This window comes from Ptychodera flava, chromosome 2, assembly GCF_041260155.1.
Source record: "Ptychodera flava strain L36383 chromosome 2, AS_Pfla_20210202, whole genome shotgun sequence".
NCBI lineage: Eukaryota > Metazoa > Hemichordata > Enteropneusta > Ptychoderidae > Ptychodera > Ptychodera flava.
The window spans coordinates 19,566,855-19,638,943 of NC_091929.1; the positions used below are offsets into that span (position 1 = coordinate 19,566,855).

General features: G+C 38.8%; 3 protein-coding genes and 1 long non-coding RNA gene across 6 annotated transcripts in view; all 4 read right to left on the reverse strand.

The window, feature by feature from the left end:
- Nucleotides 1-16,973: 16,973 nt before the first annotated feature.
- Nucleotides 16,974-21,728, reverse strand: LOC139116280 (trace amine-associated receptor 7d-like). The gene is made up of 2 exons (XM_070678890.1): nt 20,982-21,728; nt 16,974-19,335 (listed from the first exon to the last, which is right to left on the reverse strand). The coding sequence occupies exon 2, from the start codon at nt 19,118-19,120 to the stop codon at nt 18,110-18,112; it is 1,011 nt and encodes a 336-aa protein (XP_070534991.1). The 5' UTR covers nt 19,121-19,335; nt 20,982-21,728; the 3' UTR covers nt 16,974-18,109.
- Nucleotides 21,729-24,010: 2,282 nt separating this feature from the next.
- Nucleotides 24,011-38,273, reverse strand: LOC139116288 (uncharacterized). The gene is made up of 5 exons (XR_011548273.1): nt 38,169-38,273; nt 36,045-36,144; nt 32,636-32,798; nt 29,999-30,095; nt 24,011-24,592 (listed from the first exon to the last, which is right to left on the reverse strand). It is a non-coding gene; the product is annotated as an uncharacterized lncRNA (long non-coding RNA).
- A 7,942-nt stretch (nt 38,274-46,215) lies between these two features.
- LOC139149292 (thyrotropin-releasing hormone receptor-like) lies at nt 46,216-47,400 on the reverse strand. Its single transcript, XM_070720953.1, has one exon. The coding sequence runs from the start codon at nt 47,398-47,400 to the stop codon at nt 46,216-46,218; it is 1,185 nt and encodes a 394-aa protein (XP_070577054.1).
- Nucleotides 47,401-63,243: 15,843 nt separating this feature from the next.
- Nucleotides 63,244-72,089, reverse strand: part of LOC139116352 (dicarboxylate carrier UCP2-like) — a 15,195-nt gene continuing 6,349 nt past the window's right edge. For 2 of the 3 annotated variants that reach the window (XM_070679003.1, XM_070678997.1), the window contains 6 exons: nt 68,136-68,364; nt 67,532-67,720; nt 66,793-67,048; nt 66,246-66,449; nt 65,728-66,010; nt 63,244-65,546 (listed from right to left, as the gene is read on the reverse strand). In XM_070679003.1, the coding sequence (XP_070535104.1) occupies nt 65,450-65,546; nt 65,728-66,010; nt 66,246-66,449; nt 66,793-67,048; nt 67,532-67,654 (963 nt within the window). In that variant the 5' untranslated portion in view covers nt 67,655-67,720; nt 68,136-68,364 and the 3' untranslated portion in view covers nt 63,244-65,449. Of the gene's footprint in view, nt 65,547-65,727; nt 66,011-66,245; nt 66,450-66,792; nt 67,049-67,531; nt 67,721-68,135; nt 68,365-70,586; nt 70,710-72,089 lie in introns of those variants that run through there. The other variant, XM_070678990.1, reaches the window with a different exon arrangement.

Below are 72,089 nucleotides of genomic sequence, written 5' to 3' on the forward strand. Positions count from 1 at the left end.
AGGCAGTAGGAATACCAACCTCTTGCATTTGGCACCAATTCAGAACACTTTGAGCGGTTTAATTGCATTACAAACACCAATGTTAGATTTAGTGAGGTGTGAGTTGCATCTTTGCCAATCATTAAGACCCATTTTGATGAGTATGGTCATGTTTTATTAGTCGCAGAATTTGAATCTCTTGTTATCTGACCTGAAAAAAACTTTCAAGAACATTGCAAACAGGGAGTTTATCTTTTAATGCTTATAATGGTGTCAAAATATTACATCATGTCTCTATTTACTAAGTAGCTTGCGAGACCAAGTTTTGCGTCTTTGGATACATTTTAAGGGTCAATTGTATATAATACTGTTCAATGCAACTTATATATCAAAAGTGAAGTCAAAACATCATCGATACCCTAAAAAGAGTTGCAAAACAGGCATGTAGCCTTAACTTATATTATCATTGCTCATCTTTGAGATTGATTCTTAATATTTGGCGGCATGCTAGGTATCGAGGAACTCACTTTTCCCATTACATGAACTGTTTACCTACCATTTATCAATTAAATGAAAATATGATCTCCGGAATAGCTGCCATATCATATAATATGTAATACTTCAGCTGACTGAGTATTTCATGAAATTGATTATGGTGGCATTTGGTGGCACGTTTATAATACTTATCTGTAACAATGTACCAAAATACTAATTTACAATTTTTCGACCAGAACTGTAAAATTCGGTAAGATTCTTGCACAAAATCATCCTTCATCGCTTTTGTTATTAGCAGGGCCATTAATATTGACAGTTGCTTGTTCTACTATATTCGCAGAAAATACAGATGTCACAGCCAGTTGAGTTAAAGAGCATCTGTAACTTCCTGTGGAATATGAAGGGTCACCTGCATATCCATTAGGAATGAATGTATGCTCTTCTAGGGAGCTGGTTAGCCTTGACTAAAAGTTAAATGCAAAGTGATTTGGGATCTTGATCATAAAGTAGAATAAAGATTTTGCAAAATCAACAACAAAAGAGTATTAGATAAGAGATAAATATGAATATCTATATATGCGGATATTACATGTTCATCAATATTTTCCTTTTTACATTTTTTCTTGTCTACGTTTATATGTATGTGTGTGCCAGTTGTTATGCCCGTTATTTTTGCAGTTTTAGTGTGTTGCGGCTCCCATGACTAGCATGTATGTAGCCACTGCACCATAACACGACACAGCATGGGCACCTAGCAGTTGTGGCTCTTTGTATGCATACATTTTGGTTGTTGGTATGTTTCTTATCATAGTCCAATAAAGCTGGCACAAGCCATCAAAACAGTACAGGTTAGTCTGCAATCCATCTATTGGAGAAGTGATGTGATAAGAAACACGTCAGCACTGTTATGTACTTTCGGTTTCATTCCGAGACACAAGGAAAATTGCACATGCTTATCAGTATAGACCTTTTTATGTCAGGTAGTGGATTTGGACTAGTGATGAAGGTTGCTTTCGGAGGAGCAAGGTGTCTATATGTTTAATTATAAAAACAACAACAATTCAATTAAAGATTGGATAATTGGACTGCAATTAAACTGTTAAAAGTGCTTTGGATGGGTGTCAAGCGCAAAACATTCATATTCTTGATGCCCCTATGGCAGAAACTATAAAATTGTTTGCAGCATGATGATTGCAAAGCTAAGGGTGCAACTTTAGAGGGATAACATGAAAACCAAAAGCAATAAATGAAAACTCTGCGACCAATATTGTAATGTATTAGTCTCTAGGATGTAGTTTCAGCTAAGATATACCTTGATATTTGTTGTGGAACAAAACAAAGTAGGTCTAAAGAATGCTTGGTTGGTTAAGATGCGACTCAATGTTTTTGTGGCATCCCTTTTTGTGCCAATAGTTGATATTGGGTGGTCATTTTGGCTTTCAATGAAATATTTTACATTTTATATAACGAAAGAAACTTATCCTTCTGCCTTGAACCCTTAATGTATTAGTCTCTAGGATGCAATTTCAGCTAAGATATACCTTGATATTTGTTGTGGAAACCAGCTTTGCAGCCATCTTGGATTGTAAGTATCAATTTCAGATTTTCATGTTTGATTTTACAGCAAATATAACAAAAGATACCAATTCTTTGACCCGTAAAACATGCCGAAAGACACCAAAATCAGTGGCATACTGTATTGAGATATGACTTGTTACATACTGACATCTTGGATTTTTATGCAAATTAAGGGTTGCACATGTCAGCTAATGAAAGATATGAATTGCTTGACCCAATATACCTTGCAAAGGAGAGCAAAATGACTTCAACAGCTAGTCATTGAGCTCAGATATGACATTTTAACTGTTTTTGAGGTCGTCTTGGCAGCCATCTTGGATTATTTTTATGCAAATTAAGGGTTGTACATATCAGGCAATGAAAGATATGAGTTCCTTAGCCCCATTTGCCTGGCAAAGGAGACCACAATGACTCCAACAGCTTCTCATGGAGCTGAGATATGGCATTTTACCTGTTTTTGAGGTCATTTTGGCAGCCATCTTGGATTTTTATGCAAATTAAGGGTCGCACATGTTCGGCAATGAAAGAAATGAATTCCTTGGCCCTGTTTACCTAGCATACGACTCTAAAATTATTTTGATAACATTTCACAGAGCTGAGATATCACCATTTACATATTTGGCGGCCATCTTGGCGGCCATCTTGAATATATTAAAATGCCCAAGGGTGCCAGGGTGGCATCATGCAGATCCTGATTCAGTAGGCTTTGAAGATACAGAAACCACCGAGAACCATTGTGGGGCCGAAATTTTTGGGTTCGACCAAAAATCAGGGTTTCGGCACCAGACTATTAACGCCAAATTACATGGTGACTGAAGTGTGCTCACACCAGCGTTTGTTTAGTTGGATAAAATTTTGCAAAATATTTTGATGTCATATTGTGCAAATTATTTTGATGTCATGTACGGATATTTCATTTCATGTCAATTTATGTAACAGAAAGTGAGACAGAAGACTCATCATATGAGTGTGTAAAGTTGGACAGAATAAGTTGGTAACTATTTAAATGTCTAATGACTTCAATATTTGCAAGCCCTATATATACTTATGTGTCTATAAGTACCATCTCTCAGAGTCTACCTGTTTTTGATACTATGAACAACTCCACCCAAGATTCTATTAGTGTTTGCATCAGATGTACACAAATCATTCAAAGCTATGATGTTTACAGCTTTTGATTTACCGCCTTATTAATTTCCCCATGTGTGCCTGGCCCTAAGGGCAGTTCTTGATTTCACCTCCCCTTTTTCAGAGTTCTTTTTCTTTGTTGGAATTGGTCTTCACGTGATTTTGTCAAAAGTGTGGTAAGATGTACATTCAGTACTGTTGGGTATCAGGTCTCCAAGGTTGAGAATCCTCTTGTGAGGTATTAACCCTTTGAGTGCAAGAGTAAATTTTTGTCACCTTTATAAAGTATAACCAAGTCAATTTTTTTCAGATTTTCCCCAAAATTTTCATCAAAATTGTAGCCATTGAAAAGGGACATCCATTTGGTCCAAAATTATCCAAAAAATTACAGAAAAATTCATGAGTATTGGTAAAATATTGCACTGAAATTTTGAAGGGAAAAATTCTAGCACTCAAAAGGTTAACCATGACATCATAGGTCACTTTAGGGTCAGAGGTCAAAGGGTTCAACAATGTATGAAGAGATAAAAGATTGGTATTCTGCCAAGAAGCTTTTGCTTTAAAGTTTCTGATCTTGTAAAAAACCTCATTTCTTAAGATGTGAACACTTGAAAATTATATATATTGTATGTGGATTACTATAAGTGTATTGGATGTAAACAACCTACAAACTACCAGTAAAGCTAAATACCAATGCTCTCCATGCAATCTTTGTACATATATAAAAATACAACATATTGTAAGAAATATGCATTCCCTCAGAAAGAATCATATAGGCTCGTTGTCTTATCTTTTGTGTGTATTATTTATTTATTTCCTTTCTTGCAAAGAAAAGGATGAATACAGTGTGTAATATCTTAGCATTTTAAAATAATAATGGTCATTTCTTTTACCGTACCAGAGAATAGGGACATGTGAAATAACAAAAAATATAGAACACAAAAACGTTTTGCTGTCGATGAAAATTCTTCAGCTTTATCAAGTTTGAATGATTAGTGTACTACATGCATCCGCACATCACAAGCTCCTTTGTCTCCGATGTAACATATTTACGAAACATAGCAGTCTTTTAAAAAATGACAACTTCTGATTTTAAGTTTTTACTTCTTCCATAACTTTTCCAGTACTAATTTCAGAGGAGCATTTGATGTTTGTGTCAGATTTTAATGATTTGATGTCAAAGATAACACACTTATCTATCTCTTCATCTTCTTCTCCTTCTCGTGTATAGAGTTTTTTTATTGTAAATATATAGTTAGTAATATAAATATATTATTAGGGGCATAGAATTGAGCAAATCAGGACAAGAAAAGTGTATAATTGTGTGTTAATTTGTATGATTTTTTCTTCTAAAGTCTCTGAATTGGATCAGTAGTTGCATTTTTTCTGGTACATGTAGGTGTATCAATATTACTGTAAAATGTTTACTTGAAAATTCTGTACTTTTTTAACATGCAAAGAAGAATGTTTAATGCAGTGTTTAGTTGACTTTTAACAACTCTTATGATATTAACTCATTCTGATTGCTGTCAACGTTTTTCAAGGCATCCTGCAACAAAGTTATGTTTTGTGTATGAGAAAACTTCAACAAAAATGAACCTTAAGTAGCAATGTTTGCTGAGAACGTCTTTCAAAGAAAACTTGTGATCGCTTTTTAAGTTTTTGCTGTATATTTGCTGACATACTTTCAGGGAAGACACTGACTTTATCACTGCCATCCTTTTGCTTTAGTTTCTTTAACCTGCGCATATTCCTAAGCACAGTCCCACCGCTGCCACCAAAAAAAAACTTGTTCCAGTAGCCTCTTGTATTACATATGCTATGGATTCTGATGGCAACAAAACTTTTTAAACTCTCATTCTTATTTCTCCATAAGGCCTCCACAGGATCCCTGTGGAACTGCTGATTTTGCTCGGGTTCTGTAGACATTTCCTATCTAGCTTGTAGGTAAGACTCTCTTTGTGGTACATGTGTGGACATGCTTTTCCCAGTGCAAGTAGGACACAGAATCTTGCTCACACTCAAAGTGGGCCATAGATGGCGTTTTCCTCTGTACTTTTTATCAGATGTCAATTTTATGTTACTTGCAGTTGGCGCATGGCAAACTGTAAGCAGCTGTTGTCAGATTAGTATACTTTATTTACAAGAAACTTGTTTATAGAGATGCTACAAAATTAGTGATTCAGTTAGTGTGGTATACATGAGTGCCACTGCTAAGAAGATTGTGTTTCGTAAAGTTACGGTGTTTTTATTAATTATGAGTACAGCATGGTACAGTACAGTCAAACCTGTGTAGTGGTCACTCTTAGAGAACAGTCACCTCTATATAGATGTCACCATGTGGAAGTCCTGTAATATTTTATCTGTTAACCCTTTGAGTGCTGTAATTTTTTCCCATCAAAATTTTAGTGCAACATTTTACCAATTTTTGTGAAATTTTCTGTAATTTTTAGGTAATTTTGGACCAAATGGACATGACATTTCTTTGGCTAAAGATTTTTATCAAAATTTTGGCAGAAATCTGAAAAAAAAATTGACTTGGGTATATTTTATAAATACGACAAAAATTGACTTTGGCGCTCAAAGGATTAATGCCCTCTACAGAACAGCTACGTCTTATACTTGGTATTAAAGTGGCTGCATGTAATTGCATGTAATTGTAATCTGTATATGATGGTCAGTGTGTCTGACTCTGAATGACTGTCAAAAATCCTTGGACTTAAAGGTACATGTATACTGTCATCTGTTCCCATTTTGCCACAGTTACCATGGAAAGAGAAAATTCAACCAAGCACAGATTTTAAGCGGGTGGCCGCTTTTTAAAAACAGCACCCTCACATGGGCATTTTGAATACCAAGGAACGCCCCTTTGACCATATATGGGCATATTTAGATTACAGGTGATTGTAAGGCAAGAATTAAGTCTATTTTGACTGATTTTATTCTACATCACAAAGGGAAATTAAATGCATTTATCATGATTATCAGAAAATTGTATGATATTACTATTGATATCTCTTCCTACATTCACCCACGGTCCCTCCACACCGTGATTCACCAGTCAGCATTCTCCTACACAAAACAAAATGGCACACCCAACATCTATAGGAGTGTCACCTCAATGTAGTGGTCACAGTTTCTTAGTTCCATACGTGACCACAATACACAGGTTTGACAGTATATATGTGCAAGTTTTAATATAGTTTTACATACCATCATTCACCACTGTCACCAGTACAATTTTTGATGTAAAAATCTTATCAGTGTCTAATTTACTTTGACTCAGATATTGATGTGACGGGTTTAACCATATGCACATCTCACATATAGGAAGCGTTACATTTGAAGACATACCCTTGCCAAGTTACAAATGTTTCATACATGGTATGTGCATTCTGTTTAAACACAGTGTGCCATGAAAATGCTGGCACTCCAAGATAACACAGAGACACACTTCCTTAATGGAAGGAATCAGTGTGTGCCCGAGGGTGCCTTCAATGGCAAACAAACAGAAACATGCCCTATAGGATAATGTTTAATTTTACAACAGCTCAACATGGTCTAAGTTTGTTCTAAAGTGTTCCAAAGCACAGATTCAGTGATGTACTGTATTTCATTTTCCAATCCCTCCCTAAGAAATAACATTATATGTCTTATATATCATGTGATGTTTTACTTTTCAAAATTCTGTATGCATGTAAATAATTCTTGTTTGATGATTTACATTTTCATGTTTTAAGTTGTACAGCATTATAGAAATGTTTTCTATGCTCTTACTGTCCCTGTAAGACCCTACCTAATGTATGCTCATGAAATAAAAGCATTTTGCAATCCTAAAGGTACAGATGTCAGTCTTATTTCTGCCAATGATAGCAAACAGATGCATGCCAAAAACAGATTTATATACGATTGGGAGAACTGTGAGCAAAGCAAGCTCACTTAACATTGCTTCGTGAAAAATGGATAAAGCTTGCAAAACTGTAAAATCTCCTGACCCTGTCACTTTTAATAAGGGTTGTCAAGGTTACCTTTAAAAGTCTAGACTCATCGTAAAGTTGATTATGTTAATAAGTGATGTACTTCATTCCCCGCCAAACATTTTAATGCAATATTTTACCAATTTTATGAATTTTTCTGTATGTTTTATCACTTTTGGCCGATGGACATCACGTTTCATTTGCTACAGTTTTTAGTCCCCACAGACATTTTTCGAGGGGACTTAAAGGTTTGGTCATGTCTGTGTGTACGTCTGTGCGTGCGTCTGTTCCTTCGTTCACACAAATTTCTCAGAGGAATATGCAATATTACCAATTTGCATATTTAATGAACTTTCCTAATTAGAGTGATATGTCCAGCAATACTGCATCAAATTTGATGAAACTTGATACAAATTTTGGTCTCACAGTGTTGTAATACAATTCAATGACACTTAGCGGTATTGTTTGACTTAATTGCTAATTTGCATATACATGATATGAATTTTTATTTTTAGAGTATTTCCAAAAGCACTGCTTCAAAATTATGAAATATGGTAACGGTGATAATCTGTCAGTGTTATATGATAGGATGCAAAAATGTTTAGCCTGTCAATAATTATTAATTGGGTCATTTAATGACCTTTTTTGTGATCAGGGTGGCAGGCAAGATTGGCTTTATGTTTTCAGCACCATGGAACTTATTGTCGGCCATTAAGCCCCATCTGTATTGCAGTATTTTTAATCGCAATCCAATTAATGAAGAGAACTTTTAATCAAAGTACCCATTAACAAGTGGGGACTGTGTCACCAACGATGACTTGTTTTTCGAAATTTTGGCAAACATCTGAAAAAAATTGACTGGGGAATATTTAATAAAGACGACAAAAAATGACTTTGGCACTCAAAAGGTTAACATTTGGAATTACTCATACAATCTGTGCTCTCAAGTTGAACACCAAGCATTCAAGGTACCCACGCTTGTTCCGCAAATTTCGGGACCCCCTCTACTGGGATTTTCGACAAAAGACACCTTTATTTTGAGAAATATCGGAGAAAATTAAACCAAAAGACACCGAATGTTCATAAATCTAGGAGAAAGAGAGATTATGACAAGATACAGTCATGTTAATGTTGTGCAGATCAACGAGATTAGTTTTAACACATCAATGCAGTCTCTTGTTGGTCTGTACCAGCATCAATGCAGTCTCTTGTTGGTGTCTGTACCAGCTTACCCCGGTACCCAGTCTGGATGAACATGATAACGTTTTAAAAAAGTGTCCATGATGACCCATTCTTTAAAACAATCTCATTTGATTAATTTAGCACTGGCATGGCTGTACCCGGGGGCTGTACATTTCAGAACATTATTAAGCAGGCTTTATAAGGGGTATTCAAATCCCTTCATTCAAGGGCTAGCTTTCGGTAATTAGTACGCCCCTTTTCTTGTTCTCACGGACCGTGATGAGGTACGACGACGCCCGCTTTTCCGTGACTTTGGGAATACGTGTGGATACCCTGAGAGCGCCACCACTGGGTAGCAGAGCAGGAAACTACTTTGCAGACGCGAAACACAAACTTTGGGAAATGCCTAAAAACTGACGGCTGGTGGATCTTTAAAATGAAAGCTCGAACGATCCGTCTCTCCTAGTGGAGTGAATGATCAAGACACCTGAGAGAAATCTAAACATATCGCAAGTAGGGGGAAATGATTAATTTATATCTTATTGCACTTTTTAGATTCTGAATTCACGCTATTAAAGGGGAGTGGTCGTCGGAACTGCGCATGTGCAACTTTCTTGTTTACAAACAATTTAGTTCATGCAATCTATATAGATGCATCATGTCAAAATAGCTGCAAAATTTAAATTTTAAGATGTACTTTAAGACCAACATATTTTAACTTTCATCAATCGCCAACGTAGCTTGGATACAGTGTTTATATAGGTCGTAGGGGTCCCTAGCGACCTTTGAGCGCCATCCCGACGACCACCGCCCCTTAAATAGAATCGTACTCAAAGTTCAATCTCCGGTCACCAAAGCAAAAAGGGATTATTTTAAAATTGGTATCACTGTTCATACCTCGATATGGTTTAGGAATCCATATTGTTGACCTTTATACATGAATTTGACTGAAAAACAATTTCGTGACGAGCGAATTGATATGGATATCCTAATATTTTATCACAACTGTAAGCATTACTGATGTACCCCTAGTAAAGTGGTCATGCCAGCTATAGACTTGGAAAGACAATACTGAATTTGAAATATTAAACCTGTGTCAGCATCAACTGTCAATATGGGCTCAGAACCTTTCGAGTGTTGGCGCTCCACACCGTCGGGTCAAAGCCCAATCTACATACAGCACACTGTGATTAATCTACTTTAGCTATGTTTTAAACAATCGTAAGTATTGATAGGTAACTTTAATCTTGATGATCAACATATTTTGTTGATACTGATATTTTTACGGACAGATAACAAATTATCTTTGTGTATGATCTGATCCCATAAAAATGACAACCCTGTTACTCTGTGTCTCCTCTTCTTACATACATCGCACTCAATCTACTCCAAGATTGTGAGCTAACTTTTAGTTAACTTCAGCAAACACTCTGTACCTACAACTTGACGGGCCAGTAATGCCCGCGCATGCCCGCGTGTAAGATTTAAGGGGACCGTCATCATTTACGGCTTGGGGGGGGGGGGGGTCGGAGGAATTCATCTGAAACTCCAAAATTTCGAGTAACCCCCTGCTAAACATGATGAATTTGAGTAACCCCCCTCTCGAACTCAGAAATTTTGGTTGACCCCCAACTTAGAAAAGTTAAATACACATACATGTATTTGTAAAATGTACAAAAATACAGCAATAGTAAAGACCTTTCAAATCCTGATGTACCCTGCTAGATTATCATCGGTTATCTCATGACGGTTAAAAAGGGTGAAACCAACAAAATGAAATTCAAAGTGACGATAAAATAAACTTACAGATATAAAATCTCACGCTATAACCAGTATCCAACAATATAGTATTGTATAATTTTGATGGGTATCATGACAGGGTTTACACTAAGATATCTGACTGCACGGGCAGAATTTGAAAGTAAAGAGGGGGGGGGGAACACGCGAGAGCTGAGGGTGAAAGGGTCATAGGAGCTGACCCCTATCTTGCATTGAACATTTTGAGAAATTGATGTGTGCAATGGTGAAGTCTGGCGCAATCTGAGAGGTGTTTTTAATTTTGTTTACTAATTAAAACTATTAGAACACCCCAAGGGGAGAACACGAGAGGAGGGTTCCCCTCGAAATCTCGCATCAGAAATTTTTGAGAAATTGATATGTGTGATGGTGCAATCTGAGAGGTGTTTCAATTTATTTTGCACTGGGTGAAATTGTTTGAAAATGACATTGAACACTGATATTTTTATTACATTTTTTGCATGGTCAATGTTTGAGTCAAAATATTCCACAACCAAACAATGACAATGTATTTTGTGAAACAAGTTTTCAGTTTGCAGAGCTTGAAGACCAAAGAATATGCAGGAATGAAAAAATCTGTTACCTTCTTTTGTCATTTCTTCAGCAACCAGCTTCTAATAAAAAACGTGAATACGGTATGGTTAGTCGTCAAAATGTTTTTTTGAACTGAAGTCAATTAAAATATATGTTTCTGTGATAAAAAAGGATGAATTCACAAGGTGTTTTGTCCTAGATCCTGTGAAATATGAGAAATTGATGTGTGCAATGGTGCAGTTCTTGTGTAATCTGAGAGGTGTTTTCAATTTGTCTTGTACTAGTAAAACTGTTAGAACACCCCAAAGGGGAGAGCACGACCAGCTCGCATCGAAAATTTTGAGAAATTGATGTGTGGACTGGTGCAATCTGAGAGGTGTTTCAATTTATTTCACAGAAAAAAATGAGTAATCCCCCTCTCTTCCTCTCTACATTTTGAGCACCCCCTTGAAGTGTTCAATATTTTCAGTGATCTCCCTAACATTCTCCGACCCGCCCCCCGGGCCGTAAATAGTGACGACTTTTTAAAGGACAAGTTATAGATAAACGCCGAGTGAATTATATGCCAGTCCCTCATACTGACATGACAACTGTACAGAAGTTATTAGTGTTAGCTATCTGTAATTCAAGCTTGCGGACGACAGCGCACTACTTTTATTTCTATCGGGGTTTACAAGTTATTTGCCACGGAACAATCTGGCTAAAACTGCGACGCCAACTTAATTGGACCGTATACCAAAGTCTTTGGTTTCCTTATCAAAGCGATATAATATTCTCCATATGCAAACTGGAATGCAGCTTGAAATAATAGCAATGCTCGTGAATTATATCTGTTTTCATATATTTAATTTTATGGATTTTTTTCGATATAGTTTTGTTTCGTTACAAAATTTCCTTAATTCACCGTTCATTTGCCAAGTTTTGGTTCTACGAAGATAAATATAGTATAAATTTAATGCAATTTCAATTGTTAGAAGCAGCTCCACCGAGAAAGGTCGGATCTTACACTCATCCCATTTAATTTGCATACGAATATTGACGTAGCTTTCATCATGGGAAGACATCGCGAGAATTTAGCGGGAAAAGGACATTTTCTAACCATCAATATTTGGGAAATTGTGCAAGAATTCAGTGTTTCTGGCTTTCAATCTGCGAGAATTGTAATTTTTCGTGATGACTCTGCGAGAAATAGATTCTCACAATCAATCGGAATTGTATAATTCTCGAATTTACTGGAGAAAGAAATGAATCCTCGCATGATTCTCGCACATAGCTCCGGTGGTGGCAGTCCCCGGGTTGGTGGGTACCCATGCGTGTTACCAAATTCACGGAAAAGGGGGTGTTTTTCTTCAGTCATCTCGGAGATTCTAGGTCCGTGAAATCGAGAAAAAGGGGTACTTTTTCAGAGTAACCTCCGAGATTAGGGGTAGTCCTTTCATAATCCAAACGCATAAGGAAGATGATTGTGTATGAATGTGACTAAAATCAGGTGAGGACAAACATTTGTGATGTATGTACATATATACAAAGTCAACCTCCAGGGTCAATCCTGGAAGTCAACATACTAACCTCCTAGATTTCGAAAATAAGGGTATGTTTTTTACAGCTAATTTCTCCCAGATTTGCCACAAATAGGGGGTGTTTTTCTCAGAAATATTCTAGGAAAGGGGGTACTTTTCAAACTTGGGTAACAAGCATGGGTACTCACCAACCCGGGGACTGCCACCGCCGGGCACATAGCTTGAAAGCGTATATTTCTCACTAAATTATAAATTCTCGCGATATCTTCCCGTAGGTACACAGAGATAATAATTTCACTCCTTGTCACGTGACATCAGGGCGGGGGGGTGGCAAATATTGCAACTAGTACAAATATTAGCTTTCATGGGTTAACATTTTGAGCAAATAACATATTCCGCTCTCCTTTTCCTTTCGCGTCAAAAGCAATTATAGCGGCTCGTCCAGGAGTGTTCATTTACTCGGGGGGTGTACCAGGTATACTTGCACTTCTTTATGAACTTACCATGTTTAATTTAGCGAGAGAAGTTCGACAAGTTTTTCATTGCCGGTTCATGTCTGTTTTTACTATACACCTTCAGCAAGCTAGGACACATTAGTTGTGCGTGAGTCTAATGACAAGGTCTCAAACTGTCGATCATAAGGAAATACTTTAAATATGTGGCGGAAGATTGGATGAATAACAGTTCTGTCGCTAGCCAATAGATGTCGTCGCAATCTCCTATATGTTTTGGGGGAGGGGGTAATGAAATGTTAGTCATGTTATGAAACAATCGTCCTCTACCTTTGGTGAAAGTACAGTCCCTCTGCTGTGATGAAAGTCATATTTATTAGTACTAGACTAGTACTTTATTCAACCAGAAAAAAATGCATATTATTACAGCCCTATACTAATTGAAATTAGATAGGCTACGTTCTATAGTTTACTTCCGTTCTCTCAGTCGATATCGCCATGTAATTTATATGTCTGATAAAATTTTGATGACAGTGCAAATCTATAGGACGTTTCTCTCATTATTTCTTCAGGGCAGCAACAATATAATTGGCACCGGTGAAGATTGGCGGACGTACACCTTTTGTTACGGAGTGAATGGGTTTCCGGGGAACCCCTAGCCGTGCGCATATGCGCTGTTTCTAGCCACCAAACAACTCCCTAGCGGCCTGTCGGTGTACACACAAAGTCTAACTCGTGCCCAGTGATTGTATCACTCGATTTTGTCGTCCACAAACTTGAGATTCAAAGACAAATATCGGACCCTTCCAAGTAATGAATTCTCTGCTAACAACTGAGCTAGTAACACCATTAACAATTGTGAACAATAATACCTGTTTTATTAGCTACTATAGACTATAGTCTATAGAAGCTATTGGGATGGGTATCCGTCCGGCGTCCGTCGTCAGTCTGTATGTATGTATGTATGTATGTATGTATGTATGTATGTATGTATGTATGTATGTATGTATGTATGTATGTATGTATGTATGTATGTATGCATGCATGTACGTATGTATGTACGTACGTACGTACGTATGTATGTATGTATGTATGTATGTATGTATGTATGTCCGTTTGTGAGGCGTCCGTCCACTCAAATATCTTGAGAACTGCAGTACTTACTTATTTGATATTTGTTGTGTGGATAAAAAATATGATTTTGAGAAACTCTTTTTATTAATTTCTTCATATTGTTGAAATATGCAAATTAGCACCAAAAAGGAGTATTTGGTAAAAAAATCTTCTTCTTCATAACCACTGGTCAGACAGCTTTGTTATTGGGTATACAGGGATAACCCAACTTAGATTTGTTAAAATTGTGATGAAATATGCAAATCTGTATTTTTACGGAATTTTTTTTCCCATTTTTGGTCAGGCCATCCTGAAATGAGCTATCAAAGATATCCACCTTCTTCATCAATACATGTGTCACAAAAGGTTGTTCTCTACATAACACAGCAGAGCTCTGTCAACTGTTGAGTCGCTTGTTTTTTCAAAACCGCTGGTCAGACAGTTTTAATATTTGGTTTACAGGTCCCTAGGATGACCTTAGTGAGATAATTTCATACAGTCAGGAAATACTTAATTTTGTATCCATGTCTATAGTAGCTTCAGGGACTTTGGCCCTATGTTTGTAGTTTAAGGGGGCCAGGTTCGAGATTTTGAATGGGACGGTCCTGGGACGAGGCCGCCTTTCTGAAAGCCTAGGTAGAGGTGTATGCAGTGATTTGTCTTTCGCCATTATTGTTACGTATGGATCTTGTGACAGTTAATTTGAATAAACTCTAATAATCGGTTTATACATCCCTTGTAGAGGACATTGCAAATTTGATGGCCGAGCGACAAAGACAGTTCGACTAGCTCAGGTAAAAACACTTCAGTGCTAGATGTTAGATTAAACATAATCAATGTTAAAGTTTCTCTTGCGCAATTCCTATTTTGACCGAGATGTGCAATTTACATAGATTCCATTTATAAATTTTACCGGACAAGAACTGAATTTTGCTCAGCAAGTGATTTGGTAAATTTTAAATACTTGTACGGAGTCCGAATAGTCTTATGGGGCATTCAAAGTTTGCGCATTTCATTAAATATTTGCTTTTAACCCCAATTAGACCAAAAAGGAAAGGTTTTATTTCTCATGCTTCGGAGCATCTAAAACAATCCGATATGAAGGCGACGGCGTGCTTCGTATGAAATGTCAAAGTGTGTTGAATCACAGTGCGCACACGCATTTCTAGTTCTGAACAGTGATCGTAATATCGTTATCTTTGCTTTGTGTCAGAATTGCTGTTAAACACGTACACACAATTCTGCTCTTGTTGCTCTGTTGTACTTATCGTCGGATCTTTTGAACACAAAAATACAAAAATAAAGTAAAAAACCTCGTCGCTGCGTCACTTTCCTAGTGACCGAGGATGAGAAACAAAGCCATTATATTTGGGTCTTAGCTGTACCTTTCAGTATTTCGTTCTATGTACATCCAAATTTTGTTGTGTTACTCCCAAAATTACGTTGAAATACGTAACGACTAATTTGTCAACACGGCAACTTGAAGATGCGTGTCACTGTATCAAATTATTGTTGACAGCTGAATTTGGTCACGCCTCTAATCTTTTATCCACGATAACATGGCGTATCGCATATAATACGTAGTTTTGTGAGACTAATACTTAGTAATTGACAATACCCTAGAAAAAATATTGAGATGTATCTGGGCTATAAGATCTCTCCATATGTTGTTGAGAACCAGAATTTCTCAACTGGTAAGTAGCGAGAATGACAAAGAGTCCGACCTATGGTGGGAAGACGCATCCTCGTCCGCATTTCTTGTCCATAGTGTATTGCTAGCTAAACGTTGCCGACACAGTTTTTTTCAAAGGAATATTTCTCATCTAAGATTACAGGGAAACCCCCTTATATTATATATTTAAAAAAAAAGAATCTTAAGTTTAGTATGGTGGCAATAGTTTACTCGAGGGGTGTATATTCGGGTAAAAAACGTCAATTTTGGTATTAATGATAAAAATTAATTTAAGTCAAAATTTTGACACTATTTTCTGAAATTTAATATTTCATTTGAAACAAGAGAATATTTAGGAAAAAAACGTTTTTTGTATTGTCTATCATTCTAAAATGGCATGGGTTGAAAGACTGACACTAAAAAAAGTGATTTAAGACATAAGTAGCAAATAAAAATGCCTTCTATACAAAATGTAAGGACTTCATTGCCAAACAAATAGTCGTTACGTGATAGAGCATTGAAAGAACATAATGTGAAAATTTCAGAAAATTTCACCCAGCCAAAGCGGAGTTAAATTATTTAGAAATCTTGATATTGGGAGAAAACAGAAGCCAGGAAATCGGATTATTTGCATACATTTGCATAAATTAACACTTCTTTATCATGCAACTTTCAACTGCTTGACAAGCTAAAAGGTGAACCCAACCAATATTTTAATCTTGGGTTAACAGATTAATTAAAATAGAATGATTAATCGCAAAAAGGGGATTTTAGCCCAATACGCTGTGTTGGGTGCAGCACCCCCTTAACAGTTTACCTGGATACATTTGTTGTGCGCATGCGGTGATTATCTCAGAAGGCAAAACGGTAAGATATTAAATGAGATCATCTTTTCTTTTGCCCTCTGATTATAGCAAAATATCCAATACTGGGTCAATTATGTATCACACAACTTGAAACATTAGAATACAAAGACTTTTTATCCATTGTATAAAAGTAAGGGAAAAATTTTATAGCCTGAAACCAAAAAAAAATTACACAACCTTGTTAAAACCTTTCTAAAATCTACGGTCGATTGAATATCAGGGATGTTATTATTATCCGCATAATCTAAAATTTCTCCGATCGACTTAATGCTATCACAAATAGAGTAGACAAAAGCAGTTTGAGTTTTATCGTGAAGACTGCACTGTACAACATTGGGGACAAACAAACTGTGTCTAAAGCGAATGAGTTCATCAAAGAACCTTAACACATTTTGTTGAAGGACCTTAACACGTTTTATCGACAGACATAACACATTTGTTCAAGGTTCATCGGTATGTGATATAGCCCTGTCGCGTGCACCGACAAAGCCCGCTACAACATTCTTTCACACTACGCGTCGCTTTTGTGAGCACCGAATCGTACCGGGTACATGCAGGGTGTTATCTGTGTAGCAATGGCTTCAAACACCGACTGAAGTACACAGTTTTTTGCACAATCGTACAAGTAAAAACACAAAAAAAATACAAACAACACTGTAACGTTTTTTTTGGACATTATATAATTTAATACTTGGCCATTCATTCTCGATCTAGAGTAGACTCTACGCAAAAGTTTGGAAGAGAAACATGCGACGAGCCTTTCTCTAAAACGTCAAGTTTTTCCATGACAACAGCGTAGGAACTTGAACAGCCCATCAATGGAAAAGGTTCAAGTGCAACCAAGGATGTTGCTAGGTATGCTGTAAATAGGTTTTGGATGAAAATGGTCTACTGTTATTGCCGTGGAGAAATCGCCAAGTAAACTTGTCGCAATGGATTGTTGCGGTGCAATTAAATATCAAAACGCATTAAAAGCCATTACATCATACAACATGACCTTGTGGTGTGTTATAAAACACCTATAACCTGGTATTTATTCGGGCTATAGCGCCCCTATATCACCCCTCGTGGCCATGTGTTACCAGAAACACATCGCTATATCACTCGGCCTTAGGCCTTGGAGAATACCGATGTGTTTCTAGTCACGCACGGCACCTCGGGGTAATAAACGGGCGCTATAGCCCACATGACCGGGTAACAGGTGTTTATTATTATCGTGGGATGTTATACTTGCTTGGTCTTTATCGCCGTCCCTCCACCCTTATATGTGTCAGATAAACTTTTTTCTACATAGCAAAAGCCTACAAAGATCATTTTGTTGATCTGCGGCTTACTGTTGGAAACATTCGAAGGTACGACAAGAAAATTTGTTTGGAGGGAACTCGAAAAATTTTCTGAGTCCGACCCCTCTCCATAAACGAAAAAAATGTTGAACAATCTTTGATTCAGCTGTAAAAAGTCGTCGCACAGACACATACGCAGCTAATTTTGGGATTTGAGTCGGCGAACATAGAATTGGCAGTTTTGACAAACGAAATCTTGACTTTCACTCGGACGACCTATCGATTCTGAAACCAGTGACATAGAGTGGCAGCTTCGACCATGGAGTGCTCAGTGCGCCGGACGACTATAAATCGGTGACATACTGACACTGAATCTATTCCTCCTCTGCTTCATCATCGTAGAAATTACCATCACATGAACCACAATAATTCTCAGGATTATCAAAATCATCAGGCACTTTCTCAAGTTTTGCATTCTTATGTCTCTTATTTGCTGTACTGGTCTTACATTTTTTACAAATCAAAATTGTTCACTACGGCTGCGGGGCAATCGCTGTGCGGTCACACGTTAGAAATTTGCGGTAAGCGCGACGAAAAATGACGTTGGAGGCGTGTACCACCGGAGTGACGATGCTGTATATGTAGAGGACGAGCTGACAGAGCAAGTGCTTGTAGAAAATATCTGGCATGTGTCCATATAATGCTTCGATGAGGATGAGAAATGTGGATGGAGAGTAGAGAAGGAAATACAACAACACCAAGTGAACTCCTTCCTTGATTGCTTTGATCTCATATCGACTCAGAAAAGACGGTCTTGATGAGTCATATGTCGGCCTGGACGACGCATGGATTCTTTTGACCTGTTGGCGCACAACTGCTGCGATCTTCAGGTTCGTGTACACGAGGACGACCAAAGGGAAAACAAACAGCATCGATAATACAAGAACGTTTACTGGGTTGAATGTGGATGGCGCGAATAAATCGTTGCTTGTCGCCGTCAAGGACAGCGAGAACAGGGCAGTGACCAACCAGATGACAAGGACGCCGATCAAAATTCTGGATTTTGTGAAAAGCCGAGTGTGTTGAAAAGGGTATTGTATATATATATACTTTTCAAGAGAGAGAGCTACGAGGGCCATCAGGGTGCCGAAGTTGCAGAAGCCACCGGTGACTTTGAAGAGTTGCTTCGCGAACGCGGAATATCGAAACCAATCGTTGTGCTGAATGCAGACGACACTAACTGGTAGTAACAGCACTCCTTTGATGATGTTAGAACATGACAAATTCAGAATCAGAATGTTGTGCACTTTTTTGTGAAGCGCCGAGAAGATGCAAACAGCTACCACAACAGGCACGTTGGTGAGGATTATGATGAAAGCTTGCAGGGAGTACGCCGTTGAGATCAGGAAAGTCTGACTTGCCGTGAGGTCTTGGTAGCTCCCCGTCTCCCCGCTCGCAGCAGTATCTGTCAAGTTTTCCGTCGCACTGCCATTCGCCATGCCGCCAAGTTGCAAAAGCGTTGAATTGTCGTCGTTCGATACCATAACGAAAGTCGAGGTTTTTCTCCGTGCCTTTCTTTCCACTGGGCGGCTGCGGTAGAGCTGAAGTATAGCTGAAGTAACCTGGCGACATTCACATGCAGATCTGCTCCCCGCTCCCAAAACTGCGCAGAATAAGAATATGATGCATCTGTTTTGTTGCCATGGGAAAGGTTATTCAATATCCGATGACGCTGAATAATATGCAAATTTATCCATTTCTGTGAAGGGAAAGAGCAAAATAAGATGCAAGATTCTGTTGCCAAGCGGCAAAAGGAATGGTGTCAGATTTTGATTAATGAATGAAGTTACGAAATATTAGGAGTAACCGCTTCGAGATGTTTTATATGTTTACAAATAAAAAGACTGACTTACAAAATTATTTTATGTAAAATTAAACATCGCTACCACGATCGTAAGCATCTCACAATTGCAAAAGTTAAATTTCCTTGTGATATGCATAAAATGTCTCCACACTGTGGTCCTGTTATGCAAGCTTGAGTCGATTTTATGTTAATGTCGTAGTCAAAGTTACAGATTAGAGGGCGAGGTTCGTTTGTAGATCATGAGGGTGAATGACGTAAATCTAAAGCTGTTAATCCCTTGAAGTACTGCGATTGTAACGATCAGCGTTTCACGTGCAAAAGTCTAAACAAGGAAAATGTCTTGAGGGGTATTTTTCCAGGGGAACTCCTAAAGAATGGATTTACGGGTATGTTCCACACGAATGGGATCCTTTTTCATACCCCCTAAATGTGGGTCGACTTTTCATCCCAAAAAATATAAACGGGGGTTGATAAGATGAGCACATATTTTAGGAAACATTCATATGCAATAGAATACCAAAAGATAAACTGAAGATATATTCTCCAAATTTGTTGAGAAAGTCTCTAATGGTTGACAAATGTTTTGGCTACATATGTGTAGGTGTTTTAAACTTCAGTGACACACCCCTATGTGAAAATAATATGAGCACACCTCCAACCCGAGGCATTTTATTGTTCATAAAACAAAATAAGTTATTTCACCGTTTTACCAAGTGAACCACTACAAACTACCTTTCCACTAGATAAAACACCGAGTCATATTGAGAAGGTAACCTTGACTCAATTATGCTAATATTTGGGGGTTTTTTGTTTTTTTTGTTTTGTTTTTTGGGTCCAAGTTTCACTTCAGAGTATTTTTACCGATTGATGCAAGAATTGACATGAAAGCAAAAGCGACCGGCAGGCGGCAGTATCTGATCGTATCCCAAAACAGCATCGCCTATATTAATAGATTTTTTTACTGAAATCGAGTATATATCGGAGAAGTGCCCCGAGGTATGCCGAATATCAAATATTATATCATACCAGTATATTGATGGCGCAACTACAGCGATCTGATAGGTCGAGACGCGAAAAGAACCGTGGTATATTCGTGATATACCACGGCTGGCACACGCGCGAGCTCTCGGCAAGAGCCAAAATCCTTTCCTTGACGTTCTACGGTAGAATTTCAATATACTGTTATGATATAATAGCAATAAACCACACCCAGCGAAGGTATACCACTCGATTTTGACCATTTCACTTCATACATGCACTTGCTATCGCTCGTGCATATATGGCGTGAACTGGTCAAAATCTCGTGGTATACCATCGCTGGGTGTGCTTTATTGCTTAATTATGTCCACCTGGAGGTAATATCGTGATTAAATCTACGCGAATTTACACTAATTTGTTGTGTTTTTTGAGCAAAGTAAAAGAAAATGTTGTTGTAATATCTAAGGAACGCCTCATTCTGTGAGAAACCTTTACAAATTACAGTGTGGCTTCAGTACTTGCCATCTGCAAGTCAATATTTGAGATAATTCGATGCAACTTACTGTAATTTATATGGCAAACACCAGATATCTCATAATTTCCTCCATCCGCATAGAGAACTCTTTTCCAGCGTGTCATAAAAAATAACCAAAACAGGGAAAATATTACTTGAGCTTCAGTCCGAATGAACCATTCAGCTGATCAGTAGTGGGTGACTGTTGACAGCTTGAGGTGTCTGTCCTAACGTGTTGGCTCTTCAGAGTGGCATTCATACGATAATTACGTCATCAAAGCTTCTGTTTAACACACTTTGAAAGCTAGATAATTTGAATTCACGTTCAAATGCTCTTACAGGTAATTACATACAGGTGGGTTGCTAGGAGATATTTTCCTTTTTGTTTTCATGGTGTGGGATTGCTTGGCTGCGGTAAAATTTAATTTGCCAATAAGCTTACTCATTCCGGATAAATTAAAGCACAGCCGTTGGTCCGGGAAGGTAACTCATTTTTTGAAAAAAGGTCACTGCCCTAAGTCGAAAATAGGAAAGAAAAGTTAATTGAATTTCATCGTATATTTAAGGTGGCGTTGCCCTTGACGTTGCCACTTAACCGATACTTAAAGGGCGTTGAACTTGTGACTAGTACATATTTATCAAAGCAATATTTCTTATCAAAGATGACATGAAAACCCCATCATACCATATATTTTCTAAAAGCAGAGAGTCCAAAGTGCATGGTAGCAATGGTCTACTCAAAGGATAAGGGGGCACATATTTTGGGTAAAAACCCTCATTTTTGCGTTACTGGTAATTAATTCAAGTAAACAAATAATTTAAAAATATATTTGAAAAAAAAAACATCATTGTGGGAAGAAAAGAGGCTGTAGGAATATTTAAATGAACCGATATTTAAGAGAGGGTAATCCAAAAAAAGGTGAACACAAACGTCACTCGCAGTTGTGTACCTCTAGTATATATGTATTAAAACTGGTACTTTCTCACACCCATAAAGGCCATAAAGGTTAGCACAGAACGACTTCAGCCACTTTGCTGTGTAAAGAGAACGTTGCGTGTTTACCAGTGGTACAAATATCTTGACCATACATTGACCCTATCGTCCAGTGGAGCATGTTTTCATGTTTATGCTGCACTCTACAGACAATAATTTAATTGGCAGTCATGTGTATTCTCCAGCCGAGACACCAAACCCTAGGCGGCTTGTCAAGACTGATCAATACCTGTTATCTCAGACAGACCATATGGGTCTGCTTTAAGTACATCTAAATTGGACGACAGAGTGACTTCAAGTGGAACTGTATGCACATGTTGACTGGGCACGAGGTTTAAGCTGAACATGTACTTCCTAGAACAATTCTCTGATATGGTCTCAAGAAATACATCATGACTGTTTGAGATTCACAGTGATAGGTTTCAGACGAATAAGACGTTTTCTTGTTTTACACTAAAATAACAAGTGAATATAAGATCGTTTACATGATATTCCAACGTGTATATTTTACGGAGGTAGCCGGTTTACTTGACCGGCTATGAAGTCAATTTTTCCGGGTACTTTTCAGAGCAGTGTCCAGCTGTTTTGGAAAACCTGACATTGAGTTTATCATCACCGCCTGTATCCTTCTTACCATGTTTGTCATCACATAGGCTGTGTATAAAAATGCATAAAATTGCTCTAAATGTTCTAAATTTTCTCCCTTGTCCCTTTCATCCTCCCAAAACACTGCAGCTAGCAGGCCACCTTTATGTCTCTCGTTGCCCCCTACAGACAAAATATGAGAGAACCCTGCGTTTCAATTTGATTGATCTAGTATTTGCATACAGTCATCATGTAAAGTTTCTTTTCACCGACAAGAGGAAATGATCCGGATTTAATATCATCAAGTGTTCAGTTTTACATTTTGCCAAGGAAAAGCACGCGTTTTGCCTTTTGCAAAAAAGTAAATAAGGAGCCTGTCAGAAACCTCTGCGGATCGAACGTATATTTTATATCGGAAAGGAGTTACTTCAAAATATGTTTATAGACAGCAGGGATGTATTTTTAAATTGTAAGGGATAAATAACAAAATCAGGATTTTCCTGATTGTTCCCTCAAGAGTTATTTATGAATGCAGTCTAAGGGACCGTTCAGTTTTTACGGCCGGGGGGCCGGCAAAATCCAGGGGGGTCATCTTAATTTTGGAATCCGCAAAGGGGGGGGGGTCATCGCTTTTTCACTGGTAGGAAAGGGGGGTCACCACATTTTCAAAAACAATAAAGTTCACTTTATGCCATGGCCATGATCGACCCTCTTTTATACCTTCGGCGGCCCACTACAATAAATATACATTATGTATTACCCATGACCCTCTTAACGGGCAGATGCCTTTGGTGGCCCACTCCAATTAGGTTTACTTCATGCAATGGCCATGATTGACCCTCTTTACCGGCGGGCCGCCTCCGGCGGCCCACTACAATAAATTGACTTTATGTAATACCCCACGGCAATCTTACCGTAAAATTCCCAATTGAAGCCGCGGCTTGTATTAGAAACATTTTTGAAGGACCCCTGGGATCACGCACTGAATGGCCACGCGCCTTCAGCGGCCCTGTCCAGTAAAGTCTACTTTATGCAATAGCCATGATCGACCCTCTTTACCGGCTCGCCACCTTTGGTGGCCCACTAGAATAAAGTTGACTTAACGTAATGGCCCATGACCCTCTTAACCGGAGGGCTGCCTTTGGCGAACCACTCCAATAAAGTTTACTTTATACATTGTCCATGGACATGAGTTGTCTATGGAAATGAAGTTAAAAATTGCCTTTCAGTCATCCTAATTAACAGACGTTTCAATGGATGTGGCTGAGAAGTTTGTGCACTGGCATCTCTGCTACACAAATAAAGTGCGCCGCGTACCGGAGTTCAAATCCAAACCATGCAGGTAAATATGACATATGGGTTTTGGTTATTTTTCAGGGGGGGGGGGGGTCATCAATTTTTTTCGTCTGACAAAGGGGGGGGGTAATCTTTTTCACAAAAAATGCGGGGGGTCTATATTTTTTTGAACACCGGCGACAAGATGTTTCAATCTAATGGATAAAGTGTGCGTCCTTCGCGGAAGTGAATTCAGCGTATATCTTGTTTCATAAGGCTTGTTTACAGGACAGTTCTTTATATACAGCCCTTGAACCAGCTGGTCATTTTTGTGTGGTCACATTTACCTTTTTATGAAATGCTTAATTGATGCACGTCATTTCATTGAAAATATTAACCCCTCGTTCGATTACAAAGCTAAGGCAATGGCTTCATAAAAGCAAGTGTTAATAATGAACACATGATACTCCGTCGCTGGCTTTCTGCCACAGCTTCTAAAGTTTCGAAATTTTATATAGTCATTATTAGAGTTTTCAGTATATACTCGAATTATAATGAACTTATTTGTCGCCATTATATCGGAGTGTCTATGAGTTTCTCAATGCGAAATGAACTCCTTGTATAACTTCCATCTCGCGGAAATGGTTTCCACTGACAACATATTTGGCCAGGTTACAGTCATTCCATGCAGGAGACGACAGTCAAAACGACTGTCGAGAGGAGCCATACAAAGTTGGTCCGCTGTGTGTAACCAAGATTACTTGTATTACAGAGATCCGAGTCGCAACAATCCATACATACGATTCCTGCGGGATAAAAAAGTGTACACCATGAATTCAGACGATTTTCAAGCGATTTTGGTTTTTAGTTTGATCATGCTGGCATTTAAGTCAGCCTCAAGGTACTAATTTATCATAAATTGTAATGACAATGTGGAATAGCAGTAAGTCATCCACATTGTTTTAAATGTCGATTAAATTTCCGGTTTTGGTTACAACCGCGTAAATTTCTTTCAAGCTTACAGTAATTTTTATTTTGCCCAATATTGTTAGGTTGTAGGTTCACCAAGGATGCCATAGTCTTCAAAGAAAACACTGTTGATTTCTTATACAAAAATGCTACATACTGCAAGGTGTTGTCCCTTTCTCCTCACTTCTTGTGTTCATAAAGACACCTCGTATATATACAATCTGCACTGTGGTTATTTACATACAATTACCACCTCACCATTAGTGCCCCTTCCTATATGGCCAACGTTCATATCAATGGCTAAGACAATAAACATCAGAAATATGATTTACTTGTTTGATTTCTCACAGTCAGTATCGCTGTCGTACATCGTTCATAATTCTGAACCTGGCCGTTGACCTTTATGTAAAAGTGACATCAAAATGAGCGACCTTTGTAACAACTTGCTAAGCCAACTAGGGAGTCAATTTATGAGAGAGCCGACTAGGGAGAATTTATGAGAGCCAACTAGGGAGTCAATTTATGAGAGAGCCGTCATTATTTACAGCCTGCAAGAGTCAGAGGAATTTCATCGGAAACTCCGAAATTTCGAGTAACCACCCTCCTGCTAACCATGATGGCTTTGAGTAGACCCCCCCTCTCTAACTCAGAAATTTTAACTGCCCCCCGTTCACACTACTAGTACTTAGAAAAGTAAAATATCACTACATATATTTATAAAATTTACAAAAATACAGCAATAGTAAAAACCTTTCAAATCCTGGTATACCCTGCTGGATTATCAGCGGTTATCTCATGACGGTTGGAAAAGGTGAAACCAACAAAATGAAGTTCAAAGTCACATCAAAATATAGAAAAGTTCGCGCTATAACCAGTATCCAATCATATAGTATTGTTTACTTTGGATAGGTACCATGACTGGATTTTTACTAGGATGTCTGACAGGCAGAATTTGAAAGTACAGGGGGAGAACACTCAAGAGGCTGAAGGGGATTGTTTCGGAGGGGGTGCCCCTTATCTTTCGTGGAAAACTTTGATAAATTTATGTTGCAGTCTGACGCAATCTGAGAGACGTTTTCAAATTGGTTTATTACTTGTAAAATTGTTAGAACACTCCAAGGGGGAGAGCACGAAAGGGGGTGTCCCCCCTCTCGTATCGAAAATTTTGAGAAATTGATGCGTCCAATGGTGCAATCAGTGAGGGGTGTCAATATATTATGAGCCAAAATTTGAGTAACTACGCTTCTTTCTCTAAACATTTTGAGCAAATTTTTGAGTCACCCCCCCTCAGATTCCTCCCACCCCGGCCGTAAATAATGACAGCTCCCTAACAATCACAGTTGAATGCGGCATTTTTTCAATCAACAGAGTGTATATAGTCACTACCAATCAGAATACAGAAGTGAAAGTGTATCGATTGATCCCTGGGATTTCAATGAATTTTTAGCAGTATTCTTTGGATTTTGTCTGTATATGTCTCCTCCGAACAGCCGGGGACAGCACAGCTTAAATGAGGGGAAACCGAGTAAATTTCTATGAAGTTTTGACAGAATTTATCGGAAATAGCGCTTGAAAACTGTCCCGTATATTTGTTGGCTGCAGACAGCGTAAGCACACTCTGGGTGCGCTATCCAATTCGGAGAAAGAAGAAAGGTCGCATACACTGAATCTTAGTCTATTCCCATGATTTCCAGCCGGAGTATTTTTGCCTTCAGAGATTTTTGGGACTCCGGTAGTATGGGCGAAGGCAAAAATCTCCGGTTAGGGAATAGACTAATTGAATCTTTAATGGAGTGATACACTAATTGAATCTTTAATCGAGTGATACACTAATTGAATCTTTAATCGAGTGATACACTAATTGAATCTTTAATCGAGTGATACAAATCTATTAATTTAATATTTCTTAGACTGTTCGCGCCTGGTGAACGTGCGCCTCTATTTTCGAAAGCCAAGTTCAGCAATAGCCGGGGAGCAACGGCCGAAATTCATTGGATAATTAATTGAAGCCACTAATTAACTGCAACATACTTGAAATAGTCGTTTCATCGCAGATAAGGAGAAAAACTTGTCAATCAACTCTTCCAACCTTACTATGTAACCAACATCTGGTACATTTTATGAGGCCAGCTCGTGTCACGTTGCACAAATTGCCAGCACGTTTCACTTCAATTTCAAGGTTTATTTATTTCCCAGACTTGTAAAGGTCAGCCGTTCCATATGGAAGTTGAGAAATATGTAACACCTAATGCTTTTTACAGTTTTCTTTCACAAGGCGGAGGGGTATCTCCCTTTGCTTGAAAATTTTTCTGGGATTTGTTCTGATTGAGAGGACTATAATAAATTATGCAAATTTAGGTTATGCAAATTAAGATTTTCCAAGGTATTAGCATAGACTTCTACTGTCTATGGTATAAGCAAAGTTGATATTAAAGGGCGGTGGTCGTCGCGCAGCGCATACCCGTGAGGGGTCCCCCTGTTGAAAACATATCCAAGAACGCCACAGAAAGCTACGCGTTGATTACAATGTTTGCGATATTGCCACCTGTTATAACGGCGTCCGATATGTCATAAGCCTTCCATCTTACCAAACTTATCACATTTGATCATGAGTTTCTTGAATCGGACTGGGCTACTATTTATGTATATCGCTCGAGGGAACTTGAGAGCACTTGCCCGTGCGCCTGTTAACATGCCTACACACTATCAAATGATCGGCCTGTAGTCCACGACATCACGAGCAAAGACGAGAGCTTATATTTTTGGAATTTCTCCGAAAAGTTGATTCCACTATACATGATATACATAGTCTATTAAGAAACTATGAATATTTTTTCCAATACAAAACTAGCTAAATATGTGTTTATGGGCGATTGATTATTGATATTAATGTACTTGATTAAACTAGGGTGGTTACAAATGGATGTTTGTGCAAGAAATTTGATTTTGGAATTTCACCGAAATGTTGATTCACTATACATGGCAGTCTGTGAGGAAACTATGAATAACTTTAAGTAGATTTTTATCAGATGAGGGGGATTCACACAATTCAATCACGCATTTGAAAAACATTGAACACCCTGTCCTGTGTAGAACAAATCGGATAATGAGACGTGGGTTGGTCGAGTAACAAGTACACTACTTGTGCTCGGGTAAGCCTAATTCAAGATTAATGAGTCACGATTCAAGATTCACAATTCACGATTCACGTTCTGCAGTAGAGGCAGATCTAGGCATTTTCACTCAAATCTACTTTATCGATCATGAACACTGATAAATCACAATAATACGACTTCAACAGCGCCTGCTATATGCATGAAGTGGTGACCTACGATACGTGTTTGTTGCCTTACTTGGGTATTTTCGTCAGTTTAAGCTATATGTCGCGCACTGTACCAAAATCTCGTGTATACCCTCTTGCGGAGGGGCTTATTGCTATTATATTATATTAAATTGTGTATTGAACGAATACTAGCGTCATTTTAAATTTTTTCGATGTCAACTTTCGTCGCAGTCACCAGGAGTAATCCCATTGTTATTTTGAACTTTTTGGTCTACATCGTTAGAACATCCTCGTCTGTTAAAGCCTAAACTTTGACAAAGAATAAGCTTATCTGACATACCGTTACTGTGAGGAAGTGTCAATTTATTTGTGTATGAACGAATACTAGCTTCATTTTAAAGAGCTGTTTGTCGCGTTTCGACTCCCGCTGAATCAAGCAAAAGTGCACGGTGCGCCGTTGCCCCAATGCTATGATTTGCGTACATCAAACCCAAATGTTCTGCTTCAGAGGTGTCTTTCATCATTGACCCCAACTTATTTTCACCAAGAGGTAAGTTACAGACCCATACTTTTATCTGTGTATCGAAATTTGGACTTCGGTCTTTGAAACAAAGCGGACCGTTTCGGATTGAGTTTAGATCGCTTCGTTCAAATGCACCGACTGGGCAATTTTTGAAAATGCTCGTTTAGGGGCCCGTTTTACCACTGCTAAAACAATATTTTAGCATGGGTGGAATGAGCTCTCGTCCAATCAGAATGGCGCATGGTAGCATGATATAATATAATTTCAATTTTCACTGGCATAATATAAAACGAAGCATGTAACTGACTGCACTTACGAAAATTAAGGGAGTATGCGCCTCGAAAGTGAAAGACTTAAACTTTTGCTCAAACTTTCCGTAAAGAATATTTCAATCATTCTCTTTCAAAATCAAGAATAAAAATTGGGTTCAATGTGCAAATTTTGGAACTTGAGAAACAAATTGCTAAAGATTTACCGATAATTGAAATTAAAAATGGCCGCCATCCCTGTGTTAACTCTATGCAGGAAAAATATAATTTCGATTTTCGGAAAACTAAGCCGATAAAAAGTTTTCTTACACCAAGAGCTTTAAAATGAACCCCCACAAGTGGTACAGCAGAAAACAAATGAAAATGTTTGTGAGTCCAAATATCTGTCGCCGAGGCGCGTTTTACCTTAAGCACGACAAGCCACAGTCCTTTGGACATAAACGACTGTAGCTGTCGCAATTTTGGATTGGCCATGTTATGACTTCTAAGCAAGTCTTGAGTGTTCATTGGTACGAATTCACAAGTTAGGTTAAAACACTGTCCGTGTAACGGTCAACTATATTCACAGAAACCTGCCCTGAATATCCACTCATCTTTTCAAGTCAAACTAAGCTTTATTCTCTCAAAAAATTATTTAATTTTGAATAATAAAGTAAACCTATGAGGGATGGATCATAAGACCTGCTGAGGAGATTAAAAGACTGACTTGCAATTTTTCAAATTCCAAAATTTGACAAATATGATATTTTATCAGATTTGCACAGCATGCATGCTATTTTGTTTCCAAATTTACGTATCCTTTCATGGTAGATCTTCCTGTGAATGCATTTATTTTCCAAAAATGTGAGTAGCTGCAAAACATTTTTCAACGTTTGTTCTCTTCAAACCTATCCCCCTATAGTTCACACCACCACACCCAAATTCCAATCGTCCGTTCCTTAAAATACATGCAGGTTTGGTTGTGTTTGTATTATGTAAATGAACTGTTAGCGCAGCGCCTCTCTGATAGTTAGTAAGTGACGAAAGCGTCGATAACGTCTTACAAAAGTAGATCATTGATAATTCGATTGGTTAAAAGGCATCAGTGTCTTTTAGGTGTGATGTTATTTCCCCGCTGAGTCCAGGCGATGACGTCACACAAAAGACTGATTCACTTTAAATCCGTTACCTGGGCTCTGCCTTTTGCAGCCGCTCCAACAGAACGTTCTGTCTATGCATCCACGTGCAAATTGTGCAACAAACATGTAGTTCATCGTCCTGCTCACCTATCGAAGGAAAGTAGAGGGGAAAACATGTCAGTAGGGACGAGGGTAGTTTATGGAGTAGCGGGTGACAAATCTAATAATTATGTCTACAACACTTTGACAGCATTCCACTCACCATTAAGGGAATTATGGCCGTGGGTGGGCCGGCGAATTCTTCCTGGGCATCAGTCAAAATAAGTGAACCCTCCCCTGCCAATTGCTCCCCCAAATTGATGACCTTCTTTTCAGGATGACACAAATTTCGTGACCCCCCCCCCCCACCACCCACCCAATGCTTGAGTAAGTACTGATACAATTTTGAATGATAACACTGGCCATTACCGGTACATAAGTATATAACATCAGTGGAAAAGAGATTTTTTCCGAGATCTGCTTTTCTTCCCTAACTTGTATACACTGTATACTGTGTCTCGGAAGGTTCAAAAAGTTCTCCATCACTTGTGCTGCAAATAGCACTGATCATGATTTCAGGTTTTAAATAATTGTAGCTGGACGTGCGTGACTTCGGACTCTACTGCTTGAAATTCGGACAAATGTTGTTCGATTGTTGCATCCGTGGCTGTTGTTGCAGCTTGTAGTCTGAGCCATGAATTTGTGTGACCCTTAGTATCCTTTGTAACACTAGCAGGTTTTGTTTTTATCGTTCTTGCAGAAAATATGGACAAATATTTATTTTTGCATGTTAATGAGAGACAAATGACGTCATTTGCGATCAGCGCTATTTAATGGAGTACAACATCATCATTCTCTTCCTCGGCAAAAAGCTCTGAGTCTGATATGTCACCTTCACTATCTTATTTTGAACAGTTTCAAAATAATTTATGATCTTATGTGTTTTCAAGTTTTCTATTCTTTCCTGAGTAAATCAACTTGATTCTGTCTCCTTTGTTTCCTTTGATTGAAAGATTGTGATGAATTGAGTATTTATTTAGACTGGCCCCCAGTCTCAATTGGCTTTTCTTGGCAGCAGTAAGCCATCGTGTTCAACACCATGCCTAGCCTCAGCATACTTAAGAGTATGCTGTTCTGTTTTGATTTTATGCCCGCAGACTTGAAACAAGTCTAGTGTATGTTCAGTTCTTGTTCTTGATTCGATGAGAGATTTTAGGAAGAGAAGTTCTAGCGAAAGTTTTTAGTCTTTAACTTTTGAGGTACGTACAACCTTAAGGTAGTATGCACCTCGAAAGTGAAAGACTTAAACTTTTGCTCTAACTTTCCTCAAGGAATCTTTCAATCATTCTATTTCAAAATCAAGAATAAAAATAGAGGGTCAACGTGCAAATTTTGGTACTAGAGAAACAAATTACCCAAGATTTACCGATATTAGAAATTCAAAATGGCCGCCATCCCTGTGTTAACTCTATGGAGAAAAATAAAAAATTTTCGAATTTCGAAAAACTAGGCCGGTGAAAAGTTTTCTTTCACCTAGAGCTTTGAAATGAACCCCTACATGTGGTATATCAGAAGAGAATTGTAAAAGTTTGAGAGTGCGAATGTCTGTCCCCGAGGTGCGTTCTACCTTAAAGGGCCAGTAGCTGTAACTTTTGATGATTTTTTCACTATTTTTCTTTTTTATATTGATTACAGTTTCCAGTCCTACTCCCAAAAGCACGTTGGGATATTCAGCTTGTCATCTCAGCCTCTTTGAATTGATATAATATTTTACGTCAGTTTGCTCGTTGTGTAGTGTGCTGTAGGGATTGTCTTTTCACTTGTTTCGGTCATCTTATGTAGACCTTTTTGCGATTACTCTTGGATAAACTCTTCATAAATAAATAAAAAATAAATTAATAAATAAATAAATAAATAAATAAATAAATAAATAAATAAATAAAATCGTTTCATTATTTCTTGTCCGAGGATTGTTCTAAAACTTAGAAACCAGGAAGCTGGTAGGAAGACCCATGTTTCAGCAATTTCCAATTGGTACCTAGAGAAATGGTGCTTTGACAGTTCACAGTCAGATGGATTAATTTTTTTGAAAACGTCCACTTTTACGCTTAGCTTAGCAGCACAATATATTTAAACCGATTTCTGGATGCATTGGTTTAGAGAAATGAAATGAAATAAAATGTAATTTAGGGGGCAGTGGACCAATCATAGATTGCCGACAAGCAAAGAATTCTGCATCACAAAAATTATGAATTCTAGGTTCGGACCAAGAATTAAATCTCAGGAGGAATTGTCAAAATGACAATGAAATCATTATTTCTACTTTAAATCTGATGTAATTTTATTAGTAGGGAGTGCGTGCATTAATTTTACCGATAATCCTCTTTGTCCATTCCAGTCATAAATATATGTGTGTTATATTTTCAAACGCCATTGTCCAAGAATTGTTTTTGATGATAACAAGAATCTTAATACTCAATTTAATTGATTATGTGATTTGTTACAAGTCCCTAAGACCTAACGGTCTATTTCTTTTTGCAATACGAACTGACAAATCAAAGGTCGACGCCAAATTACGAAATTTGGAGGCAGGGAAAAAAGTCACATTTAAACTAGTGGCAGCAATGTTGTCCAGTTCATATACATACGTAGCAAATGGGGTCGCAAATGACGTCACCGGAGAACTTTGACACTCAAAATGGTAGATGGATCCGTTCTGGAAACCATATTGACAGTTGGCAGAATTTTTACCCTCTGGGTCGACGCAGACGTAACAACTCAGTGAGCTGACGCTTGTAACCATGGCAACGCCTGTGGGAGAGAAGGAATAATGACGCGAATGACGGTGGTCAAAGTATGAAGAATGAACTAAAGCCAGGATGGGAGCAAACCAAAGTACGATTCAGAGATTTTTAGGGGAGTCCGCCCATCCTACTTTTTAATTTTGATAGATAAGTATCCGGATGAACAGTTCCGACTGGCATTGCCTCCGCAAAAAAGAGAATGCACGATCTCCTTCCGTGAATTCGAAAAACTAAGCTTCCTGGTTTAACGGATCCTTGATTAAAGATAAATCCTCCGACACCTTTCTCTCCAATATGAAAGATATTTATTGCATAAAGTGTTTGACAACATTCAGGTTGCCTTCTCGGGGTAAAACGATGGATAAAAATGCGCAATACAAAAGTCAATACAAAGTTGGCGCAGCTGGAGAAAAAGGCGCTCCAATCTTCCTTTATGAAACCTATAAGGGTATTCTTAGGGGCCCTTTTTTGGCTTTGCCAAGCAACTGGACCCTCTAGGATGATGTTTAATTTTGAAATTGATCAGTGTGTTCCCACTTTTCCACAGTCTTGCTTGAGAGTTCAATGTCAGAGTTTTATGTCAAAAGTGCAAGCAAACGAAATCGAATTTTTTTACTCTCGCATGTCCACTTAGGTGCTTTAAATACAATTCTTTGTTTTCTTTACGCGTACTGGTAGGTTTTAAGAAAAAAATTAAGAAAAAAACCCACAATGTTAGGGCCCTGTCACACCTTGACGATTTAGCCAGTGTATGCCGACGAATCAAAATTCCTCTAAAAGCTGGCTTGCTGAACTTACGATGTATTTTCAATTTTGGGCGCATGAACGTACTCGTGGGTTAAAAATAAGTTTTGGGTACGCTAGACAATTATCTCGACGCATTTCGACTTATGAGTAAGATACAAGTAACGTGTGTGAACGTGTGTCAGCGAGCGCATAACCTACCTAAAACTTATGGTCTGCGAGTGCGGGACGTATGAGCCATACCCTGGCATACGTCGAAAATTAAAGTTTTGAGCATGCACAAAACTTTTCGACGACCTCGGCGTATTACGACGTATACCAGCGTGCTTCAGCGTGCTGCTAACTTTATTACACAAAACTTACCCATAACGTATTCGACGAACGCCCAGCGTATTCGTCAAATTTTTCATACGTTGGCATACGCTGGCTAAATAGTCAAGGTGTGACAGGGCCTTTAACACTGTTACAAATAAAAATATTATTTTTCCAAAAGAAACCAAATAAATAAAAAAATGAGTTTATGTTAATACACTGGTGTTTTTGTCTGTCTTTTTTGTCTGGCTGGCTGGTAGGTTTTTTCAAAAATCCAAGGACGGCAAACAAAGAATTTTCTTTACGTGGCCTTACGATAGTTCGTGTCTCGAAAATGAAAGATCGCTAAAACTTTCCTCAAGCAAACTTTCAACCATTTGCATTCAAAATCAAGAATAAAAATCTTTGAACCAGAGAAACAAATTACCCAATAGTTACCGATATTTCAAGCAAAGCATGCTTCAAACTTAGGGAGATTACTTTAGCCTCAAATTCCCAAAAGAATTTTATCAATCGGTTTGTCTGGATCAATTGTCAGATTCTCATTGAAGGTAAAAGTGTTTTCTACAAAGAATTTTATGAAGCTGGTTTTGTTTATGTCAGAGAATTTTTTGACAGATCTGGAAAAGTTCTGGATTGGAATTCTGTAAAAATAATATTCCACAGTGTAATTTTATGAAATGGTGTAGTAAAATTAATTCTTTTCCAAGGCAATGCAATGGAAAGTTAATATTTTTCTAATGTCATAGAACTTGACACTGAATAGGATACTATCTGTATCACCTTCCCAGGAGTATCTTATAAAAGATTGTAAAACAAAATACTGTTAACTCGGGTTTTTGTTTTAAAGTACTATATAAGGCCAAAATCACAATATTACTTCGATCATGTTATCAAGCCAGACATGAAAATTGGGATTACATCTATAGACTTCCTTTTAAGCTTACTTTAGATTGTAAATTGAGGAGTTTTCAATGGAAATTGACTCATAATGTTCTTATGACTAATAGTCGTTTGACTAAGATGATTCCTTCGAAATTTCCATCTGTTGCATGTACATTTTGTGGAAAGGAAGATGAAACAATATTGCATTTGTTTCAAACTGTGAAATCATTTCAAACTTCTGGCAAACTTTTCTTGATGAGTGGGGTGATTATTTTCATCTTGATGCCATGCTCACTTTGGAACAGATACTTTTTGGTGATAGCTCCTTAACTAAATTATTGAATTTTATGTTGCTTGCTGCTAAACGTTTCATCTAGATTTACAGATGTCAAACAAAAAACCTACTATTGTACACTTTAAAACTTTTATATGTGATATTCACGAAACAGAAAGGTATATAGCTACACGCTCAGTAAATTAAATAAACATGTTAAAAATGGGGAGATATTTTAGAGCTATCATGAAAGCTTTCAAGGAGACAGAACATAACTGCCGTTTTTGTAGTTGTTTGTGTAATCATTCTTATGTGCATCATTTATCATTAAATATGATTTTCCACCTTCCAGTACCCCTAAAAAAAGAATGTCATGGGGGCGATTTGTATTTGGATGTTTACAATGAAGTTATGAATGCAATAAAAAATATTTACTGATATTTGAAATTTAAAATGGCTGCAATCCCTGCGTTTACTATAGGGGGACATAAAATCCCGAGTTTAACAAAACAAATCCTGTTAAAACTTTATTTTCTCCACAACCTTCAAAATGAGCTCCAACGAATGGTAGGCGAAATGAGCATGGTAACAGTTTGAGAGTCCGAATATCTGTCCCCGAGTCGCGTTCTACCGTAACTGCTACTAGCAGATCCAAGTACGTAGAACGCGACTGAGGAAGTTTTTAGGACACTCACAGTTTTACAATATTCATTTGTTTTATGTTGCTTGTACGGACACGTTTTCAAAATGGCCGCCATCCGCGTCTTACTCTATGTAGAAAAAGTCAGTTTTATATTTTCACAAGACTAAGACGGTGAAAACGCTAGTTACTCCGCGAAATTCAAACTGAACCCACACAAGTTGTAGACAAAAATATCGTAAAGGTTTGGGAATCCAAATATGTGTGCCCCGAGGCGTAATCTGGACTAAAATGGTACCTTAGTTGATTGAACACAATTCAAAATTTGACTGAACAAAGAAAACCAGCGATGAGCTGATTAGTTTTTTTCACCGTGTAGATACACAGAAACTACTCACCAAGATACATCAATCCAAAACTGCCTCTCATGTTCCTTATCACACCGGTCTGACGTCGACTCTCCTTACACCATGTTGACGTCGGTGGCGCTGCTGAAAACTAAGCCAGCAAAAGGTAAGAATAAACTTGGTCTGCCGTGCTTGAGTTCGAATTAACCGCGGATAATTCGAGCTCAAGCACGACAAACCAAGCTTATCCCGTTTGATCGATGCCCGTTCCTCCCTCTCCCTAAAAGGAAGCTTTGAAGAGCGAAAATCTGACGACGGAATTATGATTTGAAGTTTCTCCGAAGTAATGATAAATAAATTGGTGAAATAGGTAGAGGGAAGTTTAAACTATGGTATACTGATAGGTTTTTGCAGAACAATTATTTTAAAACACAATATTAATCTTGGCGTGATTGAGTATCACGCATATACACGATTTCTATAAGGTAACCGCGGCATTTAGTTTGTGCGAATTTGCGCTCTTTTATAGTCGAAGAATGTTGAAATAACTTCAATAGAGTTAAACGCCCTCCCTTCGTCCCCTCCCTCCCAACGAAATGAGGTTCGTTTGTCGTGCACTACTTTTAGTTATAAACGGCCTATAACGCTGCTGTGCCATGCGCATTTCGCAGACATTGAACAGATTTTAAAAATTCGTCAAACAAGTCACGTAGCCGGCATTACGCTGAGTGCAACGACCCTTTATATCATAATTTACCCCTGCGTGTCTCTGTAATTTTTGTTTTACTGAGGTTATCTAGAAACACTAACAATTAAAATTTACTCCAAATCCCGGCCGGAAATGTGCCGAGCACATGTGCACAGATACTTACAGATTCTTTTGTGCCAGTCTAAGCATAGAGGTATGACAACAAAAGTTGTACCTCCAGGCTCCATGGATTCAAACACTGGCAACAACAAGTGGCGCATATCTCTGCTCGCCATTCAGTTCGATGAAGTAAAACATGTTATTTTATTTAAAGAAATCTATTGTGAGCGATTAATTGTTTTGCGAAAGGGTCTATTTAACCCTCTGAGTGCTGTAATAATTGCCCACCAAAATTTTAGTGCAACATTTTTACCAATTTTTATGAATTTTTCTATAATTTTTTGATAATTTTGGACCAAACGGACATCACATTTGTTTGGCTACAGTTTGTTATCAAAATTTTTACAAAAATCTGAAAAAAATGACTGGAGTATGTTTTCTAAAGGTGACAAATTGACTTTGGCGCTCGAAGGGTTAAAAAGCATAGACTCCATTCATACACTTCTGTAGTTTGCTGCGCGAATTGTCACGCCGACCACCTTGTTTGTCAAAAGAGCCACAAAAGGAAGGAGTATTGTCATGGTTACGGGAAGAGACAATGCCCCATTATTCTAAGACTGCGCTTCCGTGTGTCATGGACCAGCTCGAGCGAAGATACCGCTACATACATCATGTGTGTACAACATTTCGCACCATCTCGAGATATTTCTACGGTTTTTTTTTTCACGATCAGACTGTGTGATTGCACCTAAGTCAAAGATAATTGAACTGGGGACATTTTGTTCGACAATTTTGCATAAATGTTAACGATGCTCACTGTGATCCAGTTGTGATTGTAACTTTATATTTGTAGGAAATGTTTTGAACACACACTGAAAGGTAACCCGAATTAACCAGAGTCCTTAATATGTGGGTTACGATAGGGCGTAAAATTTTTTTGAACAGATATTCAAATGCGCTCTATAGTGAACCCCCACTCCTATACAATCTGTCATGTAATGGCCCACACGCACGCGAACGAGCCACTGCAAATGTGACACAACGGTCCTCCACCGGTGTCGAAGGCACAACGTCAGTCAACCATTGTCTGCACTGTCTGAGGCGTAACTGTATCTTTTTGAAGAGCAACATCTTGTTTGTGCGGGTCGCTCTCGCCCGTTATCCCACTGGATACATGTAGTTTCACAATTACTGTCGAATAGAGGCGTTATTGCCGAGATGTATGGACGCGTTCTATACTGTCATCACTGAACAACAGAACAACATTGTTGATGTGTTATTCGTTCATGCATAGGTTTATGTTGTTTAGCGCACTACTTCTCTGGAAGATTAAACTAGCGTAATGTGACGTAAGGTGAAATACTGACCGTTTTTCAGTTGTTCGTGGGACCAGTTTCACCCGTAAACGTAGCTACCAGTCCGAGGCAGTTTTATAAAGTCTCGCACTCTTACGTATGCAATATTTAAAGCAATTTTTTCATTACGTAACGTTTCGTAAACATAGCCGGCAAATGTAAATAGGCTACAATGGGTAACATCAGTTTTGAAAGCCATACAAGGAAATACGATGGAATGTGATGGTAAGTTGAACCTGGAATTTGCCAACAATCCCGTATCAATTTTACGGCTCACACATTTTGACCGAGATACGCTCATTCGCAATACAGTTGCATAAAAACAAGGACAGGCACAGAATGATTTTCAAATTATTCATATTTATGAGTACAAGTGAAAAAAATATTTTATGCAGGAATGGTTAATGTTTAACGTTGACCTCCGATTAAATTATCCTGTGACAAGAATAGAATTACTGTTACTGAGTGTGAATTGCAGGCATATTATCTGAACTCATTCGATGTTCGAGAAGAGATGTCTCCCTCAAGCGTCCCCGCCCATCTATCAGTCTATCTGTATGCGTCGGTTAGTCAGGCTGCCTGTTCGTCTGTCTGTCTGTCTGTCTGTCTGTCTTGTCTGAGAAATGTTTTTCCTCGTGGGAAATATGCCAAAAGAGAGGGTTATGTCGGCTACAATCCAACCTACCGCCTGCCCGGCCCATAGACGTGTGTAGATACACGTCGTTGGTTTGACTGTAATGATAATAATTTTTTATTGCTTGCTTGTAAATATAGGATTACATCACATTTGTTTGCGATAAAAGTGTAATAGAAATACACACTTTTCTTTTTATGTATGTGCACACGTCTGCGGGCGCACGTAGTCGCAGAGTGGACTTGCAGCCAACAACTGCCTATGGCCTGACGCCATCGCTAAGGGAGCGTTCAGTTTTTACGGCCTGGGGGGGGCCGGCAAAATCTTGTCGCCGGTGTTCAAAAAAATATAGACCCCCCTGCATTTTTGTGAAAAAGGATGACCCCCCTTTGTCAGACGAAAAAAATTGATGAACCCCCCCCCCCCCCTGAAAAATAACCAAAACCCATATGTCAAATTTACCCGCATGATTTGGATTTGAACTCCGGTACGCGGCGCACTTTATTCGTGTAGCAGAGATGCCAGTGCACAAACTTCTCAGCCACATCCATTGAAACGTCTGTTAATTAGGACGACTGTAAGGCAATTTTTAACTTCATTTCCATAGACAACTCATGTCCATGGACATTGTATAAAGTAAACTTTATTGGAGTGGTTCGCCAAAGGCAGCCCTCCGGTTAAGAGGGTCATGGGCCATTACGTAAAGTCAACTTTATTCTGGGGGGCCACCAAAGGTGGCCCGCCGGTAAAGAGGGTCGATCATGGCTATTGCATAAAGTAGACTTTACTGGACAGGGCCGCTGAAGGCGCGCGGCCATTACCATTATTCAGTGCGTGATCCCAGGGGTCCCTCAAAAATGTTTCTAATACAAGCCGCGGCTTCAATTGGGAATTTTACAGTAAGATTGCCGTGGGGTATTACATAAAGTCAATTTATTGTAGTGGGCCGCCGCAGGCGGCCCGCCGGTAAAGAGGGTCGGATCATGGCCATTGCATGAAGTAAACCTAATTGGAGTGGGCCGCCAAAGGCGTCTGCCCTTAAGAGGGTCATGGGTAATACATAATGTATATTTATTGTAGTGGGCCGCCGAAGGCGGCCCGCCGGTAAAGAGGGTCGATCATGGCCATGGCATAAAGTGAACTTTATTGTTGGTATTATGTTTTTGAAAATGTGGTGACCCCCCCTTTCCTACCAGTGAAAAAGCGATGACCCCCCTTTGCGGATTCCAAAATTACGATGACCCCCCCCCTGGATTTTGCCGGCCCCCCCGGCCGTAAAAACTGAACGGTCCCTAAGGGAGACGTTTCACTTTTATCACGGTTCGGGTGATTTCCAGCCTGAGCGACAGCCATGCTGTGACTGTGAATACAAGTTCTGCAATTACCACACAGCTATTAGCGATGATGGCTCGGGCGAAAACGAGGCGTCACGTGATCAGCAATTTTCGGAAACGCCGCGTCGGCTATTAAAAACGGGGAAGAAGTGAACTTTCTGGTGCGATATCGCGTCATGATACTCCCTGACCGGAAGTTTCGGACTAAATCATTGCTCATAGTTTCTTTGTATTTCTTATCGGCAGCAACCATCGACTTTAATAATTGTGCAGCATTGGAAAACAGGAAACTCGCCGGAGGAAACTCCCTGACCTTTGACCTGTACTTTACTCTCATTGTCTTCGGAGCAAGCTTTGTGATATTATTCTGATTCCTCTGCAAGTTCATATCCGTCCAGCTCCGTTCATGAATTTATGATGTAAAATAAACATGTACTCATTTTATTAAGAAAACCTCCCTGCATGTTGTATGTATGTATGTATGTATGTATGTATGTATGTATGTATGTATGTATGTATGTATGTATGTATGTATGTATGTATGTATGTATGTATGTATGTATGTATGTATGTATGTATGTATGTATGTATGTATGTATGTATGTATGTATGTATGTCTATGTATCTGTCTGTCTGTCTGTCTGTCTGTCTGTCTGTCTGTCTGTCTGTCTGTCTGTATGCATGCATGCATGCATGCATGCATGCATGCATGCATGTATGTATGTATGTATGTATGTATGTATGTATGTATGTATGTATGTATATGTATGTAGTGTAAGTGTTTGTGTGTATATGTGCGTACGTATGTCTGAGTGATAGTATATATGATACAGCGTATGTATATGTATGTATGTATGTATATGTACGTAGTGTAAGTGTGTGTGTGTATGTGTGCAGTGCGTACGTATGTCTGAGTGACTATATATGATACAACGGCAAATAGCCAGAGGTGTCAAAGATTGTCATCAGTTGTTTTTTATCTGTGCTGCTAAGGTCATTGGTACTTTTAACGAGCCTGTTTCATTCTTCCACGTCAGTGATAAGATATGATATTAAAATGTGACCTTTCACATCATGATACAATTCTACATTTTTATATTTTCCATTTGTTAATAAAGTTTTAACGGTGATGAAAATATGAGATAAAAATCCACGTTTTGCGACGATGCTTGTTTGACCCAAGTCGTAGTGTAAAGGAAAAGAATACAGAGTGTGAGGTTATTTTGAGTTCAACTACAGGGGTCCAGAGACAGACGATTGTCAGTCTGTCCTGGTCGTGCAGAAGGTTGCAAGCGAATTCAAAATATCCTGTTATCTCTCACTGTAGCTCATATAAGCCTTAGCTTAACCAAATACTTGTCAAATTTGCAACAGGGTGGAGTCAAAATTCGATGTATGACAAAAATTAATTCCTCAAGCTTGCCATATATTGAACTCCTTATAAAATTCCCCTGATCCATACCATCCGACAGTCAAGCTACTGTGGTTGAGCGAAGCACAAGATGGCCGCAGACTTTCAAAAACGGATTTTACAAAAAAAAACCGCTCCGCGCCAAGAGAATCAAACGGAAATATGCATGTCTACTTTATTTATTTCCGAATTTTACTTCCTGTGCCGATGAAATCGATATGGGATTGAAACTTTTTTGTCGTCAGCTTCTAGTCCAAAGCTGCAGGAGTTAAAGTTTCTAACCGGCAATGCAGTCTGACGTCATCCCGAAAACTGGTCTTGGCTATCGTGCACAAATTGGAGCCTGTTGACACATTTGCGATGGTAGTTTCTGATCATTTGTGGCATGAGCACGATTGGAACTAATTTGGGAGGATTGGATCGTCATATTTTTCAAATTTTTCAAAATTGTTAGGTGCCATATAGCTGAATGTTGCAATATTACATACTCATAAAAATAAGTGTATAACTGAAAAAAGAAAAGCAGATGAGCTTACATTTGCAGTTTGAAACGACCTTACTTCACCATCCAATTATCCCAGAATAGTTCCAATCGTGTTCATGGTAATTTGATGATGACTCATATATAATGAAACATAAAAAGACACGCATACACGCAGTTAAGAAATCAAGAAATTGGGAATATGCAAGAATTCATGTACACTTGAATATAAATTTCAAAGTTGCCCGCAAAGCAAAAGAATAAATGTTCCCGCCAAATGATGATAAAAATGCCCGCTCATCTTTTCGTGCTCGTTGATTCGAAAAACGTGTTGGCCGCTTGCCAAGAAATCGCTGTGAGCACTATTTTATTGAACGGGTTTTAGGCAACTTTTCTTTATGATATCGCTTCATGGCTTGCTGCCTTAATATCCCCAACAATAAGGATCCATCATGATTAACTTGTACTACTCTTTTGAGGGCTTTGAACAGCAAAATTATATCGGAAAAGCAGCACGTCATTTCTTGCAGGGCGTCCCATGAGGGTATGAAGGGATAATTTCGAAATTATTGCTTGCTTAGATCGGAATTCATCGGCGTTTCTGTCCCTACATGCGTTCTGTCTGTCTGTCTGTCTGTCGCCCTTTATGCCCTGTTAGTCGTTCGCTTTGATTTACAATTACATTTTCTCTGATGCAACTGTGTCATGGATGTATAAAGTTGCCCAGGAAAGTTATTAGTAGACATCTCATTTGACCTTTGACCTTCTTCCCCTGTGGTGTGTCGATCATGACTCTAATTTATTTGCTATAACAACGGGTGACGATGGTTGGATATAATGCATATGAATTAAAAGGCAGTGAAGATTGATTCGAGAAAGAACAATTAAAGTGAAACTCAACAATTAGAATGTCTCTCTCTCCTGCCACATTTTCAAATATATATTTTCTTGCTTTCATCGCTCAATCACCGACAGAGAAATACAATGTTTTACGTCATCTTGTCAAAGTAAAATAGCGAATACAAGACGAAACAAAACATGCACTCTATCGGCAAAACCGAAAAATCACACAGTGTTATTATTTATTTTACGCATGTTGGCAGGCAGTATTAAGGCAGTATTCGCCTCAAGAGTGACAGTCTTTTTTAACTTTTGCTCAAACTTTTCTTAAGGAATCTTTCAGCCCTAAAATCAAGAATAAAAATGGGGGGAGGGTCGCCATGCAAATTTCGGTACTAGAAAAAAACAAATAAGTCAAGGTTTACTGATATGTAAAATTCAAAATGGCCGCCATCCCTCACCTGTGTTAACTCCATGGAGAAAAATAAAATTTTCGAATTTCGAAAAACTAAGCCGGTGAAAAGTGTTCTTACTCCAAGAGCTTTAAAATGAACCCCCACAAGTAGTATATCAGAAATGAATTGTCAAAGTTTTAGAGACCGAATATCTGTGCCCGAGGCGCGTTCTACCTTAAGATGATCAGAATAAAATAAAACATGAAAATCGGTAGAGGCAAGCTATTGACTAAGCTCGCGTTTCCCTCGATCGATAAAAGTCGTGATAATCCTTTCGTTATTATATGATTCATTTCGAAAACCAGTTCATTGAACATAGAACGAGAAAAATAACACAATGAGACAGCACTTGCAAGGAAAACAACAACAACAGCAACAAACTACGTGCACTTTACAGATTAAAAGCTCATAAAAATATTCTTAGAATAGCATCTGATTGATATTGATGTAATTTTATTATGTTCATGTGCAAATTATTCGTTACAACTGTCACACACTCTCATTGCTACGATAAGTTCGCGATTGTTTAGTCTTCGCGCACAAATCCCGAGTCACAGTGAACGGATAATTTAGTGAAACTATCTAATTACCAAACGAAATTGCTCAGGACTGCCGCGTCAGGATTGCTAATATCGTTGCAGACCTGAGACCGCGCATGCGCTGCACGTTCACATCGAGTCGCGCTCTCGAAAAGTTGCACTCACAAACACCAGGATGGCATGGGAGAGATATGGCAGTGGGTAGAGTGAAATTTCCGGAGCTGATCCGAAACTGAATGTCGTCCTCCAACATTGGTGTTGCTTTAATTGGATGCAGACTTTCGTGTTAGCATCCGTTATAGCATCATCAAATTAAACCGCCATCGTCAAATGACCTTGTCAAGTAGATGTCAAAAGCAATTTCGCATGGTCCAAGTATTCACAACTATTCTTAATGTCTGTCTACTTCAGTGAATTTTAGATCCATACGCAACATGTGATGTATTTTTCAATTTGTTTTGCCAGTCAGAAAGTACAATGCCGTTTCCTGTTCGACCCCTAAAATCATGTGCCAAGTATAGAACTTGTGAACATAGTATGTATCGTATGTATAATTTCCAACATCATTTTTGACGTCTGAAATATAGATCGAGCTAGGATCATTTGTCACTATGCACACTTTCTCTTTCACAGGACTTTGTGTCAGCAAGACTTATATAATTATCCTGTGCATCTCAGCATATTTGTTTTTGTAGAAAAACGAAACAAAACGTGAAAATATTATCACGAGTTACAGATACAACAAGATCCTCAAGAGGGCTAACAAGGGAGAGACGATTACATAAACGTGATAGCAACACAGTACTTTCCTATCTATGTAGAACTGATTTTGAATGTGTTCTTTTCCTATGGCCTGTGACACAGTATTGGTTTAACTTATTACAAAACTCTAGGAGACAATGAGAAATATATGCCTATATTTACTCTGCTCATTGAAGTTTATTACGTCATCACGCTGTAAATGTGATTGAACGCTTAAGGATGATACTTCAGAATTATTAGCTCGGAGTGATTGATGATAATGATTCTCACATTCCATTAATTGACATGCAGTAGTGTTTGAAATTGTATTTGTACAGACAGCAGCAAGGAAACCTTCGTTATTGAGTCAATTCAATGAAGTAACCACACCAACAACGATAAACAAATAATGAAATGAACAAATAAACACATAAATAATCGATGTATTTTCATGAATAAAAGGATAAAAATATTATATAAATAAAGAAATAATATCACATAAAGAAGGAAATTTGTGACTAAACAAAACAATAAACAAACAAATAAATTATGAACGAATGAATACATGAATGAATAAACAAACACACAAACAACTAATAAAATAAATAAATATGTAAATAAATATATCGTGCGGTAAATATTAACGCCACCCGGAGATGTTTGTGAATGCAACCATGGTTATGGTATCGTAAAATTTCTGCGGTCACCAAACTATATAATACGCGTTATACTTTTGTCAGTGGGAGACTGGTTATCGCTATGGTGTTTCATCGCGCATGCGCTCAATTATCCTGCTCAATCGTTGCTTATCTCACCACATAACATCAAAACAAATTAAGCGCGCGTCGATGGCGTGTTTTGATAAAGGCATCAAGTTACTGGCCGATAAAGAAACATGCTCTTTGCAGAGCTAATGACCATCGTAAATCTACAAACATGTCATTACAAACTGTGAGACACGAAATGACCCCTTCATACACAGGCAGGAATATCTTAACACACAAGTCGCATGCCCACCAAGAAACAAGAATTACAAATATAGTATACATGAAACATACAGATATACTTTCATTATATTACAAGAAGTTTTTTTCAACTTTTCTCAGTACAACAGACGCCCTAGGCCGGTTTTGACCTGTTCTAGCCTAATTGCACAAAGCTCCGATGCTATAAAGACATGCACTGACGTAAAATGTTAATGTTACATCCATAAGTCCTTAATTCCACAATCTTTGACAAAGACGATCTTTCAGGTAATAGCGTTTTTTTGTCACACAAACGAAAGATGTCAAGCGTCACACTGAAGTAGCTCAGGGCAAATATTAATGTACATACACAAAGATACACACACATTTCACTGTCGGCGGATCTCTTTCACGAACACAGTAACCGCGCTATGCGGACGTCATCTGCACTCGCGAATTCCTGTGTATACATATATCGTGTTTGTCAATGGTTAAACTCAGGACACAAATATTTTTAAAGTCAACGAACGCCGGATAGGTGCACTTGTATGAGTTCTATCACCTGGTAGAATTTATCCATGTGCAGCTGTGGATAACTTGTAATGATAGAGTTGTACTCGTCACAGGTCTGTAGGACTACTAAAAAAGTTGGCAAAAAGTTATTTCGATGTTATATCATTTACCGCCCTCTCATATATATCAGATCCTTTCCGTGATGCGGTTGAAGTCGAGGTTAGCCTGTACGTGCTGTGGTCTCTTCCCGAGTGTAGGCGCGACCGACACAGCATGGCGGACCGGAACGCGTTTCGGCACTGCTTGTTCAGGATGCCGTATATGATGGGGTTTGTCGAAGCGCTGACTAGGGGCAGCCAGCGCACCAACTCCTGCCAGCTTTTCGGCATGACAATCGGCTGCCGACCGGGCACTGAGTTGAGGAAAGCGATCAATAGATCAAGGTGGTAGGGGAACAGGCAGAAGAAAAACACAGCGGCTGTGACCGCCAGCATGACGACGATTTGCCGTTGTTGGAACAGCCTCATTTTCGAGTCATGGGTGTTGGGTCTGTAATGTTTCGTCCCTCGGCGCAGCTCCCGAAAAGTCAGGGCGTTCAAAACGAAAATAGTTGTCAGCGCCAAGGAGAACGCGATCAGAGGCGGAAAAGTGAAGAGAACGCCTTCTGTAACTTTCGTTAAGTGCCGCCAACAGTTAGAATATGAGAGCGGTAGGTTGGCAGTCGCGTTGGCCGGGCCTTGCCATATAACACACACTGAGGTCCAATCTGTGTAGAAGTACACCATTGGTGTGGAAAACGCCAGTCCAACCACCCATGTCAATATAATTAGCTTTCTGGTCCTCGATTTTGAACTGATTCGGTCCGCAGTGAACGGCCGACAAATGGCCATGTACCTCTCGAAGGTGACCAGCACGATGTTGAACTCCGACACGAACAGGAAAACGTCCAATAATATGTTCACCAGAAGGCATCCAGCTGCCCCTAGGTAGGTTTTGTCGTGAATTATGTCAGATGATATTGGCTCCCCGACCGCCTGCAGGCAATAGAGTACAAGGAACATACAGTCAACAACTGCCTGGTTCGACAGGTACATATTTGTTAAGGTATGCATCGACCGCACCCTTACAACCACGTAAAGATACAAGCAGTTCAATAGAATTCCGAACGGACATGTCACCGTGGCTGGGATAATACGAGTGAGGAGAACCTTCCTCGAGTCAATGAGCATTTCCTCGTGGCCGTAGACTGCCAATATCGGAGTGACGTTCCGCTCTCTGAGATCGGCGATACACTTGTTGGTGTCGAAAGGGCTGCCAGCGCTGTCGTTCATTTTAGCCTCTGTTGTCTTGAGCGTGACGTAAAAAGTCCCACGCGAATTAAAAACCCATTTGGTTGTCCGTGCGTGAAGAAAAATATAGGCAATGGTACGCACAGTGTCTAAATTTCAAACTGATCAACTTCGGGAAGAAATCGTGGCCGAAGATTAGACTTTGAACTCCGCACAATCAAGTCCTGACTGTGGAATAACAAACCAATCGATACAGAATATTTACCCACTCAGGTGCTGGCGCAAATGGAAGACTGGAGCGGACTGGCTGCTGCTTTCGGACTGACGGTCTCTTTGCCTATAGGAACGTGTGTGTCACTGTCGCGGAAATCGTAAACACACAAACTAGAACGTAGACATGCAGCTGGTCCAAAAACTCCGCAACCACCCCTCTGTCTCGCAATCTATCGACCGGCACTTATATCACGATCAGATACTACTGCTAATGGGAGTGAATTACCCGGTGATCTAAGGGGACAATAAATAACTCCGTCGCCTTCGGCAAAGGTCGTAAATCAAAAACATATCTTCTCTTTATCAAAATTAATTTCGGAAGGATAAAAGGCGATCAAGTCTGATGCAATACATTACCGTGTTAATAAAGATACTGGATGTCAAAAATCAGTTATCCTCTATCATGTTATGTATGTATGTATGTATGTATGTATGTATGTATGTATGTATGTATGTATGTATGTATGTATGTATGTATGTATGTTACGTACGCACGAACGCTCGCTCCGTTGTCCGTCTGTCTGTCTGTCTGTCTATCTGTCTGTCTGTCTGTATGTATGTGTGTATTGTAGATGGGCGAATGGATTGCAGGATGGAAGGACATGTAGACTAAACCGTAGATAGATACATCGTTTGGAGGTTATCAACGCGATTATTCAGACATGTTTGACCAAACGTTTTGTCTGGACAAATTTTTAATATGTTCAAACGCCACATGCCAATGTCACGTTCTGCACGCAATAGCAAACAAATTCTGAACTCGTTGACTGTCGTTGTGAAAGTACAATTAAAACATATTGATTCCAGTGCGCATTTTCGGTTTACACTAGACTGTAATCTGACTTGAGTGATAACATCTGTTCCATTGGCCTAGATTTCACACGGTGGTTTATCTGTGACCATTTGAGCAACGCACACTGCATTTAGTTTTTAAGTCTGTCTGAAGTTTAACATTTTAAAGTTAGTTTAATAATCTCATTTCGTTCTATCGCTTCATTCGCCCGCCTCTTAGCAAATTAATTGACAATTGAATCTTTCTTCCTACCGTCCGTCCATCCATCCATTCATCCATCCATCCATCCATCCAGCTACCCATCAATACATCAGGCTCTTAGTGTGTCCGCCTGTCTTGCTGCTTGTCCGGAGTTTAAAGCTCTGACTTCTAATATATTTTCCAGGACTTTATTGAGACTGTCTCCCCCAAGAATTATACGGAAATGTGTTCGACTTGTTAGCCCAGCCTGTATGTATGTAACGTTCGATGTTTCTTTGACAATAGGAGTTTAGTCATTGGTAGAATTCATTCGTCAAAAAGACCACAGCATAATTTACGTTTATTTATTGTCTTTGCGACGGAGGCCTATATTTTGAATTTCCACATACTTGGAGAGACTGAGAAAACATATTTGATTCAGAAAAAAATGATGAAAATATCATCAAAAGTTACGGCTATTGTCTCATTAAGACTGACAGAGTACACTGTTCATATCGTACCGGAAACCATAGAACACAAAAACCAACCAACAGATTGGCAGATAGATCGACAGGCTAACTTGAAAAAAGTACCAACAGACAGGTAGACAGACAGACAGACAGACAAAACAAGAATGAGAAGGAAATAATAATTTAAGCAGCTGATCAACATGATCTTTCTTGCTCAACGATAATTTAGTGAGTGGTTTCAACGATTGCACGTAGTGGTAGTTCGGTCAGCCATGTCAACTAAATTTGCTACCGCTAAGTTTTGAACTCCTCGACATTACTGTGATAACTGTTTAGTCTGAGTAGGGCATTAGTTGAGCGCAAATGCTGGTAGCAAGCGAGAAGGGCAGAGCCAAGTCTGTCGGTAAGAGCTTTGCCGTTGTAGCCTTTGCTAATCCGTGCAGCTTGAATGTTTCGCTGGATCTGATTTTTTGGAGCAGAAACAGACAAAATCAGACGAACAGACGAACAGACATGCATAATTCTGAACACAAGAGTATAGACACAAAGTCCCTCCGAGCATGGTCACTCGTTGGCTGCAAGCTTCCGCTCTGCGCGTACGTGGCCCTTAGGGAGCATTCGTTTTTTACGGGGGGGGGGGGGTCGGTAGAACTTCAGGCAGAAATTAAATGCAAAAAGCGTCCCCCTCTATCCAAATTAAATTTCTGAAATTTGAAAAATTGTGAAAAATTGTGACCCTCCAACAGTGTTGCAAGAAAAAGAGTGACTCGTCACAATTTTCATGCGCAAAAAACAGTGACCCTGCCCCTGCGTGTCACCGACCGTATCATTAACATCTTAACTGACATATAATTTCTCATTTGACCTTTGAACTTTCAAAGAATACTTTAACCTCTAACTTTACAAATAATATCACATTATTTAAGGTAGTATGCGCCTCGAAAGTAAAAGCCTTAAACTTTTGCTCAAACTTTCCTAAATGAAACTTTCAATCATTCTCTTACCAAATCATTAAAAAAAAATCGGGGGTAACCGTGTAAGGTTCGAAACTAGCAAAACAAATTGCCCGATATTTTGAGATATTTGAAATTTAAAAGACCGCCATCCCTGTGTTAACTCTATGGGCAAAAATTTAAATGTCAGATTTTTGAAAAACTAAGACGGTGAAAGGTTTTCTTTCCCCGAGAGCTTCAAAATGAGCCCCCACAAGTGGTAGATTAGAAAAGAATGGTACAAATTTGAGAGTCTGAATATCTGTCCCCGAGGCGCGTTCTACCTTAACATGACACTTTAATGAATAAGAGACCCCATGTTACAATAACAGAACTCAAATGCCACAATAATTCTGTCAACCGCCTGCACTTTAATATATAGATAGGGGCAATAGCTGTAATGTTTACAATCAACACGATCTGAACTAATTTGGAATAATTGGATATGTTTTAATCAGCAAATGTAAACTCATCTACTTTTCCGTTTTGCAATTTCCTTATTTTTATGAGTTATTAATATCTCTACTTTCAGCTATATGGCACCTACCACTTTTGATGAATGTGAGCAAATGAAAGAGTCAATTATCCCAAATTAGTTCCAATCATGTTCGTCATGTATAGTTTTGGCTTGTTATTTTACAGAGAGCAAAATTATTGTACAGAAACATGTTACATATAAATACACGGATATAGCAAGTTTTGTACGGGAATAGTTGTTTATGGTTTACTCCCAGATTACCATGCGCATTGAGTTTATATTTTTGCTTGAAATTCCAATAACATACTTGTTGTTCACATCTGCTCCTTCAAACATCCTATTCTAATCACGTACATGCATATCAATTGTCAACATTTATAAAAGCATTCATTTAGCTCGTCTTGTATTGCAAAAAAATATTCATAGTTTCCTCATAGACTATACTGTATTTCTGTGAAATTCCTAAATCAAATTTTTTGCACAAACATACACCTATAACCACCCTAGTCTAATCAAGTACATTAATAGCAATAATCAAGCGTCTATATATACACCGATTTAACTAGTCTCATATCGGAAAAAAATCATAGTTTCCTCATAGATTACAAAATATTGTGAATAAACATTTCGGTGAAATTCCAAAATCAGATTTCTTACACACATATGCATTTGTAACCACGCTATTCTTATCGACATTTATATCAATTATCAAATATCTATAAATGCACTGATATTGCTAGTTTTATATTGGAAAAATATTCATAGTTTTCCCATGTATAGTAAATTAACATTTTTGATGGAATCCAAAATTCAAATTTCTATACACACATGTACTTTTTACCCCCCCCCCCACGACAAGCAAAGACATTTGCATAAATTATCAAACATACATAAATGTACAGATATAGTTTGTTTTGTTTGGGGGAATTGTTAATAGTTTGTGGCCACTTCTTGCCTTCTTATAGTTGCGATAGTTGGTTGCGTACGTAAAAGATGATTGTCGCCCAAATGATTATTGATCCCCCTGAAAAACTATTTTGTAAAAGTCAGCCCTCCTGATTTCCACACACCCCTATCCCCGTCCCCGTAAAAAACGAATGCTCCCTTAGACGTGTGTATATACACGTCAAACCAAAAGTGTATATATACACGTCTATAGGACGCGTAGGAGCAGAGCGGGCCTGCAGCCAACAGGTAACTGTGCCCTCGAGCTGTCGGTTCCTGGCTGCTGTTGGAAATGAATAATTCGTCCTATTCCACAGCACCGGCTACACTGGCTACACTGGCTACACCGGTATTTTAAGCGAAAAAGGTATGAGGCATTATCGACAGTCTAGAAAGAGCAAAGACTTTTTGAAAGAAAGTATTTCATAATCGAAATGTCTACATTTGCATTCGTCCATTTCCAGAATTGCTAATCACAACCGATAACGGAGGAGAGACTTCTTTGCGAGGACAGAATTGATTCACCTAATCTGTCATCTTATTTTCATTTAGACACGAAGTTCAATTTAAAGGGGCAACATCAGTAACCGGTAATCATATTTTCATAAAACCTAATTTTCTTGTTCTTCTGTTGGAAAATGAATCCAAGCCTGGACTCTAATTGTGATGTCAACAATGACGATTTACGTCACACAGGCTACATTTACAAATTGAATACCGGGTCCCTTGACGATATTTTGGAAGTAGAACAAGGAAGTGTTGGTATAGACGGAACAAACATACCGGAAAATACGTCAATGTTACGGTCGATGGAGCTTTGATGTTTGAAGTATTTCGTATACTGTGTGTATATGGCGTTTATGGTCCTCTAAATCACATAAAATAGAAAAGTGATGACAGGCAAACTGTTGGTGCAATTGTGAGATGGGAAGTCAATCAAACAGGGGCATCACGTCACAGCTGATCAAACAGTTGTTAATCCAAACTCATTAACTTCCACTTCGATGTCAATATCGCTAGATTACCAACTTATTACTGTTTCCCTCAATTTGTGTACGACTTGATTGGAGTACCATTACAAGGTCATTCAACGACATTGCTCGGGAATGATCATTACACAACTCAAGCAATCCAACATCCTACATATAATTGTATATTCAGTCCCAAGAGGCGATGGTGGCTGGACGTTTCATTTTTTTTGCACAAGACAAAATATATCTCACCTTTTCTCGTGGGAAAAAGTAAAAATGTTCACTGGAAAGTATGGAAACTAGGTGACTTAAGGTAGTATGCACCTCGAATGTGAAAGACTTAAAACTTTTGCTCTAACTTTCCTCAAGGAATCGTTCAATCATTCTCTTTCAAAATCAAGAATAAAAATAGGGGGTCACCGTGCAAATTTTGATACTAGAGAAACAAATTACCCAAGATTTACCGATATTAGAAATTCAAAATGGCCGCCATCCCTGTGTTAACTCTATGGAGAAAAATAAAAATTTTCGAATTTCGAAAAACTAAGCCGGTGAAAAGTTTTCTTTCACCAAGAGCTTTAAAATGAACCCCCCCCCCCCATGTGGTATATCAGAAGAGAATTGTAAAAGTTTGAGAGTCTGAATGTCTGTCCCCGAGGTGCGTTCTACCTTAACCTCACCAATAGAGAAATTTACATGATGCTTGTGTCCACAAACTGTAACAAGAATGGCGTTTAATTGCAGAGTTCTCCGAAATATTAATATAATAGGAGGCGAAGGGAGACAAAAAGACGACCAGTTTGCAGCGTGAAGATGGGGAAGGTTCGCAAGAAGGGGGATGAGTGAAGAAATGTTTGAAAATGTACCATATTTTGAAGCAATTTTTTGTATTCGTATACCTTGAAACCTGCGAAAGACAACTTCGTTTGCATATGATAACGAATATGGCCACAGAGATACAGATCATATGATGATTAACTGAATATCAGAATTACAAAAGGGGCTGCAGGTATATAAATATAGGAGACTCAACATAAAACATCGTCAAATACTTCACTCCATAGAACCAAGAAAACTTTCTTCCTTTGATCCATGCGCAGTCTGACTGTAGTATAGAGGTTATAGACCCTGAAAACATAAGTTATATTCTGGACAAGACACTACAGTTAAGTAATTTACAGTAATTGAGACAGCCCTGTAGTGAAGCCGGCGAAAATTTAATGGACAGCTTGTCAATTTGGCCTGCAGCCTGCTAAAATGAGCACGCTAGAGTGTCAAGTAAATATATTCACTGGTTATTTTTGGATCAGACTGTATATAACATCTTATTCGCCTTTGGCCTGTAGCTGTGAGTCTCACACAAGAAAACCACATATACTTCTTGGGAACCATATCAGAGAATTGTTTGGGGGTGACTCACGTCCAATGGGGCTATATTCTACCAGACAAGACATTAAGGCTAATTAATTTACAGTAGGTGAGACAGCCCTAAAGTGTAGCCGGCAAACTGTAATTGATGGCTGGGTTATTGGCCTGCGACTGGCTAAAAATGAACACGCTAGAATATCAAGTAAATAAGATTAACTGATTGTGTTTGAGTCGGACAATATAGCGTTTTATTGGCCTTTGGCCTGTCACTGCAAGTCTCACCGTAACAGAAAACAAACAAACAAACAAACAAACAAACACAAAAACACATACATTTCTTAAGCCATATTGGAGAATTGTTTTTGAGTGACTCAGGCCCAAGGAAGCGATAAGTTTATACATTACCTCACAGCCAGTCAATATGCACATCATTTTTCTACCTATAGAACTTTAATACTCTGCCTTTTATTGTGGATGGTTGCATGGAAAGGGAGTCCCATTAAGTCTGTCAGAACAAACAGGTACTAATCAGTGTGGCAACTTAACACACACCGTTGGTTTCAAGTCTCTTCTGGAGAACACTACAAATGATTATGTGCAGACAGTCAACATTAATTCCCAAACATTCTGCGCTGGACGAGGGTGCCATTGTTATCAAGAGCTAGAGCACTGTATATGTTTGTACTGCTCTTGAACTGGTAACGTTCTCTTGACACAACAATGGGACTGGAACAGTTTTGTATGATTTGTGATAACCTTTATGGGTGCGGGGATGCACCTTTTTTCAATTCATGTGAGCAAAAAGTAATGCCACAAAAAATTCAACGTAAATGTTTATAGCTCAGACAGTTATTTCTTGTATACATACATTTATACCGAAATCAGGCACTCCCACACACCCATAAAGGTTGGCTCAAATCGCGTTGAACTGCCGCAGCCACTTTGCTGTGTCAAGAGAACGTAACTCGTTGAAGAGTAGTATAAACACAGTGATCTTGACACAACAAAGTGGCTGGAATAGTTTTGTGTGATTTGTTGTAAGCTTTGTTGGTGTGAGAAAATACCTGATTTTCAAGTTTTGTGTACAAGAAATTGCAGCGTTTGTTTAGCGTTGGTCCGTCGTGATACTTCCAATCAGCGGCGCTTTTTCAAGTTCCCCTTCCAGTCAGACTATTTTCAAGTTCCCGCTCTGTACCATCACGATCACATTTTTCAAGCTCCCCCCCCCCGAAAAATCTCACCCCAAGAGATGTTGTAAATGCACTCTCAGACTATACCTGGTTGCAACCTGCCGTATAGAATATCTCAAATGTTAGAACGGTCATTATGAAAATTAAAGTTACTCTAGATCTGCTCCATTATGCAAATAGAATATGTAAAACTTAGAAACTATAACATAAAGGAGTCTTTTCGTTTCAAGATATTTCACCTGGTCTACAAATAAGGTAACTATGAACTAACGTTGTTTATAAACTAGGCGAAATAAAGTCGAATATTAAAAACAATCCTCAGTTGTTTTTTCATTTCTGAAGCATGGACAACCATAATTTGACTGATATGGAAGCAGCATTTTTTTATTTATCCATCATCCAGCAGGCGAACGCCTAATCACAGGATGAGGTTTACATAACGGTTTACTCCCCAACGGAGCAATGAAGAGTAAAATGCCTTGCTCAAGGGCACAACACCGTGCTGGAGTCTCGAACTCACCATCTTCTGACAGTGAGTCCGTTACTCTGGACCTACCGGGTCTCGAACTCCTCATCCCCTAACCACTGTCCCACGGTGCCTCCGCCATTATGTGATTTATTGTTGCCATGCCGCGCTCACTTATAGTCTGACTACACTATTTTGGCCATAAGGTGCAGCTAGGTGTTCACCGTGAACAATTACAGCATTCCACTTACTAGAACATTTTCACTTAATGAAGTTGATCGTTTTCTGACCTAAAATTGGTATTTCTTTCTGTTTTACCCCAGGCTCTAGCTCTGTTTTCATTTTAGCTCGGACTGCAATTCAGTTGTCAATAAACGACATTGCATGTTGTATTGTGTATACAACATCTCGCATGATATGAAAATGTCTACATTCTGATACTAGTGCGACTGACAGAGACGCCTCATATTGAACAATGGAAAAATATAAACTTATGATAGCAATAAAAAAATACAATAGCATGGAAGATAAATTTCATTTGGTGATACTGAGCAATACAGAGCGATACTCACAACTGTATCCCATAATATGAAAGACCAACATTTCACGCTTTAGCGGTCGTCATCCAGTGGAACACAAATATTCTGCTCGGGAACATTACGAATGTGATGTGTTGTTGGAGTGTTTATTTTGTGACAGCTTGCAGGCGACAAATGTCACACAGCAAAAATTTAGAGAAATATATGTCTTTTTTGCAACACATGGTGCATGATTGGAACGGCTTTACCGCATGTACGGGTATACTCAAGGCTGATGTGTACTAAGTTCTGTATACACACAAGTCAGGTGTTTACGCGCGTTAAATATAGGCCTACTGCGGAATAACACGTCGCACTCTGACTTAGCCCTTTGAGTGCCGTATTTTTCCCATCAAAATTTTAGTACAACATTTTACCAGTTTTTGAAAATTTTTCTGTACTTTTCTTGATAATTTTGGACCAAATAGGCATCATATTTTATTTGGAAAAGAATTACTAGAGTATATTTCAAAAATTGACTTTGTTAAGAGTTAAGCAAAAAACTAAGGCTGAAAACGCAATGTTATTGCTGTACTACTAATACATGTGGATAAACACATCCACAAAAGTGGATACGTGCCTTTGTGGTTTTGTTTGTAACTTGGCCCATTCGATTTCCGAGTTCGCCCTATCTGCTCTTCGCAGAAGCCTTTTATCTGGCCAAGTACAAATGAAATAGCTGGGCGTTTGAAGCGTAAATGTCATATTCTGATGACATCAGCATCTTAAACGTCAGCGTCGTTTCCGTTAAGAAAGTAACAATATTGTAGAAACAAGGAAAGCTGCTAAAATGGCCGCTTGTATATGGAAAAGAGAGAGAGAGAGAGAGAGAGAGAGAGAGAGAGAGAGAGAGAGAGAGAGAGAGAGAGAGAGAGAGAGAGAGAGAGAGAGAGTTAATTTCAATATGGGTCCAAAGCCAAAGATGTTGAGAATTTCACGATGTAATAGCATTCTAGGGGCAAAGGCTTTTTCAAATTCCTGGTGAATCATTTTTGTCAGAATTCATTTCCTGGATCAGTCTGACGTAGTATCCTATGTCTCACCTTCCACACAGGCACTTTGTTGGCAAATGATTACGTGAGGGAAGACTTGTTCTAGCCGCTTGGCAAGGCACTTTGATCCTGTCTTGGCATCTGTATTTACGAGTGAAATATGGCGCCTGTTTTTGATATGTTTGGTGTAACACATTGCCGCTGCGAATGGGAAAGTCTGCCATTTGCAAACCCCATAGTTGGCAGACTCAACTACTGGTGCATCGATTGCTGGCCAAAATGCGAATGCAAATTAGCAATTAATTGACATGATACTGCATAATATCTTCATACAGTATTACGAGGTAGAATTCGGACGGTCATTTGTCATTGGTTTCAATTTTAGGCAATGCATAGTAGTGTGGACATAGTGTGCCTCGTTTATGATAAGTTCCGCCTCGTAACGGTCTCTCAAGTGGTGAGAGTTTCGGAATATTGGGATTCTGAAAATAGTCGTGTTCTGATATATCGTAATTGAGGTCAGTTTTGGGTGCATATACATTGCTATAAAAGTCCCAACTTCTGCATAAACCTCCCTTGTGAAAAATTAAGACTATTGTCACAGCCAATAATTCCGTAAATATGTGTTCTTTCCAACTGACCTCATTAGGATAAACGCCATCCAGCGGCAGACTAGTGTTTAGCTTCCCGTAGGATGGCCTGAATGGGAAGTTGCTGGGTCAAGGGTCATGTTACAACTGAGAGGAAAAAATTAAGTTGAAGCAATGTCTTGCTGCAGTGGGTCACAAATCAACTGGAAGTAATCAAGGCGACTTTGTGCGAAAACAGGATTGTTTCTGTGCCATGAGAATCTGACCGTTTATGGATTGCACACTGAGTAGCCAGATATCTATCAAGTTATGTCAAATATTTAACACTATACCTGGCTTGTTTTCCAGGCAGGGCTACCTGTTACAGACCTGTCCTAGCTCAATGTTTACGTGTAGTTTAAATTCCCAGCTATGATGATTTCTTAAATCACGTTTGATTTCCAAGGATGAAAGAATTTGAAGAAGCTCCTGCGCAAATTCATCATGATCCTTTCCCTCATTGGGAGCGAAAATGTCAACAATGATAAAATCCCTAAAGTTGACTGTGACTTCTCAAAAGATGAAACGGCCTTGTTTGGACATAATTTTGAGGTTGATTGAGTAATTGCAGGTACGTATGATGGCCATAGCTCCCCTGCTATTCAGGCCGCCATCCCTGCGTTAAGTCTATTAGGAAAAGTTAAATTTTCGATTTTCACAAAAAGGTGTAGACTTTAGTTAGTTTGTGAACTTCAAATGAGACCCCAAAAGTGGTAAACCAAAATTAGGATATGAAAAAGTTTGAGACTCCGAATATTTCTCGGTCGCTGGGGCGCATTCCACCTTAACCCTTTGAGTGCCAAAGTCAATTTTTGTCACCTTTATAAAATGTATCCCAGTCAATTTTTTCAGATTTTTGCCAAAATTTTGATGAAAAACTGTAGCCAATGAAATGTGAAGCCCTTTTGGTCCAAAATTATCAAAAAATTACTGAAAAATTCATAAAAACTAGTAAAATGTTGCACTAAAATTTGGTGGGAAAACTTACAGCACTCCAGCGGGTTAATATGTTGTCGCCTGAGCTCCATCACTACGAGACCGGTGATGGAGGTCCGAGAAAGGAACCCAAACCCTAAGCCTAAACCCTAGATTTTTTCTACCTTCATGGTACTGCAGTGCAGGGAATTGATTTAGGTATCAATTTTTTCAAACGATGTAGGATAGACGTCAACTATGTGACCACGAGACAAATAAGTGAAAGTCGACAGCAGCAATAATTTGTGTCGAAATCGAGGGTGTCAATTTCTTTATCTTCCTGTGAATTCTCTGTCGATGTAATTTCAGGTGTCAAGTCTTATGTCGATATTCACTGAGCCCTTGCACTGTCACCTATTGCTGATGTTATACCGTATAACGCAAAAAAACCCCAAAACAAAAAACAGATAATAAACTCTTGTTTGTTTCTCGCCAATGACCAGATTGACCCCTCATTGACCTGTGATATCTGGGCCGCAGATCTGTCGGTGTTTGACCTTCCCATTCTTACACCAAACCACAAGGTTATAAACCTGCGCGAAGCGAATTGCTCCCAAATTCCGCGCAGATAATTTTGCAATTTGTACAGGGTACTGATTAGATCCCATATGATAATGCGTCTATTTCGCCAAGTGAAGTTTTATCTTGACTCGTTATACCTTGATGACGTCATCACTGATATCCTGGCCTGACCTTTGACTGCTGATAGAGCATGTAGCTGATTAAATATCCAATTAACCTTTTGCATTGCTCTGATAGGTAAATAGGTAAAAAAATCATTTCTGTAAGGCCAAGAAAAATAAAAAGTTTGTTTCTCATCCTAGACACATTGCAAATATGATGAGGTGACGTGGGTTTCTTTTCTTCTCATTTTTTTGTTCTTCAACCACAAGGACGCGCAAAAAACATGAAAACAACACAGGAATGAACGTAGAGATAAATGCACAGCAGTGTTGCTTTAGTATTTTTGTATAGCAACAGTTTTGTGGTTTGACTTTTAGTGCAGCAATGCAGTTTTGACAGCTTAATATAACAGTAATATATATGTACAGTTCTGAATGGAACGTTAGTGTCAGTTATTTTGTTTACAGTTCTGTTTGTTCAGCACTGTGTTATGCACTATCGTCGCGTATTTTTGCGGTCTTTTTCATTTAATTCCGCATGAGCAGAAAAAAGGTTGACGCGGCGGGTATGAATTGACGCGCGAGGATGAGAAACAAACTTTTTATTTTTTTTGACCAAAAGTCCTGATTTTACCCGGTCAATTTTTGTGCGCAGGGACTATGTTTAGCTGGGAGCCTTATTTTTAGGGTGGGGGTGGGGATGGGGGTCGAAATCAAATGGGGCCGAGTTTTATAAAAAAAAGTTATGGCGGAGTTGCCAAATTTTACAAAAGACACTTTAAGGGGGTTCTATTTTACCAAGTGTATGTATAGACTTCACCAAATTACAACGGAAAATTTAACAAAAAATTGAATAGAATCTGGTTTATTCTGTATGAAGTCTGGGAACAATATAAATAGGATTCTATCAGCAACTGGTTTCAATGGTGATTCACTGAAAAGAACTTCACAAATCCCGGTTTATAGCATAATGGGGATTGTAAATACTGCCCTCTCGTGTCACTATGACAATTCTGGCCTGAAAAAAGTAAAAAGCCTGCAATCCGAGTCAACATAAATCAAGTAAGTTTGAAATTATCATAATGAGATTACAATCTCGCCACATCTTAATGGTACATCATGGCTACTCTGTGATTTTCTTATCAATCTAATCTGATCAATACTTTTGACCCAGGGTAACATTTCACAATTGATGAATTGGGAGAGGCGGGTTATATTTAAGAATGAATACTTTGAGGAGATCAACCTTTACATGTCTTAACATTTCTTAAATTCCACGCCCCTATCCGTACTTAATGAGGGCTCCCTTAAAAACGGGGGAGGGGGGGTGGCAAACATTCTTCTCCTTCAGTAGAAATGTACATTCTTGTCATAGTTTTCTCGCCGTTTCCTATGCACCAAAACATCAGTGATAACTTGATCTACAGAAACACATTTTAGCTTCTACCGAAAACAGAATATTCCAACTTTCTATTTGAGGGAATGGCGGTTAAATTAGCAAGATGATGGCAAAATGTGATGTCACCCAAAGTTATACGTAATCATATGAACCCCTTTTTTCCAACAAAGTAAAATTTATTCAAAAATAGTGACTTTGATGGTAGATATGTTTACCATCAACACTAAGCGCCATGTCTACATAACGTAAATAAGTAAAGCAAACGAAAAATGTACAAAAATTGTCTTGAATAGCAATGTGAGATAACATGTTCATAGTGGAGTTTAACTGTCAAAATGAGTTCAAGGCGCTTCCTTCACCACCAAGTCTCATCGACCCGAAAATACTAGTATACTCTAAATCCAGTTGTATCATGATTTTAATCTCCGTTACTCAATATTACAAAACTTAGGGGTGTCTTATCTGTTACGTAATGTGTTAGGTTTTGGACTTAAATAATCGGAATCGGTTGCAATTTATTCGTTCTCTTTACCATCCGACTCAGCCTAATAAAAGTCAACTTCATCTTCTGATAGCATTTGAGTGAGTTGAATTGTATTTCTTCGAAGTTTCCGTTTCTCGTCATGTCTTTGACAAATCTTCTTCTTTGATGTGGTGGTTTAAGTCTTACGTTATTTCTGTCTGTTCATACAGTCGTGTAATCTGAGATACAATATCTTCTGTTGCCTCGGACAACATTTTATCAGGGTTGAAATTATCTAAGATTATACTAGGATCATCGCCTGGGTCAACAAAATCTGTGTTCTTTATGACTCCTCCGAGTTCTTCACATGTTTTCTTTAATTTGCTGATATGTCGCTTTTTCCTCTTTCTTGTCGTTTCCTTTTGCAGCTTTAACCTTTTCACCGAAGTTTGCTTTGGTAACTACAGTTTTCTGTTTGTTGAGACCGTTGTTTCCATTGTAATTGCGTGTTTTTGTCAGTTTGTCAGCATCAGTCGAGGTTCTTGCTCGTTGAGGGCGTGTCATCATGGTTCTTTATCGGCAGCCTCTTCGTAAATGTCCCTTTTTTTACCGCACGTTAAGCATGTTTTTGCCTTTGGACAGTTTTGTCCACTATGGCCTGGAATATGATAGATATAACAGACGACTGGCTCATTCGCCTTTGCCGGTTGATCCTGGCAACTGACGCTTACGGTTGAACCTTCAAGCTGATCGAATCTAACGTGCTTCGGAATATCTCTCCTTTTCTTCACCCTTACTACCAACTTACCGCTTTCGTCTGTTTCTTGGTTTCATCTACGTCCACTTCTCCGAATATGGTGAGAAATTCAATGATATGTTGAACTTCCATTTCTGTATTCAAGTTACCTAAGACTACTTTCTTGGTATCAGAATTCAGATCATCAGGATATAGCTTATATCAACTGTTATTCCGTTCTCAAACAATGACTCCTTTTCTTCAACACTTTTCAAAGTAACGAACCATATTCTGCGTTCAACAATTACTCCTTGATAGAGGCCGGCTATTTTTCCGTCTCCTATTTCCCTGTTTATCATTTCTAATACCTGATCTCTTGTCATCCATGGAGTTTTGAACTTGAACTTAACTGTTCTTCTTTTTGGACGAAACTTGAGTATCGCAAGATTGTGTATCATCGAAGTCAGCCCATCCTGCTGTTTTTCAACTTCTGCTGTTCTCCAGTTTGGTAGTTGTTTGGTGAGTTTTCATCAGTTTCCAACTCATTCATCTACTTACTGTTAGGGGGTAATTTTCTATTCGCCTTGCGGAGACCAGGGCTCGTCATGACGCCCTTCTCAACTCTTTTTTCTTTTTTTTTGAAAACTCAATAAGGTAGGCAGTGTGAACAGCGCCCTCTACAGTACTGTTTGTTCTGCTGATCCCGTCAAGCTCTCAACCACCGAAGCCACCGAAATCTATCAGTCACGTTCAACAGGTCAGTTTTTATTTCTTTAATATAAACTGTAATTTAGGATAGATTTTGGAATAGCATGATTAAAAAGATCGTTCAGAGGAAGTTTCTGACGAAGGGGTCAAATATTATTCTCTTTTCCTCGACACTTTACAAAGATTCCATTAACATTTTATAAAGATTGCATTTTGAAATAATAGCATCCACTACAATCTCAACATAACAACTCAACTGTGGCTGGTCATGCATGATTTTATATCGGACCTTCGTGTTCGGTATGAGCATTTTTATATCATGATATACTTCTATTTTATTCATACATATGAATGCAGCCACAAGCGATATATGAATGCTGGTTAGTTGTCTAGAGTAACAAAGTTGAGGGCGGTCGATCTCACCACAGTGAACTGGTGAAAATACAACTCGATACAACCCGTGACTGGTCACGAGTAACTGTTTATGAGACCTTCGTATTGTGTTTGAGCGGTTTCATATTGTGATCTCCTTATATTCACATATGCAAATGCAGCCTCAAGCGGCACAAATGATGGTCAGTTGTCCATAGTAACAGATTTGAGAGTGGTCGATCTCACAATGAATTTGCGAAAATATGACACAAAAAGACACGTGCTTTGTAAATGACCATGAAAACGTTTATTTCTTATTTGTATTCTTTCTGAAACATTGGAGTTGACACCATCATTCGTGATGAAAACTCAACTACTCTTTGCACTCGAAATCTCAACAGTAAAAGTCAAGGTAACAATATTTACCAAATAAAACAAACGGACAACATATAACAATGTTTACTAAATAAACAAACAAACAGGGAAACATATCACAGTGCTTAAACACAGACGTTATTGCTCCTGCATAATATGTAAAAAATGAAACAAATTCTTTTCGGATTCCTTGAAGTTAAAAGTTCGAGAAGTATCAATTTTGGTTTATTCTGAGAGAGATAATGATATTCTCGAATTAGCATATTCATCCAAGAACTTTGTGCAGTACCAAAAACTGATCGTGCATCCTGATATGCAATTTTTTCTTGGTTTCCTTTTGAAAATACCTAAAGTAAGCCCTGTACACCGAAAGAAAATCACTAGTGACGTCATTCTGACATCTTACAATACTTCCGAAAAAGTCCCAGTGCGTCAGCGAGCTGTAGTAAACGCTTTTCAATATTCATGTCAGATTTGCTCAAGTTTTTCATACAAGGCTTGACATTTGCAAGCTCTTGTCACTGTATACACTTGTCAAGGTCAAGTGCTAGTGTTCTGTGCTTGATTCGCAATACAAAATTCGTTCTGATCAAAATAATGTACATACATATTGTACAAATGACGTATAAATACAATACGTCTGAAAACGTCAGGGGTGTATGTACGCCATGCATTCATAGGATTGTCAATATGTAGCTAGAAATAGGCAACACCTTAATAAATCGATGTAAGGACATACATCATCAAAGAGTTTTACATTCATGTTCACGTAAAATATATTCAAATATTACCGTTCTTCATTTGTTTACTCTCTGTAATAAAACCTTCAAATAAGTTCAGTTATTCTTCAGTAGGTTCTTTCATTAACATTAAACGGTATTTTTTTCTAGCATCACAGACCAACGATTAAACATTTGTCTGTGTGCAAAGCGGGAAGTGACGTCTTGAATGTCGTTTCTTAAATATTTTCTGTCACTTTTCCCGCTAAAAAAGATTAAAAACATAAGAACTTGATAAATACAAAATATGTTTCTGAGGCTAACTAGGTTTTGGAAATAAATGTGACCTGTAGCCTAGTGGTGTATAGAAATACATCTAAATTTAATAATAAAATTTCGGGAAGAAAAGATTTTCGCGGATACGAATTGTCCCACCCCACCACATAAATCAAACTGCTCTGACAATGCTTTTTTGCGCATGCGTGTAGGAATCCCTCATCGGGTATCGAATTTCCGTGAGATCACATTCCTGTGTGTTGTAAAGATAAATTTAAAGTTCGGTTCCCACCAAAATCTGTTCTTCCCAGAGACAAATCGGGATTATTCCTTAGAAATTTAGTAATTCAAAATACTTAGGGCAGCTACTCTGTAGTGCTTTCGTAAATATACAGTATGACGTTTAGTGTGGCCAGAGTAAAAATGTGTGTGTTTCCGTAACAATGCCTTCAGAAAACAGGACAGCTTGGCATGGAACAGTCATGCTCGATTTTTTCATATGAGAAACTAACATTTAGGACGGGGGATTTTAAATAGGGTAGGCCGGGTTATCGGAAAGACACATATTTTTATATGGCCTGACTATAACGATGCCAATCGCCATACGAAGTTTATATAGGAGAGAGTGAGCTTCCACATGGAGCAATATGTTTGGTAAGGCTTCGGTGAAAATTTTTTTGTGGTCCACTGAGGGATGAAAAGCGTCTATGTTTTTGAGAAGTATGCTAAACTGAGAATAAAATATCTGTGCTGAAAGTCAAACATCCCTGCGAACTTTTTCGTTCTGTTTCAAGAATAAAGCATTTGCAGTTAGCAAAGACAAGGAAGTAAGCAAATTCTTCCAGAAAGGAAAAGAAACATTTTTTATAACAGTTTCTCAGAACTCATGAGCACTTCGATATAGACGTAACGATAAATCCATGTGAGGGCCACTTGTACAGTAGAACGTGTTGATTTTCGAAGTTCTATCCCAGTATTGGGAAAATAACTTCTAAAATTCTGGCAATTCGCCGGTTTGTCCTTCACGTATAAACCTACACAGCGATAAAACTGATACAAAATACGCCTAAAGATCGAATTGACTGGGTTTGTTGACCTGGTCGGTTCAGCATTTGCCTTGTTAGTGTTGTTTTTGTGTGAACGATCTCTTCAGTTGCTCGTAGAAGATGAACATGAAGACGTTCCATGAACCAAGACGCATAAACGAAGGCATGAACCTAGAGAAAAAAGATAAAAGAAACAAAGTTTGAGAAGAGCGCCCTCAGCGTCATGTTATATATTTTTATTCACTTTGTCTTTTCAAACTGTTTTCAAACTTTACTCAGTGAGTACAGATTCTCTAAATGTACCTTGATATATTCTTTTAAATAATTTAAGTATGAATATTTGTAAACTCACCCTTTGTAGAAAGCCTTGGCCCCGCCTTCCCTAGCCATCTTAACTGCGCAGTCAATGGCCCCTTTGTACTGCCCCGGACTGGAGTTCATATACCTGGTCTTCACCACGTCGATAGGGGACGCTGTACAAGTCGCTACAAAGCCAGCACAGAATGCAGAGGCGAAGTGACAAGGAAGGCTATCTGACATCAACTTCGTGGCGAGGATCTTCTCTTTGGTGACGTCATAGACAACCAATTCAGATGAATTGATGACGACATTGCGAGTGATGTTCGGAAGGGTTCCTTTAACAGATAAACGAAAAACAAAGATGATCAGTTTCCACCTTGGAGTGAACATGAACTTCATCACTCGATGTGGTGCATCAGATTGTTCATATGACAAAGAAGCTCTAGTCGCAGAAGACAAGCATCATCCCAAAAGGCTTTATTAATCCAATGTCGTTGTGCTCTACCATCTTATTCACCGGTGGCGGCGCTACAGAGCGAAAAGCGTGAGACAGTCAAAGCCAACACTCACCTTTCCATAGTCCTTTCATGCCTTCTTTTTTGAAGATAGTCTTGTAGGCGTCGATGGCACCTTTGTAACGCTTTTTTCCGCTGTTATTGGTCTGAGCTTGGAGGCGCACTTTCACCACATCCGTTGGCTGAGCAACGAGGATCGCCATGGCACCGGTTGTCATGCCAGCAAGGATACGCGTAATCACACCACCTCCAGGAAGGCCTATTAATTTAGAAATAAAAATAATGACGTCACCACCCTAATCTGGCTATCATGGATTCTATCACGTGTAATCTGAACTACTTCAGCTAGAGGACGCACTTTCCGCCACCGTGTTACATGGGAACCGCGACACATCAGAACATGGCAAAAGACACACAATCGGATGACCCAATCATGACGACACAAACGTTTCTCGATCATGATAACAAATGATTGCTAACTGAATATGTAAATTCAGTTCCAGTAATTTTCGAATGAAATATCGTCGTGTTTATCGTTGGATAAAATATGAAAACCTTTAGGGGCGGAGGGTGAGAATTGTCATTTGCACGAGGGTACTCACTGTGGGCAACACCGCCTTGGTAGAACTGTTTCACCGAATCATAGAGGCCGATACGGACTGATGCGAAGCTCATCTGGCGTTGTAAACCAGCGTTCAGTCCATTATAGAGGGCGCGTGGTCCTTCATGCTTGGCAATGGTGGAGATAGTTCCAACCATACCATTGTAACGAACTGTAGGAGCTGCAGGTTTCTTTCCTGCCTTCCCAGCGATGCTCGCTGTAAAGGGTTTAGCAGGACGAGCGCCCTCACCTTGAATCTGTGTGGTAAAAATTAGATTTATAGAAAAAAGAGATAAAACCTAGAATTGCCTCTGAGGAGGCGTGGTTGGAAAATTTGATCTGTAGGCTTCCTTATAGTGATGACGTCATAATTTCCAGAGAGATTCTGAGGAGCAATAGTTGATCACGTGACACGATCACGTGTGCGATTTTGATTTACCACTTTATGTACCTATGGAAACAAGCAAAATTAAAGAAGAAACTATGAGATGTCGTCTTCATTGCAATATGGTCATGGCGATACTTACCTGATGATGATTAAATTCAATGATACAAAATGGAAAAACATGGGACAACCGTGGAAGTTTGTTTTTGTTCAAAGTCTGACCAAAGTCTAACTACAGTAACGTTTTAGTTACACCACGTTTACTCTCGCATAAACTTGAATGGGGATTGGTACATCTCCAAAGTGTCACGTGTCGAGGTATGGACCAATCAAGAAGCAGGATATTTAGTCTCACCTGTAATCGTACTTTGGCAGTGTCCAACGGGAAGGTGATCATGTCTGCCATACAGGCCGCTGTACCAGCGCTGAAAAATTTCACGGTAACAGAGGGTTGGATGTCGACAGGCTTGTAAACCATTTTGATTTAATTGCAGGCTGGAAATCTTCAGCGTAAAAGTTCAAAGGATAATCGTCGAAGTAAAATCTGTAATAAGAAAAAAATGTAAGCTTGTAAAATGTAGGCGCCATAGGGATTCCAATGCGGCACGGACGAAACAGTCACGTGAATGGGCGTAACATCAGGGATTTGAACTTGAACAAAAGCGCTATTATCAAATATGCATATTTTTTTTTGTAAAAGGAAAACATGACACATACAGTAGAACGTGAAAATGAAAATAATGTAAGTTTTCTCATTATGCGTCACGTCGGACAAGTCTGAGAAAAAATTGGCCATGTGAAATGTAAAGCTGTCAGTCGAGCAGCTGAGGATCTGAGACACCCTCGGCGAACAAGTTCAAAGTTAGTCAGCCATCTGCGCTAACAACATTTTCGAGGATATGAATCGAGAAAGGGAAAACACAATGAATTCATAAAACCGAAGTGAAAATGTTACTCACCTTCGGAATGAAAATTCCTGGCAGTTTTTTGAGATTTGCTACGGGGTGCACAGCAGGCGTTACTGTTCAAGGGATATCGTAATACCACAATTTTCCCTAAAGTCGTCTTCCATATAATAATTTCTATGGTAACGCAAAAGACTAAGCTGTTGTATATTGTTGGAAAACCTGAGTCTCATAGGGATTAGCGATGTCAAAACTTGTGTGTGGATTGTAGCCATTAATTTATCTGAAAAAAAAGAAGACGGGAAAAAGTTGATGCCGGAACATGGGCGTACACGTACAGCGCTGAGCTTTGAAAACTTAGAGTAGCGATGTTGTACCGTTGGCTGCTCAAAGCACTTATGTATCTTATGCAAACAGAACCCGGATATGATATTTTTAGGCAGCATTGTGAAAATGTCATAAAATTATCGACTTTAATAACACGTCAGATCGTTTACGGACACCGTTGCGAAATTCAGCTTGCCCAGATAATAATGGCGGTTTGCCAAGGCCAGGTACTCAAGGGTGGGGCTTGCATTAACTATTGCAATTGTTTCACCTGTTAAATATTAACGAATTGCTTTTTTTTGTTCTTAAAATTTTATCTTTTTGTTCACGTTTTTTCATGTTATCAAAATTGGTACTTTGAACATCGTCATCACTTCTTAGAATGCGTCACTGTTTTGTGGAGGGCGCATCATCAATAACTGTCGGTAACAAATTTTCTGAATCCGTCGCCGACTTGAAATGACTCATCAAAAATTTATGTTGTCATGGTTGCATGAAACGGTGAAACGTATTTGCATGATCTTCGGGGGGGGGGGAGGGATTGCGAAATGCAAAAATCTTCGAAAAGGATAGAATATCGCGAAGTATAATAGAAGTGGAAAGAGGAATCTTTGCAAAATATAATCTTTGTTCGTCCAAATAAAATTGTCAAGTCAGCTGTTTGTCTGTAGTAACCTGACAACGTGTTTATGATTGACATATTCGTCATCAATTATTAACGCTTAATGTATTCTGGTCCCGAGCTTTTCATTTTACGGCACCCATCTCGAATTTCGAAAGAAATTTAGGTTAGTAACATCTGCTACGGGGAAATACGGAGAGCTGTTGTGCCACAAAAGTAAACAACTTCCTCATTTTGTTTTAAAAAAATATCATTTCTCATGTCCATTCATTTGCATACAGTGGCTGTGCGCTGATGCAACAATACTGGCAATAGATTTGCACAAACAGCATAGTGTGTTTGTCTGGCAATTCAATAGCATCGGGTGACATTGACGTCATATCTTTTCAGCCAATCAGCTCTCGTAAATGTCACCACACCTCTCGCAACGCCTACGCAGGAAAATTCCACAGCGATCAGCTGTGACCTCAAGTTTTCGTCAACTGCGTACCTTCGCCGGGGAATTTTCGCGATTTTTTCTTCGCAGTTTCCCTTTTTGCTCTTCAGTTGCCTGCATGTACAAGACACGACTTATGTTACGTTACTGCGAAGATCGATACACGGCCTCGGTGGCGAATTTGAATGCTTTTTCACTGATGCTCGGCTCGCTCACATGACCGACCGCCGGCTTGTCCTTCACTGTACCGTACCGTACTATACTTCACTGGCCTACAGTCACGTAGTTAGAACGCGTGTCAAATCACCGATCGACGGTGTACTATAACGTGACATGTTCTCCCGATAATCGTGAAAAATAACTGAAATTCACGCAGTTTCATGAAAGGTTGCACCCTTGTCCGCTGAAATCTCATTTCATACAATTCACTATCAAAAAAAATTGCCGACTCTAATTTCCTATTATGCTCGCTCAACCATCGACGTACGGACGAGGGAACAATCCTAATATGCAAATTTTGACACGAGTGAGAGTAGGCTGGGTGGCTGCGAACAATATCGGAAATATATATGTATTCATCAAAAACCCTGGAAAACTTCGGAATAAATGCAAAATCGTCAAGTTAAAATGGATTTCCGCGTTTGTTTCCCGGCCGGATATAAAACTACAAACTGAAATCGCGTTTTCTTGCGGCGAGAATGCTTGCATCATACTGCACCTCATAACTGTCCCACACAATGACTCAGAGAATTGCACAATAGCCGGAATTTTCACCAACCTACCAGCCAAACCCTTACTTAAAATAGACGGCAAATACATTGTCCTTTGATTTGAAGGTAAAGCAGCCTTTATCAGTTCAACAATATCAAATATAATAAAAATGTGTTCGGCTAGAATATCCTCGTAGCTTACATATCGTACAAATCGACGTGAAAGATTTTCCGTAAAGCAGCATCTGGTATCCACTGTCGCCAAGAAAAACCGATATTTTCTCCAATATATTTCACAAAGGACTTGACCGTATACCTATGTTTGAATCCAACATTCAGAGAAGATCTTGAGGATTTGACGATAATACAAGCTTGAGAAACAAAATGTAAAGAGTAAGAACGCCTATTACCTTAGTTCGCTGTTAGGTCAGAATATTTCAGGGGATGGAAGTGCTCATGTGTCAGTCGCCGTGGTCCAGGACAGTATTGCGTCATGTAAAAAATCCGGCTTTATAGCGACAGGACACGGCTTGGAACAAACAAGCCTCTGACACACCCTCGAAATCGACCAATCAGGAGCGAGATTAATATTAAAATGAGGAGCATCAGCCAATCAGAGGGCGGCGAGCCCACTCTCCCCCTTTGGCGAAACTATAATTTAACAATGGTGATGGAATCGCCGTAATTGGCATCGACTCGTTGCGAAAACACTGTCGACAGGGGCATGTCAAAGGCTGATAAAAGTTGTTTACTCGAAGATAAAAATCGGTCTATTTATGGTGTCAACGCCTACACTTACTGATGGCATTGTTCGAAAGTAAGTGGGTAGGTTCACCTAGTCTATGCATTTGAGCCGCGATGTTCACCGAAGTACAGATGAACAATACTTTGAGAAATCGAGTTTTATAAAGTCGTTTAATCTGAGAGCTTTGGGACGCTACTCTGTCGTACATTTTCATGACTTGCGCGAGTTAAATTTGTGCAAAATTTGCTACGTCGCTCAAGCTTCGGAGGGTGTAACCATATGGCAAGGGAAGTTGAACGTGGGATAGGCCCATGGTGGCGTGGGGATTTTCGACGACAGAAAGAAAGTGGGGTTCGGTCCTACATCGAACAAACCAATTTAACTTCCATCTTGCGGATATCAAGCAATCAGAAAACAATGAATTGAGAGACCATACACAGACAGTGACGTCCTTCGAAGTCACCATGACATCGCAGTTTATGAAAGATCATAAGCCTCAATGTCAATATATTCTTCAAGTTGCGGATAGCCATCAAATTCTTATTATATATATCCGACTATTCTGTTCAAGGAGGTCACATGACCATGAAGGTCATGGTGATCTAACCGTTCAATGAACCCATATGATGATATGAGTTCAGAGGGAGGACATGAATTTATCTAGGTACATCTCGATGTTTTGATTCATTTCGCCTGACAATAAGAAGAATTACTTTTATAAAGTAATCTTACACGGAACAAACAACAGAGAATTCGCTATGATAAATCATATATTAAAGCAAAAAAACAAAAACCTGGTGACACACAAATAACCTCGATCATGCCAATCAATAAGAACTCTCGCACCATTGTATGTAAATCAGTTTCCATGGCAACGCCAAGGTATCTGGTCAGCTGACGCCTAATTTCCCCTCTAATTCGCCCACAGCTGGCCGCTCCGCTCTCCCACCTATAACAGCACCGAACATTGATTTTAATTGATTGATGTTAAAACAGCAATCATTGTATGCACTTTGACAATATCGATCCAAATTTTAATTTGGAAATATACATGAAATATGGCAAGGAATTTAAAATACCTCACAATAGACAGTTATATCAAATTTATCAGAGCTTTCATCGTCCACTATTCTTAGATGAGTACTTTTTGCGTTGTCCCCCCTGAAAG

Bases quoted from the DNA above. Each gene is read 5' to 3' on its own strand.
- LOC139149292 (XM_070720953.1), bottom strand. From the start codon at position 47,400: ATGAACGACAGCGCTGGCAGCCCTTTCGACACCAACAAGTGTATCGCC.
- LOC139116280 (XM_070678890.1), bottom strand. From the start codon at position 19,120: ATGGTATCGAACGACGACAATTCAACGCTTTTGCAACTTGGCGGCATG.